Source organism: Thermobia domestica, chromosome 7, assembly GCF_964235325.1.
Source record: "Thermobia domestica chromosome 7, izTheDome1.hap1.1, whole genome shotgun sequence".
Lineage (NCBI taxonomy): Eukaryota > Metazoa > Arthropoda > Insecta > Zygentoma > Lepismatidae > Thermobia > Thermobia domestica.
Genome location: NC_137460.1, coordinates 43,820,897 through 43,892,985, shown reverse-complemented (window position 1 = coordinate 43,892,985; position 72,089 = coordinate 43,820,897). Strand labels below are relative to the sequence as shown.

Here is a 72,089-nt window from a genome sequence, read left to right as displayed (position 1 = left end):
TTAAACTTTCAGATTGTTGAGTAAAATCATAATGGAATTTCACCACTGCGAATACAATTGGGGCAAGATGGCGTAGAATGTTCTACACAATGGAGCGTCATGCTCTTCAATTATTGCAATTTCATTTTTAACAACAATTTCAATTTTGGACATAATTTAGTGCATTACAATTTTTATAGTGATTTACATATTTTTTTTGTATGTTCTACGCTTCTGCCTTCCTTTTTACTTCACAAACTAGTGTGGAAACATAACTATTTGAAACAGGCCAATTCGTCCATTTTGGAACGGGCCATCTTTTGCAATTATAATAACTACAAAAATATTTAAAACAATTCTAGTGAAGCAGTCAACTTGGCCTTAGTGCTGTGACTTTTAATTATAAAATCTCCCGCGAGGGAGATGAATAGAATAGAATAGAATACAATTGCGAGTGGTATTTGTCTACGAATTCAAACTGGGACATTTTGCATAACAAGCCACAAAAAATAATTAAATAAAAATTAGTAAATAGTAAATAAATAAAAATAAAAATTATTAGTGTATTTGGACCAGGAATGGCGAATGAACACAGGAAGGCAAAAGTATTTTCTTCGTCCTTTTCGGAATGAATGGTAGAGAATTGTTGCTAATGAAATGAATAAAAAAAAAAAAAAAAATAACCATATCGGATGAAAATGTTATATAGTGCTTACAGAATTCAGAATTTCATGTAATTTATTCAGTTATTTTTGAAAAGTATATATCCTATTCCATTATCCTCTGAATGGTAAATCTCGAAATCGGCTGGGTAATATCTCCGGTTATCCTTTGAAAGTAATAGAACGTATAAGTCACAATTCGGGAGTTGGACCTGTTCCGGTATAGGCAACAGAGCCCAAATCCTATCTTCTTCAGTCGAGTTGAGGTACTCACTTCCCATTAATTATCGAAAAGACTACATAATCACGATAAAGATCCTCCACAGAGAATCGAACGCGGGACCATAACGCAATAAGGACTGGAAAAGCTACCAATATTCTGCTATTGCAGAAAGCTGAAGGTCGCTCGTACATAGACCTATATAACGTAATAATTACTTACAACATAATCTCGCACGACATGTTAATCAAATCAACAATTTCGTAATTATCATTAACTTTGACAAAGTAGATTAGCAAGCCTTCTTCCTATTGGTCAAAAGAAGAAAGGCAATAATTATTAAAATGATGAATGAGACAAAAGTTCAGCAGTTGTTTTAAATGTATGATTTATCATTTTTAATGGTAATGGTGGCATGTCAAGGACATAGTATGAATAGCTGCTACTCAACGTTCTCATAAGAGCATTGCTTTCTTTGACAACAAAACAATATCAACAGAATTTATGACAAAACCATTATTACTTCGAAAGACAAACTGTTGTGTGTTAGGGCATAATTAGGAAATACCGTAAATAGCTGTATTAACCATTTAGTGTAGTTTACAACTTAAATTATGCCCAATATTTTTTAGAAAAGTATTTACATTAAAAAATTCCATAATGTTATCACCATGTAAGATAGGTGCAGGAAAATACGCCATGTTAAGGGTGTTGTATTTTTATGACCTTAATTTTCATGAAACACAAAGAACAACACATGTGCGTTGCAGAGTAGCCTTTTCCTCGTGTAGAAAAAAAATGTGGTAATGATGCCACTTACTTCTGTATTGTTCCCAAAGTAAAAGAAAAAAGTGTTACAAAGTGGCATATTTACCAACACGTGCAGGTAATTACGCCAAGTCTAGGATACTACTAGAAACCTGTAATAAATCTTGCAACTGCTTACTTTGTCTGTATTATACGAACTCAAGTATTGCTACGCAACATGGCTGAAGCACAAAATAGAATAATCAAAGTTCAAGATTAAGATAAAAATATAAAATGTAAAAACGATAATCTCTAAGTTGAAATGAAGTCCAAACTGAAAAGTTTTAGTTCATAAGAAGATAAACAAACAGTGTCACTGTACTACGACTGAAAAAAAATACTAGATCGATATTACATGGAACATGTGGGACAAATGAAAACATCTTTGTCTTCTGCAGTCAGTTCTGCACAAGCCCTGGCGTATTTCGCTGCATCATGCTTGGTATTGATTTAGTATCCATGGAATCACAAATACTGAAATTATATTTACAAAACAAAGTGTTCCTAGACGGATACGAAATAAGGTGGACATTGCTGTAAACAATCGGCAATGTTCTAAGTTAGCATGGCACTAAAAGCGGATTCTTTCCTCTATTGAAATAATAACGTTCTTCCAAGGAACCTTGCCGAAGCAAATAACTCTGTACGGGCGTGGTGGTCTCAGCGCTGTTTGCCGGGGTATTCGTTAAATCGGACTTGTCCTAAGACCGGGGCACATATTGGAGGCACATTTTAGCGCATTTTGACGGAAACGTTCCAGTACTTAGCACTTTGCGTATTTTGCTACACTGGAGTATATACTTGCAATTACCTTATATATGTATTAGGAAGATACGAACATGAGACATGCACGAATTGAGAGATCTTATTAAGCTGAATAAAATGGATAGGTGAATGTGAATCCCCATGCGTAATTTTCGAAAAAAGCAAAAAGCGTAAGATGGATTAAGCCTCCACAGAGAGCAGACGTACAAAAGTCGTTTTACATTTATAGATGAGTAAGGTGGACTAAGACTCCACAGAAGGCAGAGATACAAAAGTCATTTTACATTTATAGATGGGTAAGATGGACTAAGCCTCCATCCACATAGGGCAGAGTTACAAAAGTCGTTTTACATTTATAGATTTGTAAGGTGGACTAACCTTCCACAGAGAGCAGAGGTGCAACAGTCGTTTTACATTTATAGATGGGTAAGGTGGACTAAGACTCCACAGAAGGCAGAGATACAAAAGTCATTTTACATTTATAGATGGGTAAGATGGACTAAGCCTCCATCCACATAGGGCAGAGTTACAAAAGTCGTTTTACATTTATAGATTTGTAAGGTGGACTAACCTTCCACAGAGAGCAGAGTTACAAAAGTCGTTTTACATTTATAGATGGGTAAGATGGACTAAGCTTCCACAGAGGGCAGAGGTACAGAAGTCGTTTTACATTTAAAAATGGGTAAGGTCTACTAACCTTCCACAGAGGGCAGAGTTACAAAAGTCGTTTTACATTAAGGTGGGTAAGGTGGACTAAGCCTCCTCAAAGATCAGAGGTACAAAAGTAGTTTTACATTTATAGATAGTAAATCGGAACGTATCTCTACAGAGGGCAGAGACATCACTGTAAATTCACATTTATAGATTAGTAAGGTAGATCTAATATCCGCAGAGGTGAGAGACACCAATGTACTTTCACATTTATAATTGCGCAAAATGGATTCAAGCTCTACAGAGGGCAGAGACACATAAGTAGGTTCACAATTATAGGTTAACAGGTTGAACTCAACAGGGCGCAGAGATCAGAGTCATAAAAGTAGATTCGTATTTATTGATGGGAAAAGTGGATCTAATTTATGCAGCGTCATAGCCACTCAAATAAATTGACACACACACACACACACACACACATATATATATATATATATATATATAGACAAGGTGTGTCCAATAGATACACAGGCACACGAGATATACAAATTGAACCTAACATCCGCAGAGTTCCGAGACGTAAAAATAGAGTCACATTTATTGATAGCAACGTGGACCCAACCTCCGGAGAGATCAGAAACACCAAAATGGGCCCACAATCATGATGGGCAAGGTGGATACAACCTCTGCAGAAGTCAGAAGCACCGAAGTAGTCTCGCATTTATAGATGGGCAGGGTGGACCCTATTTACCTATAGACCAGGGGCACCATATATATTTGAGATTTAATCCCACTTGCAAGTAAAACTGCAGGAATTTTGAAAGAGGTGAAAGCATTGGTTAGCTATTTCTTTTCTTTTTTTTTCTTTTTTTTTTTAGCAGAGTGATTCTACTTATATGTACGTGCATGTGTAAATTTCTTTTAGTCTATAAACAAAAAATGAAACGTTGTAAGAAGGCTTCGGTTTGTCCTGGTTTAAAAGCGACATCTCTTTTTCCCCTGTCGTGGCATCAGACGCTAAATGAGAGAGTTTTCTTATCGGCACTGGGAAGCTGGTCCACACTTCATTACCCAGGCTTGTGTTAAAAAGAGGTCCCTCGAGACTGAAGTATAAAAAAGGAGGGGAAAGAGGGAAGGACTCTAGCTTTAATCCATTCCACCAACATTTAGACGTAGCCTATATTTTTTTATCTTGTTCGTTTCCTGCTTTCTCATTAACTAGACTAGTTCCTTTTTTATTTCCTTAGTTCTCTTCTTTCTTTATTTGAGCGTCGTTTTTTTTCTATGTTAGAGTATTACTGCTGGGGGTACATGTGGTGGCTTAAAAAAAAGAAAGAAAGAAGAAATTTACTTAAGCTGAAAGATTTTAACTAAGGGTGAGTTTATCGGGTAATTTCTCTCTCTTTTTTTTTTTTTTTTTTTTTTGTAATAGGGTAAGAAGGAATTGGAAGCGTCGCGGTGGATACGTTGGAAAGACCTACTACTAATATCAACCAATAACTATACGTTGCTAGTTTTTAAAAAACTGCGGTTCTGTCTTACGAAAAAAAAAAAATCTTTCCAATCCCAACTCTGAGTTAGATTTGGTCAGGATTTGAAAAAAAAAGAAAGGAAAGGGAAAAAAAAAAGAGACGAGCTTAGAGAAATGTGTTTGGGTAAAGCAGGAGGATATAAAGTTGGTTTTGTAGGAGGAAGAGATGGGTTCTTGTATACGAGAAAGCTTGTAGGGAGGGGTAATCAGGGGGAGGAGCTGAGGGGAGATTACTTCATCCTTTCGTGGATAGTTAATGAACGAAAAGGTGGTTGTGGAATTGTCTACAGCTTGAGTAGGGAATGGGGTAAAAAAAACAAAAGTGTTCACAGATTCGTGAAGATGTTACTGTGTTATAAAAGGAAAAGTACATTTTGCTGCCGATAGAATAAATGGTCTTTTAGGTAAAAGTATTACTAACTAGAAAATAATGAAACAAAAAAAAAAGACTAAAACTTGCTGTAAAGTTTATGCACAAATATATATTTAAACGTATATTGTTCTTTACTGCATCCTTTCCATCTCAACCAATCAATTATGGTTTATATTAATGAGTGGAACTCTACATCGTACTCATTCCAACGTTGGAGTACCACAAGGATCTGCCTTGTCGCCCTAACTGTAAACATTGTAGATTCTGAATATTTAGAGAGTCGCATCTTCTGTTGTGAATGCACAGGTGTAATATCTAGACAGCTGGTTATTGAGTTGCGATTGGAGTAAGCAAATACATTTTTCCAATAATAATTGCATCACGACATGATTTAATATGAAGACCACAGGCAGGGGGGAAAGGAGGTAAGTCAAGAAATGGTCGAAAAGGTGTTAATAGCAGAATTATGTAGCCCGAAGGTGTAGTTTGCATGGACTAAATCTCACAATAAGAAGAAGGTTAGTAACAAAGAAATTTAATGCTGAAGATTTCACCTACAAGGGAAGAAGGAGGTAAGTCAGTGGAAAACAGGGCAATTGTGTAAAGTTACAAAAAAACTGACTTGCCTCCTGTAGTCTTTGTATAAGAAAGGGTACGTACCTCTTCTGACTTTGTTCATGAAGTACAGTACTGTAATTCATGTAATGTTAACATTTCGTATAATAGATCTATATCTGTTACTGAACATGAAAAGAATGTGATATGAAAAGAATATACAGTTCATACCATACACGGCATAAGTTGTGGGTCACATGTATCCTCACAAACAGGTAATAATAGGTTCAGTATATTCTTCCTAAATAATAAATAAAATATTAATATCTGGCAACCTTGCTTGGTTTCGTTGAATCCCTTTGCTAAGACAGATATGTCAATGATAATTAAGACCGGTCGGGAAAATTGGCGCCGCCCAATTAGCAATCCTCGAACCATTTTAATGCCTGAGTTGGCCTTTGAATAAAGGGTCGAATGGTTCTAAGCTTTTACACTATCCTCACCCTGTCCCCCACTCGAACAGAACGCGCTTGGTACTTGTTTTCTTTTTCTTCCATTGCGCTCTTCTCCGCACTCTTTCTAAGTTATCTTTTTCCTGTCATACAATGATCGAAAAAAATAAGAAAATTAAATATACTAGTTAGGCATCTTAATTACGTTGTACCGTGTGTATTTTTCAGAGTAGGTCTAAATTTATTATTATACAAAGCCTTACGATAAGTGTAAAAGACTCGACTGTAGATGACAGCACGTTTTTCCCATCTTTCCAATGTATTTTGCGAAAAGCGTCAATATTCACAATAGTTCAATCACATTCAAGGGATGAATACTCATTCAAATTACGCCCAAAGCCAAATTGAATCAATAACAGAGAATAATCAGTTCATTTTTTAATTCAATCAAATTCAAGAGAAGAATACTCATTCAAATTATGTCCAGTCCCAAATTGAATCAATAACAGAGAATAATTAGTTCATTTTTAATTCAACCAAATTCATGAGATGAATACTCATTCAAATTATGTCCAACGTCAAATTGAATCAATAACAAAGAATATCAGTTCATTTCTAATTCAATCAAATTCAAAAGATGAATACTCATTCAAATTGTCCAATGCCAAATTCAATCAATAACAGGGAATAATTAGTTCATTTTTAATTCAACCAAATTCAAGAGATGAATACTCATTCAAATTATGTCCAATGTCAAATTGAATCAATAACAGAGAATAATCAGTTCATTTTTAATTCAAGAGATGAATACTCATTCAAATTATGCCCAGTGTCAAATTGAATCAATAACAGAATAATTAGTTCATTTTTAATTCAATCAAATTCAAGAGAAAAATACTCATTCAAATTATGTCGAATGCCAAATTGAATCAATAACAGGGAATAATGAGTTCATTTTTAATTCAACCAAATTCAAGAGATGAATACTCATTTAAATTATGTCCAATGCCAAATTGAATGAATAACAGGGAATAATCAGTTCATTTTTAATTTTTTAATTCAACCAAATTCAAGAGATGAATACCCATTTAAATTATGTCCAATGCTAAATTGAATCAATAACAGAGAATAATCAGTTCATTTTTAATTCAAGAGATAAACACTCATTCAAATTATGCCCAGTGCCAACTTGATTCAATAACAGAGAACAATCAGTTCAGTTTTTAATTATGTTGTTCTATTTACTGTACAGGCCACCCAATTTTACTCGTGGAAAGTATGTTTCCAACAACAATTAAACTCTCTCGACAATGAAAAAACAACATATTTCAACAGTATAAGAATTACTCTCTAATCATTGATTGTTGAAATTATCTATAGGCGAAGTTTGAATCAGGGGCGTCATTTCATACTTCGCTTGAGAGGGCAAGACTATCAGCAACATAAGACATTCACTTTTTGTACTGGCATATTAGTAGACAATATACTAAAATATATATATTCCTCAAACGCTTGGGGGCACAATTGCCCCCTCCTGTCCCCCTAAATGACGCCTCTGGTTTGAATGAATAGTTACCTCTTGATTTTGATTGAATTATTGCGAATATTATCGCTCTCTGCAAATTACATTGAGAATATAGAAACGTGCTGCCATCTGTTGCTGAAATATTCTTTACAATTGCCTTAACTCCTTAACCTTAACCCTTAATAATTATCATCAACAGCAATAACTTGTCTCAAACACCCGGCCAGACTATTGATCGGACGTGATAAAAATCAGCTGCACATGAGCCAAAGTAGTAGTTCAATGTGGTGGTCACCTCACTGACGTTAGAAACCATCATCCCCATACATACTAACGATGAATTAACACCTTATCATACCCATTTCGAAATTGGAGTACCACAAGGATCTATATTGCCACTCTAATTTCAAACGTTGTACGTTCTGAATATCCTGAAATTCTAATCATCTGCCTACCTCAGCGTATGGTTGCGACACCTGGATATGGGGCACATCTAACAAATGGAATAAATTTTAATCCAAGGGCACAATTTCCTGGAATATAGGAGATGAATTAGCGCGGCCAGTCAACTAGAATACACTACAGGAGTTTTCTTTATCTACCGTTTCAGAAACTCAAAGGCTTATTCTCCTTCCTCTGTAATTACCTAAATATCGTCCAAATAATGCCAAATTAACCAGTCCTACTACTGGCACAACCTATCTGTCATTGTATCCTTTGACGTTGCCTAATGCCTGTAATTTTACAGAAAACTGTCAGTTTCATCAACTGCCCATGACCGATCATAAATGAACCCCACACTGAGTTTGATGGCATTCTAAAACACCACGATGAGGCGACAATGGGCAATACTTCATACGAAGGTCACACACAGACCATAATCGTGTCACGAGTGAACTTAGTAAACATATGGCTTCGTGTCATCCTGAAGCAGAATAAACACACCTTGAGATTCACAAGCACTGCCTACATGGCTTTCAATCTTTCACGTATACAATCCAATTGGTATGAATATACGATTACATTGATTGTCTGGCCAGATGGCAGCAGTTTGTGTTGCACGATACCCTAAGCAGTCCATCAAACACGAAGAATAATCTTTGTGAATACAGTAGTGTTTTTTTTTTTATTTGGGGGTGGCCAATTACTGACGGCAGAGTCATGAGGTATCATACAGACCACATTTCTGATTGCATGTCACCAGACTCCAGAGTCAAATCATTCCGCTGACGAGACAACAATGAAATACAGCCACTTGCTTGTGTCTCTTTTTGAAACGCAGTAAACTCATATAGAACCCTTCGTCTCTTTAAGTCATTTCATGAAGTGTGAATATGTTTGCAATTTTGCCATTTTTGACCACAATAGCCGCCTTAAGTGCCGGATTGTCTTTGTGTGGTTTGTGTGCGGTCTGAAGATACCCATTAAATTCTTAAATTTTCATCGCACCGTTGTACTGTTCGTTAATTAGGGAACGCAGTGCATATTTTTAGTTTTGTTTTCATCTCAATACGTTTGTTACCAGTTTCAACTCACGAAGCGTACAGAATCATATTTTTTGGGGTTTCCATGTTTCACTTGCTCTCACTGATATCATTGCTAATTGTGGCGACCATAACCAGCAGGATACAAGGGGAAACACTCAATAACACGTTATCTTTCTTTTCCACCTCATAATGAAATATGCAGATAACGTGTGCAGAGCCACCACAATTCTGGAGTCCAACGGAATGCTTTGAGTACCTAATATATATAATAACAATTATATGTAGGGGAGACCGGGTATGGTTGTAACACGTTTTGGTTGTAACAAAGCGAGTAGTTTCTACGCTAATCACTAGATGTGGTTCATGTTCCTGTCAAAACACAAGCCCTTCATGCACGTTCGGTCACTGTTTTTGTGTGAGGTAACGCGTGTTCGTCTTAAAGTTATCGCGGTTTTGGTGTTTTTCGGGCACTTAAGTAAATTTTCTATGTCCCTGAAAATATGTAATATTACAATATGTGTGCGAAACATTTAGATAATTTGAGTAAAATATTAAAAAGAATACTAATGAGTATTTGTTTACGTACTGAAACCAAATACAGAATCTACACAATTTTGCAAGTACTCTGGCAAAGATGGCTACCGCAGTATGAGGTTGGTTGTAACAAAAAAAATGGGTCTGGTTGTAACGCTGTTACAACCAGCCCCCACAGAGTAAAACAATGCATATGTAATTAAATTTGTATTATTTACTTGAAAATTGTTTACCTAAATAGAGATTCTGTTACATGAACATTGTTCCCCCCCTCTCTCTCTTTCGTTCTTTGAAAAGTATTTCAATTCTCTTATAAAAGTTATGTAGGTACTTAACGACACAACAGCATAATGTTTGCTAGGTATCCGCTGCTATAAAGGATACTGGTTTTACCTTTCTATTGAAGCAGATGTAATTTTAATCTGTAATAGTGAAATATATGGTTCATCTTGTCATCTGACGAAGACAGTGATAACGCTATTTGCCTAATTTGATGTGAATTACTTTCCAAAAGTGCACCAAGAGAAAAATGGATTCAATGTAATTTTTGTCATGGATGGTCTCATGTTGTCTGCACCACGGTGACGGTGTGCATACAAATGTCACAACTGTGATTCAAATGATTCAATGTAGGTAAAAGTAGACTAGGTAGCTGAAAGTGTAAATTTGAGTGTCGAAGTGCATAGGGTACTAGAGCAGCTGTAGATGTCGAAATGTAGATGTGCATAGGGTCTAGTACTATGTTTCTAACAAATGATCATCTACTTTCTAACAAATGATCTGTTGACATTTTTAAGTTAAAAGAAATATGTCAAGGTTAGTTCTGGTTACATTTCTTTAGGTAAACCTGATATGTAAAAGACAAAATAAACCTAAATATATCATACAATTCTGTTTATTCATCAAAGTATTAGCTATATTATTGTATGTATATTGTAAACTGTAGACCTAGCTATCCATTTGCTGCTAAGATATATTTCCAATGTGAAGAGAGAGAGTTATATATATACATGTAAAAAAGCACAGTACTTTCATTAGTCATACAGTTCTCTAACGTATTCTATGTCACTCTCTGAACCTGTAACCGAGGAACATATTAAATATCGATCTTATAATCTAATTTTGTGTTAATATTGTAATATATGTAATAGCAATGTATCCACTTACCAAAGATACAATGCGTTACAACGAACCCCAATCACTGTTACAACCAACCTCAACGTCGGGGTTGGTTGTAACATTTGGATAGCCTTTGTTTTTCCACTATATCTCAGCAAATACTTTATATTATCTGATATTTGCTAGGTATTTTGAGAGAAGGATGTCCAAACTTCCGATCACGTGCAAAAATTCGTATTTTTCTTCAATTGAAGTCTAGTTATGGATAAAAATGTAAAAAGTGTTACAACCATACCCGGTCTCCCCTACAAATTAAATAATTTCTAAGTACTTCTTGATCATATTGGACTGATAGAATAAATTTCAGGGATTGTTTTGTCTCATCCATTTTTCTCTTGATATGGTGTACCTCGAAAATCAGATTTGTCTCCTTTATTATGAAGTATTTTTTTTTTTTTTTTTACCATACGATCGATTTACCGAAGTAGCTAAAGAAAACAATACTTACATCTCTACAATACGAATACTATTATTACCGGTTAATTTGAAAAAATATAAAACAACAATAATGACAAAAATTAACAAAACAAAACTTAGCTTTAAGGGCCTTCACTACAGCGAAATTAAACTACCGCTAATTTTAGAGTTTTTCTGTGATATCTTCAAAACAAATCAAAATATTCGAAAAGCAGAAACGTAGTGAACTAGACCATACGATTTTGCATGTAATACCGTTATCACAACTCATCTATCTGCTTTCGATTTGCAACTGTAGATAGATTTAGCATTTTTTGCTGATTCTGTAAATAGCGGCATACCAAAAACAGATAAGTGAATTGTGATAAAGGTATCATATGCAAAGTCGTATTGTCTAGTTCACTACGTTTGTGCTTTTCGAATATTTTTATTTGTTTTGAAGATATCACAGAAAAACTCTAAAATTAGTGGTAGTTTAATTTCGCTGTAGTGAAGACCCTTAATCCGCCAATACTGTGCGCTCGGGAGATGTCCTGTAGCGCGAGAGACGAGACTGGCAAAATTACATGGATGAGGGTTGACGACCCTGATACAACATCACGTTCTCTTGGGTGGTAAAATTGGTAGCGCTAGGTCAAGCTTCACGACTCGTTGCGATCACTATAGTACTCAATATTTCACAACTCTTTGACTTATGTAATCGTAGAGTAACTTGTGGACCAATATGGATAGAACACGTTATTTTATGTACACCAGGGTGCTCACCTAGAAATTTATGTTGGGAGTTGTCCAAACCTTGGAGAGGGTGAAATACTACAAGCCATTACGTCTATGTAATATTGAACAGGTATTTTTCAGCACCCGAAAAGACGATAAGTAATTGTAAAATACTTCCACCTATATTTTCATTTTAAAAAATTTAGAACTACATAGTGTATATATATATATATATAGTGGCGGATCCAGGATATGATCAAGGGAGGGGCTAAACCATAGTTTGCCGTTTTATCCAGTTAAAACCAAGATTGAAGCCCATTTTATCCAGTGTAAACCTGAGCGTCAAGGGGGGGGGCTATAGCCCCTATAGCCCTCCCCTTGGATCCGCCACTGATATATACATATACATGCTACATCAATCATTTCCCTGTTAAACAAGTACAGTATAGTTTTATTGAGAATATGTACAAATGTATGTTGAGTTAGGAAGTTTGGTGGAAGGATCCGGGCCCGGTGGACTATCCCCGGGCGTGCGCCACTGATGTGAATTCAATACATAAAGAAACTAAATATTAAGGTTTAAATTATACATCTCTTTACAAACATTGTACTGTATTCTTGACGTGAAGATTTCTTAATATAAAACTTTTATTTGGTAGATTCACAAGCACTGCCTACATGGCTTTCAATCTTTCACGTATACAATCCAATTGGTATGAATATACGATTACATTGATTGTCTGGCCAGATGGCAGCAGTTTGTGTTGCACGATACCCTAAGCAGTCCATCAAACACGAAGAATAATCTTTGTGAATACAGTAGTGTTTTTTTTTTTTTATTTGGGGGTGGCCAATTACTGACGGCAGAGTCATGAGGTATCATACAGACCACATTTCTGATTGCATGTCACCAGACTCCAGAGTCAAATCATTCCGCTGACGAGACAACAATGAAATACAGCCACTTGCTTGTGTCTCTTTTTGAAACGCAGTAAACTCATATAGAACCCTTCGTCTCTTTAAGTCATTTCATGAAGTGTGAATATGTTTGCAATTTTGCCATTTTTGACCACAATAGCCGCCTTAAGTGCCGGATTGTCTTTGTGTGGTTTGTGTGCGGTCTGAAGATACCCATTAAATTCTTAAATTTTCATCGCACCGTTGTACTGTTCGTTAATTAGGGAACGCAGTGCATATTTTTAGTTTTGTTTTCATCTCAATACGTTTGTTACCAGTTTCAACTCACGAAGCGTACAGAATCATATTTTTTGGGGTTTCCATGTTTCACTTGCTCTCACTGATATCATTGCTAATTGTGGCGACCATAACCAGCAGGATACAAGGGGAAACACTCAATAACACGTTATCTTTCTTTTCCACCTCATAATGAAATATGCAGATAACGTGTGCAGAGCCACCACAATTCTGGAGTCCAACGGAATGCTTTGAGTACCTAATATATATAATAACAATTATATGTACAAATTAAATAATTTCTAAGTACTTCTTGATCATATTGGACTGATAGAATAAATTTCAGGGATTGTTTTGTCTCATCCATTTTTCTCTTGATATGGTGTACCTCGAAAATCAGATTTGTCTCCTTTATTATGAAGTATTTTTTTTTTTTTTTTACCATACGATCGATTTACCGAAGTAGCTAAAGAAAACAATACTTACATCTCTACAATACGAATACTATTATTACCGGTTAATTTGAAAAAATATAAAACAACAATAATGACAAAAATTAACAAAACAAAACTTAGCTTTAAGGGCCTTCACTACAGCGAAATTAAACTACCGCTAATTTTAGAGTTTTTCTGTGATATCTTCAAAACAAATCAAAATATTCGAAAAGCAGAAACGTAGTGAACTAGACCATACGATTTTGCATGTAATACCGTTATCACAACTCATCTATCTGCTTTCGATTTGCAACTGTAGATAGATTTAGCATTTTTTGCTGATTCTGTAAATAGCGGCATACCAAAAACAGATAAGTGAATTGTGATAAAGGTATCATATGCAAAGTCGTATTGTCTAGTTCACTACGTTTGTGCTTTTCGAATATTTTTATTTGTTTTGAAGATATCACAGAAAAACTCTAAAATTAGTGGTAGTTTAATTTCGCTGTAGTGAAGACCCTTAATCCGCCAATACTGTGCGCTCGGGAGATGTCCTGTAGCGCGAGAGACGAGACTGGCAAAATTACATGGATGAGGGTTGACGACCCTGATACAACATCACGTTCTCTTGGGTGGTAAAATTGGTAGCGCTAGGTCAAGCTTCACGACTCGTTGCGATCACTATAGTACTCAATATTTCACAACTCTTTGACTTATGTAATCGTAGAGTAACTTGTGGACCAATATGGATAGAACACGTTATTTTATGTACACCAGGGTGCTCACCTAGAAATTTATGTTGGGAGTTGTCCAAACCTTGGAGAGGGTGAAATACTACAAGCCATTACGTCTATGTAATATTGAACAGGTATTTTTCAGCACCCGAAAAGACGATAAGTAATTGTAAAATACTTCCACCTATATTTTCATTTTAAAAAATTTAGAACTACATAGTGTATATATATATATATATATATAGTGGCGGATCCAGGATATGATCAAGGGAGGGGCTAAACCATAGTTTGCCGTTTTATCCAGTTAAAACCAAGATTGAAGCCCATTTTATCCAGTGTAAACCTGAGCGTCAAGGGGGGGGGCTATAGCCCCTATAGCCCTCCCCTTGGATCCGCCACTGATATATACATATACATGCTACATCAATCATTTCCCTGTTAAACAAGTACAGTATAGTTTTATTGAGAATATGTACAAATGTATGTTGAGTTAGGAAGTTTGGTGGAAGGATCCGGGCCCGGTGGACTATCCCCGTGCGTGCGCCACTGATGTGAATTCAATACATAAAGAAACTAAATATTAAGGTTTAAATTATACATCTCTTTACAAACATTGTACTGTATTCTTGACGTGAAGATTTCTTAATATAAAACTTTTATTTGGTTGAATGAACAATTTGTATCAAGTGCATTAAATGCACTAAGTGGTATCATGACACCTATTACAATCTTCTCACAAATTTAAAGGTAAACAATAAGATATATAAAAAGTCCCTTATTTGAAAACCACTTCTGCCAACCCTGAAACACAGGAAGGGAAAAGATTCATTACGAAACTCTTTCCACGCCACTTGTTTTGACACTAGAAGAAGGGGGAAAGGAGAAATAGATGAGTGGAGGAAATTAGCTAATATCGTTAGCTACTCATCCACCCATACACAATATTTGAGAAATACGTTAACTAGGAAGATAAAAGTAAGGAGGGAAGACAATTTTCTGATCGTTAAAAAAAAAATTCACCTTATTCCCTTCTCTTCCTTTTCATTGGAACACCCAATCATTTTCCTTCTCGGTTCCAACGTTGGTCAGACACATCCGCGTCGCACTGGTTGCGGCCAATATAAACCAAAACCCGGGAGGAGTGGCGGACAATACAACACTGATCAAATAACATTTTCACTCAATCCGTACCACAGAGACGAGAAAGAGAGAAAAATAGAAAAAAAAAGACAAGATGCGGGGTGTAGTCCGAACTATAGGGTGGATAGAGTGGTGACCTGTTCTCGAGACGAAATGTGTTAAACCGAAATGAAACAAAGTCCAGTAAGATTAGGTCAGAGTATTACGCTAGGAATAGAGGGACAAGGAGACGACGATGGGAAGGAGTGGGGAGTGTAATGACCTGATCACTATAGAGTAAAGACGCGCTAGGGGTCGGAGGGAAGAGCAAAGGGAGGAAGGTGAAGCAGGGTGCAAACCAAAAAGGAAATAATGAAGGCTTGATGGGAAGTTCGTTTATCGTAGTGGAACCCCATTTTCGCTAAACCCAGAAAAGACAGAGGTTCCGTAATTGGTTAAAGTGGTACGATTTTCTTTCTCAGAGGACATCGACGAGGAAAATGAAGAAGCAAAACAAAGGGGGAACAGTTACAGGAAAAAGGTTATCTAATTAAGGAGTCTCCTTCACTGATCACACTTCTGGTCTTATAGCTAAATGATTAATCCACGAGTTTTGTGCGCAGGGATCTCGTATTCGACTGTACTTGTAGCTGAACAGTTAACCCGTAAGATTTGTGTGCGGGGTCTCATAATTGATTCCCGGTGAGGCTACAAAATTTTCGGTGTTTACCCAGCGTCGTGAAGCAATTTTGGGGCGCTACTTGTGCGGAAAGCCTGTGATAACAGCAATGTATGTTGATGATCTAACAACAGATATCACTTAAGTCTTCATCCCGGCGAAATTAAAATACCGCTAATTTTACAGTAATTATGTGATATCTTCAAATAGATAAAAGATAATTGAAATATGGAGCAAGAGCGCCCTAGACAATATTATTTTGTTTGAGGTACCGTTATCACAAGTCACCTAGTGGCTTTCCGTTTTCAACTGTTTAGAAACGCGAAAATAAATGCCGATTTTCAAAATGGCTCGAAATCGAAAGCAGATAAGTGAGTCGTGATAACGGTTTCTCATGTAAAATAATATTGTCTAGGGCGCTCTTGTTCCACATTTCGATTAACTTTTATCTATTTGAAGATATCACATAATTACTGTAAAATTAGCGGTATTTTAATTTTGCCGGGATGAAGACTCTTAACGAATGGTTATCCGTCTGGGCATATCCTTTAATGGACTGTAAAGCCTGATAAGGACTGATAGTTGTGTTTTAGCATAAATTCCTTAGCAGAGTAATGTTCATTTTAAAAAATGTGGTACTGGTAGGTAGCTACTCGAATAACTTCAATGGAAAGAAAATCTTGTCCTACGAATCATGTAACTCTAGTGGGTGTGCGTAGCAGAGATGGAGTGGGTCAGTAAGTCGTGAGTCAAGTGCGTCAAGTAGGTCAAGATCTGTGAGTGGGACGGTGGGCCGTGGGTCAACAGGACTTGACCCACTGCGACTCACCACCCACCGACTCACTCGGACTCACGGACCCACTCTGCTCAGTGCATTGTAGACAACATCTGAACATTAGTGAATTTGTCTCCGTTTTACTTTCAAGGCCTCCATTTTTCTTCCCTTTTCATTTGTTTTTCTTTACTTACCTGAGATGAGTATATCTAATTAAAAAGGACTTCAAACACTTTTAGATATTGATATTTGTAATTGTAATAACAGTAATAGGACTTACTACTTGGCTTTCGAGACACAGCCTTTGCGTTTTCAGAGGAGCTGACTAATAGAAAATATCTAGTTTTGAATTGCCTCTAATATATGAATGATTATATATATAAAAGAAATTGAATGTAACCATATGTGCGTGATCATCACGGCCAAATGATAAAGCAAAATTAAATGACTTGTGGTATATAGTCAGACTTCAACACCTATTAGAATGTTATCATATCGCTTTCCTAAGGAGGGGGGGGGGAGTGACGGTCCGAATTTTTGAAAAAAAAAAAATGAACATCTCACGAGCCGTTCAACTTCGGGAGCTGAAGTTCGGTATATTAACTATTTATTAAAAATAAACAGAACGTGTCCTAGCATTTGTTTTAATTGTCTTTTATGGGGGGAACACTTTCTATGTATGGGAAATTGGTAGTGGGTTGATACGTAAAAGTAATCGAAAATGATCAGTATTAGTGCCGAACTCATAGTTTTCAGGTTGTAACAGAGCGATGCTTGAGCGATTGACCGTAGAAATTCAAACTTCGATTAATGATAATTTCACAGCCTTATTGAATTAAAAGTGTAAACTCTTTATTCAGTTGAAAGGAGGGCGAGGATCATGGGTCAGAGTTGATGACGGTGAGTTTTGGTGGGTCAAAGTGGTCCGTGGGCTGTTAGAGCGGGTAGTGGTTCATGGTGGGTCAGAGTGGGTCGTGAGTCACGGCGAGTGGTGGGTCAAATTTTGATTGACCTACGTCATCTCTGCATAAACCCTAGAGGGTGTGCGTAGTTGGATTGTAGAGGGGGAAGAATTGGAAAAGTGAAATATTTGGTACAGTAGTCCACTAACGATGTTGAGTCTGCAGTGAAATTGATCGCTTTGCCGAGCATTGGCCAACCAACTTAATTACCAACGTAAAACCTTAGGAAAGAAGTAAAATTGTTATTTTGAGAGTGAGAGGTGAAAACTGTTCGATAAATATGACGGCAAATTATTGGTTAGCCAACATACACTTTACGTTAGGCCAACGCCTTTATAAACCTTTTTCTCTAATTCCCAGTTCTCTACTATGCCGACCACTTATCTACCAAGTGTGAAGCTAGGGTGATAAGTACGTGAAGACCAGGGATGCCTATCGTCCCTTGGGACGTGGGTGTACCCCCGTAAATTTATCATTATTCTCCCCAATTTACAATTCTAGCCGCAACATTTACCACCCTGACCCAAAATAAAGGTCACCCAATAAAATCTCCCACATTTGTAAAGACTAATAAAATAAAAGTGTTATAGATACAAAGTTGTTTATTTAGAAGTAAAAAATGGCATTGAAAATTTTATAGTTGGGTTGTGATCAAATCAGTAGTAGAAATTGTGTTAGTTTACACAACCTCTTCATCAGAAATGTGCTTGATCAGAACCTCTTAATTAGAAATGTGCTTAGAATGTACTACACGAAAGAACAGTATCTTCTGGAACATTTTGCATGATGTTCCTCACATGACTGTTGACGTCTTAAAATGATCTATTGGTTAAGATTAAGTTTCTCTTACAGGGTGGCTATTTGAAGCGATTGCAACGCGTTTCTATTGCACGTGCGTACGCTTGGAATACGCTGACCATGTATTTAAATGTGGATGGTTAATCACAAACGCGAAAGCAATAAAAAACACGGAGAAAACGTCAGCTCGAGCGTATTTGGTGCGTTTCAGAACAATAGACCGTCTGCTGTTTAAAAGACGTCAAAAGGAAGGGAAAAAAGGAAGACGTGTTGCCAGGCAAGGGGGTTTTAGCAAGAAACAGCTGCTTTGAAGATGCTTTGTGTAGAGTACTGAAACTCTGCTATTATAGACCTGGACTTGGCAAGGAAGACCTGGAAACCCTGACTGGCTCACAGTATGATTTATAACTCTGGCAAAAGTAAAATTTACCAAATAGCCACCTTGGTCGCGTTCGCTCTAGGAAGTGACGCTTCAAAAACGCATTCTCAAACAGCCACAGACTTACACTCTCCCAAGGAAGCCCAACTGCTGCAGCCCGCTTCTTTGCAGAATATTTTGGGGATTGCGAAACACACTTACAACCTCAATACTCTCAGACGTACTAGCGCTCTTAGGACGGCCAAATGAGTTTTCTTTTCAACAATGAACTTATTGTTCTCGACCCACTGGAAGATGGTCTTGCGATCAGGGGCATTTGCATTACGTGGAATAGCAAACTTTAAGCGAAAAGCTTTTTGCACTGTAATCAAAGAGCTGCTGTTTTTGAAAAACATTTCAAATATGTACGCGCGATGAGCTCCTGACTAAACAATAATGGCAACTGAAAACGGCAGGAGAATAGTGAGCGGAAACGACGTCCTCCAATCCTCTCGCTAATCCATTGACAGCGCTACAGCCGATCAAAATATGTTACGTTTTATTGGGTCACCCTGTATATATTTCACACACACACCAAATTTATCATCTCCAGTTTGATTGTACCATTTCACTAAAAAAGAAAAACAAGTTGCAGGAAGTGGCTTACCACAGACGGCACTATAATTTGTTATTATTACTAGTCTATTTCTGTTTCAAGTGTACCCTCGTAAAATATGCGAAACATACTTCGGCCCCACCCCCTGCAACCCTCTGACGGAGGAAACCCTTCCTTTGCTTAGGGGAAATAAGTGAACGACCTCAGCTGTGTTGCCAATCAGTCCTTTAGTCTAGACGAGTAAAGATCGAAGGCAACTTAGAATGGGTAAGAAGACAGTGTTGCACAGCGAAGTCCGTGAAATAATTCAATGTGGCAACGCTTCCGTGTCCAGCTAGTGAAGAATCTCGGGCGCAGCAACTTGTCTCGCCTCTTTTGAGGAAGATACGAGAAACCACATATCGACAGCAGCGCCAGCAAGGGCACAGTTGAAATAGAAGGGCTTTATTACTATTATACTCGTATACTAAACAAGTATCAACACTGTTCAAGATTGAAAGATCAAACTAAGAAGTGGGTAATGCGAGGAAACTCTTATATATACACATTTTCTTTTAATATATTGAAAAGGTCAGAAGCAGAAGAGTTATCAAGTTGAGAAAGTGGCTTCAAATATCCGTTAACTAGTAAAAGTCACTTTCTGTTATGTCGAATCCCACACACTACTAACGTTAAATTGCGTCTCTTCTCTTTATTTAGTTAAAACTTCCAGTATTCTTTTAAACAGCACCCCATTTCGGAGGGATGCACGAACTTGCTTACACTTTCTTTCACGGAAGGAAGTTAAAAAACAGAAAGAAAAAAAAGAAAGAGAGAGAGAGAGAGAGAGAGAGAAGGTTAAAATAGTTTCTTGAATTTAAGTTGCCTTTGTTTCAACAAGACTCGAGTTTTTTGCAGAAAGTTTGCGCAGAGCAATGTTAAGTTCTGGAAGAAGTGTTCTTCCACACATTTTTGTTTCTTTTTCCACAGATAAGATGGGGAAGAAAGCTCTAGATATATCAGACAACAAGGGTACGTGACTAAGCGGTTGTGTGGCTTATTTTCTGCAAAGTTTAATTTGGCGCCAGCTAGCGACAATTTCCGTTTCTCTTAACGCCATTGCTTTCACTTGCTCAACGCTCCTGCGAACACTGTGTCCCGATTGTAAATTATCCTAAAACTTCTGGTTTTCTTTTTCTTTCTTTTTCTTTCTTTCTTTCTCTCTCTCTGTTTAGTGAGTTTCAGTATCTTTCTTGATGACTGCTATTCCATTTAGGGAACGACATCCCTGAAGAGCAGGGTAGTGTTTCTCCTCGAAATCCTTTCCCCCTATTTAAGGAGATATCAGTCCTTCAATCAAGTAAATACTCACCCATGATTGTGTCTAATCCTCCATTAGGAAATATATGATAATTTTTTTCAGGGTGCCTTTAACCAGTGATGATTCTACCCAAGTAGCAAGAAAGTTTTTGACCAGTTGGCGCCTGCTTGCCTTTTGGCTTTCTACGTTTGCACTTTCAATGCGTGCTTTCATACAATCTGCCTTTCGTTGTACTTGCAAGCGATACTTTAAATCCTTCGCAGAGCGTCAGAGCATCACTGGCCGTTCATTGGTTATTGACTTGCCGTCAGCGTAAAACGCTTGAATCAAGCTTGAATGCAACATTGAATTCAAGGTTGCTCCCAAGTAATTTCGTTACTGGAATCCAGCTTGCGGCATGCTTTCATGCTTTCCAATCAAGCTGGATGCAAGCTTGCCGACTTCCAATACAAGCTTACAGCAAGCGGTTTACAAGTTATCTCTACTACTAAGGTAAGTAGCGGGGAGAGAAGTGAAATCCTCCTATTAAGATTGTTTTAAATTTTCGCCGGGACTTTCCTTCAATCTGCTTTACTATAAGTGATCGCGAGGACTCGTGAAGCCTGGGCTGTACACCAATTACAGAACAGTTTGCTTCACGCGCGATGCATCGGAAGAATTCGGCACGATTCGTGGAACTGCCTTTCGAGTGCACACTTGAGAACAAAGTGAAACAACAAAAGTGCAGCAACAACGTTGCCAAATTTAGAGAAGACATGGCGAACAAGCAACAAGAAAGCAGCATTTAAAGAACTATAACAAACACTAACAGTTATTCGAATTAAACGGTTATAATAATAATAATAGCAAAAATACAAAAGAAAGTCGACAATAACAACAAAATGAAACTTTGGGGCAATCTGACAACACTGTACCCTTTAGGAGATATTCTCCGTGTACCGCGAGAGACGACACTGACAACATTTCATGAGTGCGGATTGACAACCGGAGCTCACCCTCGCGTTCTATTGGATGCTGAAATGGGAAAGTCTAGGTCAAGCTTCACCACTCGTTGCGATCACTATAGTATTTTCACAGTACCACTTCCACTCCCTCTTCCCCCCGTTTACTCAAAACTGCTTCGAGGAAAAATCTGAAATAATCAGTGCCCTGAAGATAGAATCAGGACGCAACTTGCAACATAGAAATTTTTAGAGTATTTGTTCACAAAATCATTGTAACATTTATAATCAGCAACGAAAGGGAATAGTTATATAAAAACTACATAATTTTTTAAAAAAAAAGGTTATAATCAACGCGATACCACAAGCAAGCAATGTTTTTCTTTTAGCCAGGGACGGGGGAGCATTTGTAGCCCCCTAATATTGCAGCGTCCCCGCATTTTTGATTTTTAATCTCTTTGAACAAAATTTTCTGGAAGAAAGCCTGTAAAAAAGGGAGGTTCGAGATTAGAACCGGAGCCTCTTTCATAATTGCTCTGATTATTTTGAAGGCACGTTAGGAGAATTTTAGGGGCACATCACGAAATAGGGGGGTGAACCTTTCAATTTTAATTAATTGATTATTTGCATTTACTTTCTCCTTTTGTATTGTGTAATCTCTAAATATTGATTATTTTAATAAAATTTCAATAGCAACTGAACGCCTGTTCTTCCTACGGTGGAATAGGTTTTTAGGAAATGTAGGGTAGTGTATATGAATACCTTTTCCCAACTTAGGATACGTATTTCAATCGAAAGGGAATGATGGAAACCTAGCTCGAACCAAGTGTTCAGAATTTTTATTTCAAAGTGTTTAGTCATTATTCTTTGCAATAATAATAATAATAATAATAATAATAATAATAATAATAATAATAATAATAATAATAATAATAATAATAATAAACACCTTCGTCCCCTACCTTCCTGTAGGATACGCATTCCAGATATTAAACTACATTAGCGTTGTCACTGGACCCTTGTAGTTTCTTCTGCCTTGATTACTGTCCCTCTTTAGTCTATAGCTACTCGGCAGTGTGATTTCCTCTTCCTGTGACGTTCCAGATAAACAGGGTGGCCCAAAAGTAGGTATACAGTCTCGTATTGATCATGTCATTGTATTTTAAATCTTTTATTATTCTTATCCATCAGGTAGACTAAGTTTCTTTATTATTTGTTCTTAATGTCATTTTAGTTATAACTAAAGCTCGGAACAGCCGAGGCAAATAAACCTATAAACTAGAATATGATACTTCATCAATGCAGGAGTGTATACCTACTTTTGGGCCATCCTATCGTTGGACGTAAGAATACCCGATTTTCCTTCTTAAGTTTTATAAGAGTTTCCTTAAGTCGTTTCCTCGCTAGCATTGTGTTGCAAGCCTAGCACGTTAAAAATGCTGTTTTTGACAAAGGTATTAAACCGCCGCTGTCCCATTTCCAATATGCATTTTAATCAAAGTATACACTTTTCAAAACGCATCATAATCTCAGGAGTTAAAAAAATAAAACCCACTGAAATCTAGCCGACAATTATTTTTTCTTATTAATTAGACTTAGATAGTTGTAATAATTTTAAAAGCAGCTGTAGTGGTTCTGTGGTAGTTTAGCCACTTTCGCTATCAAGTCCTTTGTTCAATCTCAAGCCATCTGAACATGAAGTAAACAACAACACCCACTAATACAACCATTCGATGGAAAATGTTGCAGTTATGAAGTCACCAAAAGTTTAATGGGAAAAACACTAAGTTGGCAACCATGACTATAAACGTGACCATACTTTATTATCGAACCTCGTATTTACTAATTTAAGATCTACTTGCTTTCAGTGGAACTATAATTTTTATAAACAAATTAAACAGTGTAAAAAAAAATTAAATTTCTATTTCAACGTTCGTCAATTATGCGTTTTAGGCTAATGGAGATGAATGATTAATTAAAGTGTATCATTATGAAATATTTGTTGGAATGAGGATGTGAGAGGAAGCGGGAGAACCTAGAGAAAAGCCACGAACATAATATTGTCCACCACACACTCCTGTGGCCGGGGATCAAACCAAGGGCGTCTTACACCACAGGTGAGCGCTCTACCACTGAGCTTCCAAAACTGATATAGTATAGTGTAACATAGAATATACTGTAGATCGTACAATACATACCGTATTTTTATCATTAAAGTAACAGATATTTTAATTTAAAGAAATAACATTATTCTATATAATAAATGTGACTTTGTAGAATAGAACCAATTATTTCTGCTGTCTGCATTTCATGAGGTCACAGAGCGAGCACTTCATAAATGAACCGTGACAAAAGTAACATTATTTTGACAAGATCCCCCCTGTTGTCTCGTTCTTGCAAAGATGACTCGAATTTCAGCCTGGTTGTCGTTGACAACAACACAAGAAAAAGAAGACCGGAAAAAAAAGCAGCAAAGAAACTTACGAAAAATGGATGTGTTAGACCATGCCTCATCACACCCACCAGTGTCTCTAGGATAGCTCTGGAGACTTTACCGAGGAAGGTTAACGTCATACGACGATGTTTTTTTTTTTTTTTTGTTTTTCTTCCTTTTTTTCTCCCTCCAGAAGTGTTTGTCTGTGTGTGTGTGAGTGTGTTGTGTGGTGGTCAGCTGTCAGATAGACCTCTCACCACCCATCACTCATGCCCCTCCTTGCAACTAGCCGCTACACGATTTTCTACTTAGAGCGGCGAACGGGAGTCAGGAGGAGCCTAATTGCAGTGGAAGCCACAGCAGTCGCCGATGTCCTGACGGATGACGGGGGATGTCCTTTCTCCCCTTAACCTGTCCCCCAAAAACTAAACTTCCGTCTAAACAAACTTAGGAATGTTGTTCTCCCACCACCCACTCGAGGGTCCCTCTTGTCTTTTTTTTTAACCCTCCAGTTCCACCTAGTTGTCTTTTATCTGTATCAACCCTATTTTCTGCTGCCATGGCACCTTAATTTGGTTTTCGAGGTGTTATATATACAGTATATATATAAGCAAGAACAAAAGAACAGTGGCGTGCCTTGAGGGTTTATATATTCCCTTAAGTAACCAAGGAACAGAAAGCTAGCAAGTCTTCACTACTTGTAACATGGTCTTCTCGGAATTCATACGAAGACACTGCACGTAAGTTAAGATTAACCAATTTAGGATCATCATAACATAATAAAGGAAACAAGATTGCCAGTTTTAACGTATAATTTTACCCAGTAATGGTCAAAAATATCCCGGAATATATATACCTGACACCAATATAAGACGAAAAGTATGGACCAATCTGGGTGCACAAATGCTTCCTTTCGTAGTTATAGGCTTCCGAAAACATGAAAAAATCAAGTTTAAAGGTCCATAGCTCCAAAACTATGTGATCTACCGTAATCGTAATAAGACCACATTGAAACTAATATGTACCCTATCCAAAAATACATTTTTCAGAATCCTAAGACACTCACGCAGCAATTTTTATAGAGGGAGTTTGGCTACGGGCAGATGATTTGAAGTACTCACCATCTACGTCTATAAAAATTGTTGCGAAAGTACCGTAGGATTCTAAAACATGGATATTTGGATAGGGTACATACTAGTTTCTAAATAAAGTCTTGACCCGACTACGGTATATCCCATAATATTAGAGGCATGGACCTTTAAACCTCATTTTTTCAAGTTTTCCGCAGCCTATAACTTCCAAAGGAAGCACCCAGGTTGGTCTATACTTTTCGTCTTATCTTGGTGTAAGGAATCACTTCCCAAACGTTTACGGCGTTGTTTTAAAACACCCTATATATATATATATATATATATATATATATATATATATATATATATATATATATATATATATATATATATATATATATATCTGAAGAACTTCTTGATGAATCACTATCAATTTTTGTTAAAAATTAGAAATCGAATTAGCTAATGGACATTATATTCAAACCGGAAGTGGCAGAAATCAACCATTTCCGTTTTTTTTTTTTTTTTTTTTTTTTTTTTTTTTTTTACAAAAGGCAATGGGCGATAAGGATTTTAATAGCTGCACTAGGACAAATAAAATTTAGTGTGCGTGTACTTATGTCCCTTACGTCCATAAATATGTTACTGAACAATCTCCAAATGCTGCGACACATTTATGTAGCCCACTGTTCTTTCGATGCCATAAAGGCACTTGGTAAAACCCCGGACACTGACTGTTACACCAGTGGCTTACACACACACACAATAAGTCCTTGGTTACTGGCAGATTGTCTACTCTGAAGATGGATATTAAGACAACTAAGCAGAAAGAAATTGGACGGAGCCAGGTCTGGACTATAAGGGAGCTGAGGAACTACTTCCCATCCCATACTTCTGATTTTCTACTGTGTGTAATTGGCAGAATGGATTTCTTTCGATAGTAGACAGGGAGAAATGGTTTCCTGCAATTGATTAAGTCTCTCAAGAATATATTATCTTTCCACTTTGACCTTTCTACTAAAACCGGAAGTGGTAGATATAAACCACTTTCGGTTTTTAACAATAATTGCTATGGAATGCTTCACGACGGAACAGCATGTTGTCATAGTGAAAATTCGTTACAAATATAATGAGCGCCCACAGGAAAGAGATAACGATCATGAAATGAAACCTTTACGTACAACGGGTATGTCGCTTAAACTAAAGGATACGGTGATGATGAGAAATGAATGAAATGATGGAATGAAGAAAATGGGAGGAAACGGGAGAATACCGAGAAAACCCACACAAAACGGTGTTCGTCTACCACACTCACTTGGCGCGAGCTGGGATCGAACCAAGGACACCACAGGTGAACGTTCTACCACTTAGCCACTAAGGCCCCGAGACGACGATCATATGCGCTATTCGGCGCTCTTTGACTACAAACCACACAGACAACAGATGGCAATAATGTAACGTTCAGTGTGTCCAACTTACTAGAACAGAAATGGCGGGCATTTCAAAAGTTGCTTTTCTTTTTAATGGGACACGTTTGCAATAATAGAACCCATCTCAAATTCACCAGTATATCCTTTAGTCCGATCTTGACCTGACATTTTGTTTTCGAGTTAAAATGGCTCCGCTGACTGGGAAATACGTGCTATGATATGTTTTCTTAGTGCTAAAGGCGTGAAAATGGCCAAAATTCACCGTCAGATTAGTAAAGTGTATGGAGAAAACATGAGAGAGATGAGGTAATGACGAAATCGTAGAGCGTCTTTTCTCTTTATTTGTTTTTCGTCAACTTTCTGCACCAAGTCTACAGTAATGACAGAAGATCACCCATTTTATTGCTCATCATAAACATTCGTGGTGCCATCTTTAAGAGCTCTAATTTATTTTCGTATCATTCCATCGGTCATATGGTTTACTAATGAGTATATATGTTCAGAAACGACGTTTGACCATACGTAAGACACTTTATAATTTACTGACACTCTTTCAACAATCGTGGATGCCACTTATTTCACCCATTTATATATTTCACTCACTTATTTCACCCTGACACGATTACTTGCATCGTGGTAAACGAAACAGAACCTAATCTAAACTAAAGTAATCTGAACTAATCAAAGTAACCTAAGACCGCATTGCCACGTTATATGAATCTTGTAACTGTCATAATAATAATAAAAAAAAATCTTGAAACCCTACCGTATTTCACCATATGAACATAGTCTTGAAAGGGACATACAACTTTTTTTTTTCTATTTTGCAAGGAGTTGAACCATATGCAACTTTTTGGGACATCTTGCTTGCTACCTGCTATCGCCCTTCCGCTGACATAAAGGAAAAACCAGTTTCGCCGCTTTCGAAACAACGAATTCTTTTGGACAGGGAGGGGAAGTGCGCCAAAATACACGTTTTTAATTAGGAAGTTCACTATTTGTTCACTAGAGTGCAGTGCTGCATGGGTGAAGATATCTTTCTTGCTTTCAGGAAGTTGTAACATGTAAACAGTAAATAGAAAGATTGGGTTGCAAGGTTTTTCTTTTTTTATTTATGACAGCTACAAGATTCATGTAAAATGGAAACGTGGTCTAACGTTGTAATCCCTTGAATCGTTTGTGATAGGTCTCAGTTTTGAAGCACCACAGGACGTTTTATTAAATCTTGATATTCTACATTTTCGGCTGTTTACTGAATAATCTAAAAGAAAATGTTTCTCGACCTGTATTTATTAGATTTTTTTTCTCCTGTCATTTGATATAAGGAACTACTTCCCGGAGTTTCGCCACTGAATTTCTAAACACCCTGTGCAGGCCAAAATATAGTTATTACACTGTTTTTTTTTTCAATTATGTCCCATATGTATTGAAAAGATACTTTGTTTTCAGAGTATTTGACAAGAAGAAGTGTTTTAAAGACGTCTTAGTGGAACACTTTTTTCAGAATTTATGCTTTCTAGGTACGCACAGAACAATTTTTTAAGCACTTTTTGATATATTTACTCCACAAAATCTATTATAAAAGTGTTCAATTTATTGTTTTATTATTTCCTTATTTTTTTACATTCCTTTTTCGCTAATTGCTAAGAATATGGTAGAAAATTTAGGTTCTGAATATTCTTGCATGTAATACTATAGAGTTTAATATCTGGCAACACTGGAAGAAATGTGAGAGAGAAAGAGAGAGGAATGGAGAAACTTGTCCACTCAGGACATAGGTAGCCATTTGTCAAAGGTCTTGTGTTCTCTGCCAGCACCACAAATTGAAGGAAGGTAGTACAGTAACAGGATGAAAAGACAGGACACGGCGTTGGAAAACTAATGCAAAGCACCAGTGGGGAATGGACGGTGACCAACAGCCATTCTCATCATTGTCATCATCATCAACCGCTAAGTGAACGTCCAAGAGGGGGAGTCAAATGCTATACACACACACACACAAACACACACACACATACAACAAACATATTCTATGTACGATGACTGACACGAGAAGAATCTCCCAAAGGGCTAGTGTGTTGTAAGGGAAGGGTTTAATTTTCACGAAGAGTTTCTATCCCTCTCAACCCCCCACCCCCAATCTTTCCTGGCTTCCATGTAACATCATCTCTCTTTGTGTGGCACAAGTGGTACCAACAATCTCCCTCAGGATTAACTCAGGCTTTATCCACATATTAGAGACATTCTCAGGTAGTAGGTAAGGTAAAGTAGGGAGGATGTGTGTGTGTGTGTGTGTGTGTGTGTACTGTGCGTTACTAAATGTATGGTTCCTAGGACTCCTCATGTTCAAGTCTCTGATGTATTATAAAGGCGTAAAATGTACTCTCATTTTGCGTTCTTTGTACTATATGCACTGGTATATCTACCTTGAGATTATATTGTACACTAAAAACGGACATACAAACACAGTAGTGGTATGTTTGTTTCCGTCCTAAGGGTAATTATCACAACACAGGTCTCCCCAAGCCATCAAAAATAAAGTCCGTAGGACCATACATGTCCATCCTTTAAAAAAAAAATCATACGTACATATGTGCTTACAAGAATACATGCACATACACACATAAGAATTCTTAGCATACTAAGTGAAGAAGTGCTGAGTGCTAAACACACAATATGTCCCTGTAACTTGAATATGTTGCCAAAAAAAAAAAAAAAAACCTTACCACCAACCTACGTGCTTATTTTTGTAGTATGCACTTTCATACACACGTTACGTCAGGTACTACTTACATGAGATCAGAAAATATGTTCAGAACTTGAAAATGTAAGTACAACAAGCAGAATTGTAGGTGTTAATATGAAGTTTCATTTCTCGCTTCACACACACATACACATGGTTGATATGTTCCATAAATGTTATCTTAAATGAGAAAGTGTAATGTAACGAGAAGTACAATAATTTTTCCTCTAGGTGGCTCATATTTACAATGTGCTGTAGAGCACTTTTAAGTAGGAACAATTTAACATGCAAAGGATCTTAATGTTAGGTTTGGAAACGGAAAATAAAACCGGAATGACAAATATTTCAATAGGAATGCCTAAGAATTTTCCGGAATCTTCACCTCGATCTTGCGAGTAAGAAGAGCCGGTGTTAAAAATTTGCCACTTTGCATTAACCTAACAAATTCATGTCACGCAACATCACATTCAGGAGCGGAACATAATCCCGACTCATCGATTTGGCTTCCGTCCCGGCCAAGGCAATACATTTCAATTCTTCAATTGTAGGTGGGATTACTTACTTTTTCAATGAACACGGCCCCACTCTGGGCCTCTTCTTCGATATAGAGAAAGCCTTCGACAATATGTGACATGACGAGCTCATACATAAATTGCTCCAGTCTATATAGAGAAGTTGATGCAAAATTGCCTCTAGCAGTAGTTTCCGCATTAACCACGCAGGTCACCTCACCACAATCCCAACAACAGCAGACACTAGATATGATCATCACCTACGCCGATGACACTGCCCTGTTTGCGAGCCATTTAAACTAACAATATGCAGAACTATACCTCCAGCGACACATCCACCTCATCGAGAATATTCCACCAGAAACTGGAGAATCAAGATCATTTCCACACTAACATCCTGGTGGACTTCACTACAAACAGGAAGCGGCGACTCTTCAACTCTATATACAAGGTGGTAGTACTGTTGTATGATTAACGTTTGCGTTTCGCGCAGGTTCTTCTTTTTCTTCAAATAAAATAGGATCTCCTTTTGGTAAGCGTGAGAAGTTTATTGAAGTTCATAAGAAAAAATAGAAGTTACAAGTTCCACAACAAACATCTACAAAATCTCACTGACTGTTCTTTCAGTAAAATTATTAAAGTTCCACTTTAGATAAAGATTGGAAACACTAGATACGACGAAATACAAAAATATATGAATTCGAAGATATATATATATATTGTTCCAAGATTCTAGTTACATGTAAAGATATATGTATATAGAACTAAGATACTATTTACTATTTAATTCTCGTCCCTAAGATACAGACCGCAGAACGAAAAATGATAATATGATAGTCTATCCCTGGAATGTGCCAAACATTGTATAGTCACTAGTATATAAAACTATCGTAAGCACAAAGATCGAATCATCACATGAGTTTAGGTCGACACGTGGACGCACGTGGAGACCTATCATACAGACTTTGAAACTGGACTTAGTAATCCATGCTCTCACTGCGTGATGTACACGCGCGTACATTATCATACTTCCTTGAAAAAGAAACCATTACAAAAGAGAGTATTTTGAAAGTACATACACTATCATCACATATGTGTGACCCTTCAGTGACCCTACATCCTGTTCTTGGCTGGCACATTATCAATAGCTTAAAGAATAAAGATTCGTCTTTTATACAATATTAACATTGGCTTCAAAAATAATATAACAACTATAAAATACACTAACTTATAATCGAACCCCGAACCTTTATATACACTATATACAGTGACATTCCAGGTAAGTACTGCTAAGAGGGGAGGTGCATCGAAGGTGATAAACAAAATAAGAAAAAGAAAAAGAAAAAAAATAACAGTAAATATATGTTCATACAACACCTCCCTCCTTTTTTGAATTTTCATATCAAATTGCGAATTTGGATACTGAAAATTCACAGTCTGATATGAAACATTAAAAAGTTTTTTTTTTTTTTTTTTTTTTTTTTTTACCTTTCCTTACGTAGATTAGGACTCTTCTTAGGGGGAACAGCTACCTGTAACTCATCTGTAATCTCAGTAAGTTGCTCAGCAATTTTTGACATGACTACAGGCTCAGTGGTATCTTGTTTTTGATTTATTTTGGTAATAATAAAAGGTTTAATGCATATTTGTTTACAACAACTATCATCATCAAAATACCTTTTGAAAAAGCGAAAACATTTACATCGGTAACAACAACAAAATAGTAATATTAGAGCTATCAGAACTGTACCAAAATATGAAAACCAAGAGAGATGAGTTACCTTTTCAGAATGAAGTAGTTTCCATTGTTCATCATCTATTTTCTTTTCTACTTCCTGAATTTTATGGCTTGCTACCTTTAAGTCACTAACCGAATTAATTACATGTTGAATAGGTAGGTTAATTTGCATATCTTCCAGGTATATATGAGAATTGAATATTTCACAACAATTATCAGTAAGATTTAATTTTGGAGTAAAGTCTTTACCTGTAACATTGGTTTCATACCATGTTTGTGTTTGGAGGATCGCCTTCAAACCATAAGCTTTACAATTATTATCTAGATGAATAATACCTGAATTTGTTAGAATTAAATCATAAGGTTCAAATCCATTACATAATATTGTCATTTTCTCTTCCTGTGGAGCAACAAAAATCCACTCATTGTTATTTAAGGTTACGAATATACAATGATCAATTTGTATCACATGTTTATTACAATCCATGGGAACATAATGAATATATTGTAATAATTTCATTTCACACTCTTGATTTATATGGCTAGACAAGATAGGAAACGTTTGTTTACACAAAAACCAATCTTGTTTAAGAATCTTACATTTATTGAACTCAATTTCAGTCATTTTTGCGTAATATTGCTTAATTGAATCAACTAAAAGGTAAGGTTTTTCAGGTTGAATAAAAACAAATTTATTTGTTGTATTCTTTATTTTAGTGGGGAAGGGAGTTAACTTATATACTAGATAACGAATGGAATCTGTCAAAGGGAGACGAATTACATAGGCTAATATTCCATTATTGATAAACACATCTAAATTAATTATTTTCAATAACAAGTAACTATTCCTAGTACTTGTCCCAATTGGTAAAGATAACGCACTATGGAGGTCACTTTGACTAGCCTTCCAATGTTGGATTATTTGATAAGGAGTGATTATGTGAGGCTGTAATACACCTTTTTGTGCATTTAAAATTGCTTGCAAAACAATTTCATACTGATCCTTTAAATCTCTTAAATACCTTTCAACTTTTGCGATATGTTCATTTATTGTATACTTTAAATTTAAATCCAAAAATGCTTCATTTAAATGTCTCTCTCTTTTTGATATCTCTTTACTTATATGCTCTAAACCTTGACTCAAAATATTTTCGTTAGTCTCCACTGTGTGAAGAGTTTTATTAATACCTTGTAGGGTAGATTTAACAATAGTCATCTGCTCTTTACTCAATTTCAAGAAATCTAACTGTTCTTTTTCTAATTTATTGATTTTTTGAGTGTAATAATTGGCATCTTCATCGTCCAAGGTGCCAAATAGAAATTTAGCAAGGTGACCAATACCATCTATTAACCCTCGTTTTCTTCTACTTTCTTGCGAAGAAATTTTTGTTACTTCTTTTATTATTTCCTTAACCTCTTTGATATCAGATACCTTAGTCAAAACTTGATTTACGAACACTGTAGCACAACTTGTTTTATTTGATTTCACCACTGAGTGTCTACACAGGTTTTGTGTCCTATCTACGTAAGTTTCCAAATTACGAAAGCTTATATCTAGCTTAGTTAAGTTAACGTAAGAGACCAATTGCCAGTAAGTATTATATAACTGAACCTCTCCTAAAGAGTCATAATAAATACCTGCCGTATTTTCAAATTTCTTTATGCGTGCTCCAAGCTCTAGACTACTACATATAAGAGAAACCAGTAGAATAGCTTTAAGTCCTATCATTTTGAACAATCCTGTAAATATAGAAACGTTATTTTACTTTCCTTACTTTTTTTTTTTTTTTTACAAGATAACATGAAGAATTTGAGTTACTTAATAATACATCTTTAATCTATTGGCATGCACAGTCATCTCTTGTTTGCCAACCTTTAAGGTACAGTTTACACCTTTTGTTCGAATTATATCGTACGGTCCGCGCCACAGACTGTCAAGTTTCTTTGATCTGCCGCGGCGGACTGACTCATCATATAATAACACTTTATCTCCTTTCTGAAAAATGCATTCGTTTTCGTTTCTATCATAATATTCTTTACTTTTCTCCTTTTTGTCAATGAGGTTTTCTCTAGCTAATCCGTGCATCTTCTGCAATTTGTGTTTCAACTGTTTTACATAGTCATCGTAATTGTATACAACTTCAGAGGGTTTTCTTTGTAATACACCTGGTACATTTACAGGTTTCCCGAATAACAGTTCGAAGGGAGTGTATTGAGTGGAACTATGAGGAGTGGTATTATAACAGAAAGTAGCATATGATGCTAATTCGTCCCAATTATTCTGATTTTCTGCCACATAACATCGCAAGAAAAATTTTAAAGACTGATGGAATTTTTCTATACCACCATTCGATGCCGGATGGTATGGGGTAGTATGCAGTTTTTCTATTTGTAACAATTTACAAATACGCGTGAAGACATCGCTTAAGAAATTACTTCCGCAATCAGACAATATACTGTGTGGAATGCCAAATTTTAGCACTACATTCTCGACAAAGGCTTTGCTGATTGTATCAGCATCTTGAGAAGGGATGGGAATTGCAATAACAAATTTTGAAAGGTTATCTTGTACAGTCAATAAATATTTGTTTCTGTGTTCTAAAGTTTCTGGGAGAGGCCCGACTAAATCTAAAGAGACCTTTTCAAAAACTGTACTGGGCGTGTCAGTTATTACCATCTTCATTTTTACCTTTTGTTGTGTGTTCCTATTCTTTTGACATATTTCACACCCTTTTATGTAATCTTCAACATCTTCCTTCAGTTTTGGCCATTCTTTAATGTCAATATTATTTAAAGAAAGGTACTTTCTAATCTTTTCATAACACCTATTCATTCCTATATGTCCACCTAGAATTTGAGTATGAAACTCTTCTAAAATTTTGTTTTTCGTTTCTAAGTCTAAAGCTTCAGCCTTTTCTTTCTGTTGTGAATCACAATTTGATACCCTATCTTCTTCTTCAATAACATCTAAAGAATACATTCGTGACAAGGCGTCAGAATTTGTGTTTCTTATACACAATTTCGTATTGATATTCCTCTAAAAGTATTCTCCATTTCAAAAGTCTAGATGTCGGATTTTGTACTCTAAAAACCCACGTTAGTGGCTTGCAATCTGTGACAAAAGTTACTTTTGTTCCGTAAATGTATGGTCTAAAAACTTTGCTAGCCCACACTAGAGCCGCCAGTTCCCGTTCAGTCGCTGAGTACGATCTCTCTGCTTTATTGAAAACTCTACTAGCATACGCAATTGGAAGATCTTTGTTTATTTCACCCTGTGAGAGAATAGCTCCGCAGGCAAATGCCGAAGCATCCGATGTGATTATAAAAGGCTTTTTAAAATCAGGATACTGCAGAATTGGAGGAGTTGTCAATTTCTCTTTAAGAGCATCAAATGCAACTTGTTGTTTGACTCCCCAAGAAAACTGGACGTCTTCTTTTAATAAGGACGTTAAGGGTAAAGCAATTTTACTGTAGTCTTTTAGAAATTTCCTATAATATCCAGTAAGTCCTAGAAATCCCTTAATTTGTTTCTTAGTCTGAGGAACAGGAAAGTTCTGAACTTTCTCTACTAATCTTGGATCTGGTTTTACTCCGTTAGGTGTAATGACATGTCCTAAGTATGTTAATTCTGGCTTCAAAAATTCAGTCTTATCTACACTTAACTGCAGGTTGCTTTTGCGAAATCTTTGCAAAATCTCACGTAATCTACTATTATGCTCTTCTAAAGAGCTAGAGAAGACCACTAAATCATCCAGGTAGATGAAACAACTCGTACCTGTCAGCCCTGCTAACACTGTATTCATCAATCTTTGAAAAGTGGCCGGTGCTGTCGCCAGACCGAAAGCAAGTCGCTTGAATTGATAATGATTTTCAGGTGTACTGAATGCAGTTATAGGTCTATCCTTTTCCCTAATATAGCATTGATGGTACCCACTATGGAGATCTAAACTGGAAAAGTAACGCGCATTGGCTAAATTACTCAAAATGTCGTCTATGTTAGGTAACGGAAAGGACGAATGGACACATAGATCATTGACAGATCGATAATCGACTATTAGTCTATATTTCTGTTTTCCTGATGCATCGAGTTTCTTTGGAATAAGGAAAATAGAACTGTTCCAAGGAGAAGTTGAAACTTCTATAATGTCTTGTTTTAACAACTCTTCTATTTGTCTATTTAATTCTTCCTTATGACATTCTGGCACTCGGTAATTCTTTTTGTTAACAATTTTGCCTACATGTTTAGGATCAATAACAATTTCATGTTCAAGAACATTTGTAGCAGTTAGTTTGTCTCCTGGTAGAAAGAAAACATCATTGAATTCATCGCAAAGTTCAAGTATACTTTCTTTTTCTTTGGGTGGTAAATAACCTAGCCTTAAAAGCTTATGAAGTAATTTTAAACGTTCAGTTAAACTTTCTGAATTTGACTTTTGTGGGACCCTGTCTTTTTCACATTGAATATTTAAAACATGGTTTTCTTCTAATTTCTCTAAGTCTATCGGATCTAAAGTTATATTCTCTACTGAAGAATTCACATTTAACACACTAGCTATACATTTATTTTCTTTCGCTACTGTCAAACAAGAAGAAAGAAAAACACCCGGTTTAATCTCTCGTTTTTCTACAATTCCAATTCCTGTGCTGTTTGTGGGAACAAAAACTAACTTCTCGCATCGAGCTGGAATACTATATGTTAACGGTAGTATAAGCTTATCGCTGCCCTTAAGGTCAAGTTTCTGGCAAGCTTGTGTTGACAAGGGAGGAGGAGGGGGAGGATGGAATTCTAACAAACAATTTTTTTGCTTCAAAAAATCACGTCCAAGAATGTGTCTGCCTTCTGATAAGCATCCTTCCGAAATAACATGAAATTTATGTGAGAATTCTACTCCTTTTATCACTAACGTTAGATAAATAGTACCTAGTGACCTAGTTTTAACATTGTTTAATCCTTTCAATGTCACAGTTTGTGTTGTATCTATATTCTTTCTAAAACTGCATGGAAGTGCATGGATTTGCCAAAGACTTAAATCACTGCCTGTATCTAAGAGAAAAGTTGCATCAGCATGCAATTCTTTAATGAATGCCGTAATAGTACCTTCTTCTTGATTTGTTACTATGCAACCCTTCGTGTTATCTGAGATGCAAACAGGTTGCTCATTTACATCCATTTGCGGTTTCCCTGACCATTACAACTTGAGCACAACTGACTACTGCAGGCTTTTACATCATTAAAATGCAGAGAACTTTGTTCTTTATCACAAATTCTCTCATTTCCACTAGTATTTACCCTACTAGTATTTCCACTAGTATTTATCTTACTAGCAACATGCAAACAATTGCTATAACCTTCCGTGCCTCGCGCGGCGCTCTCGGAAAAATTACAATTAACCCCTCCTGTGCCTCTCGCGGCGATCTCAGGAGAATTACTATTATTACATCCTGTGCCTCTCGCGGCGATCTCAGGACAAATTTCACAAACATGTACCGTTTTCATAAACTGATTAGAAGAATTTCCTCTTTCCTTTCTTTTCTGTAATTTGCATTGAGCTTTGGTGTGACCAGGCTTATGGCATAGGTAACATACTAATTCTTTCTTTTGAGCTTTCTTACTATTTACATTTGGAAAGGGAAGAGAAGTGTGGGAAGTGATCTGTGTTTCTTCTTCTAGAGCGAGTTCGATAATATATCCTAAGGATGTATCATCATCGCTTTTGGATCTTACAATCATCTGAATTCTGTCATTTGTTAGCCCCTGAATAAAACTTGCTTTAGCTAAAATTTCAACAAGTGCTATAGCTCCTGGCAATTTAGATGCATCTATAACACGAGCAACGGCTTCGCGTAATTGACTTTGAAGAGTGTCTACTTTACTTGCCCATGAAGCAATTGAATCAGCTTTGGTTTGTCTAGCACTAAAAAGCTGGCATGCATAAAAATCAATAGTTCGTCTAATGGAATAATTTTCTATTAATATTTGTTTAACAGCTTCCCATGTAGTAGTGGTTTTTCTAACTAACAATTTAGATCTAGCATCCCCAGTTATTTTTGCTTTAACAAATTTCAAAAGGGTACTATGCTTAGCTGGGTCAACCAATTCAAAAGCAGCATTTACATTAGACAGAAATTCTTCTAATGCTTCTCTTTTTCCCGAAAATGGTACAGAAATTAACTTTAGTGCTTCCGAAACACTACAATACTCTACTTCTGTATCAGAAGAATCAGCACTACCAGTGGTAGCCATTGGCAATTAGTACTTACGTTAAACTACACAATTTAAATTTACAAAAATTTTGTTAGTGACAATACCTTTCTTACACCTTCTGTTTTGCCAAGTATTCCCAAGATTAAACGAATGAAATATTTTAATCCTTCCCTAGAGGAACGGTGAATACTAAAGCCTTCTATCCTAGACTGTTCTTGTCTTGATTTTACGTTATTCACTTCACAAGTAAACAACAACCGCGGTGACCAAAGAACAAATCTTTTCTATCTCCAGGCGTAACACTTTCAAATTTTGGAAGTTCAAACAAGCAATGAAAATTGTAACCAACCTTGAATTTCCTGTGATGGGGGGTGCTGCTGGCGTCGATCCTGGTACTTTCCTGATGTTGGTTTAAAGATGAGGCCTCTGGATTTCCACAAGATCTCGGCTTGGAATGTTGCTCAACTGGGACCAGCCACACTTGAGAATGGTACTGCTTACTGGGTCTCTGGAACTAGATGCAATAAAACTGGAACACTGGAACGGTGTATACGCCGAGGTATCCGCTACACCTAGTACAGGCAAGCTTCTTGCACTCACAGTAAAAAAGGTGTTGTCGACGAAGTGCGGTCTGTATCTGGACGTAACGATATTTTAAAACGTATCAGCTTCGTGTCGAAGAACGAACTCTGACTACAATGATGAATGTTCAACTTGGTAACTGTGGAACGTGCACTGGAATCGAACTTCGAGTACTTCGGTTGAGATCCTGCCCAGCTGCCACCACTTTATTTTCCTGTTGTATGATTGACGTTTGCGTTTCGCGCAGGTTCTTCTTTTTCTTCAAATAAAATAGGATCTCCTTTTGGTAAGCGTGAGAAGTTTATTGAAGTTCATAAGAAAAAATAGAAGTTACAAGTTCCACAACAAACATCTACAAAATCTCACTGACTGTTCTTTCAGTAAAATTATTAAAGTTCCACTTTAGATAAAGATTGGAAACACTAGATACGACGAAATACAAAAATATATGAATTCGAAGATATATATATATATTGTTCCAAGATTCTAGTTACATGTAAAGATATATGTATATAGAACTAAGATACTATTTACTATTTAATTCTCGTCCCTAAGATACAGACCGCAGAACGAAAAATGATAATATGATAGTCTATCCCTGGAATGTGCCAAACATTGTATAGTCACTAGTATATAAAACTATCGTAAGCACAAAGATCGAATCATCACATGAGTTTAGGTCGACACGTGGACGCACGTGGAGACCTATCATACAGACTTTGAAACTGGACTTAGTAATCCATGCTCTCACTGCGTGATGTACACGCGCGTACATTATCATACTTCCTTGAAAAAGAAACCATTACAAAAGAGAGTATTTTGAAAGTACATACACTATCATCACATATGTGTGACCCTTCAGTGACCCTACATCCTGTTCTTGGCTGGCACATTATCAATAGCTTAAAGAATAAAGATTCGTCTTTTATACAATATTAACATTGGCTTCAAAAATAATATAACAACTATAAAATACACTAACTTATAATCGAACCCCGAACCTTTATATACACTATATACAGTGACATTCCAGGTAAGTACTGCTAAGAGGGGAGGTGCATCGAAGGTGATAAACAAAATAAGAAAAAGAAAAAGAAAAAAAATAACAGTAAATATATGTTCATACAACAGTACCCCCACAGTACTACCAGGTACCTCTCCAGGTGACGTATACACAGCCGTCCGAGTGACGTCACACTACAGACTGGCAACGCTGCGACGAGCCTACGAAGCAGCTACGAGCACCAAGAGCGACTCGATTACTTGCTACTCTACGACAGAAGGCGGAAATAGTGGGCTCCCAACGAGAAGAAAAAAGAAAGAAAAACAGGTGCTTCACTGCTTGATGTAACAATAAATATCGTTATTTTGATAAGAAAAAAAAGTGGGCGAATATTTAATCAATCTTTATATTGTAATACTTTGTATGTATAAATGAGTATTGGGCTTCAGCCTAATAAATATTGTGATTTTTAATTTAGTGGTTTTGAATCATCCACTTAGTTTGTTGTCGCATGCTATTAGCTTTTAGCTTTCCTTGCACGTGGTTTATCTGTATTTCCGAGCAGGTTACGAGGAAGCGCATTTCTACTGTTTGCCACTTGGACCGACAACGGATGGAATTTTCACTTGCTGTGAGCAGAGCTGGATCCAGGATTGTCTGATGGGTGCACACAGGGTCGGATCCACGATTGCCTGACGGGTTGCACCAATAAGTACCAAAATAACCAATCATACTGAAATTCTTCAAAGTGACATGTGACAATATTCTTTACCCCTGACAACAGAACGGAGGAAAGTGGAGGATCGCAAATGGAATGCAGTCAAAAGTGTTCTCTCCTCCTGACTTCTGTTTCTTCCATACTTGACAAATATTATATTGTTTTGCTTGGTGAATCCTTCCTGTTCAACCTTTAGAAAATTGATTTAAACTGTTGCTCTGCAAAGTTCTTGACTTTGCAAAGCTCTGTTTTCTTTTAAGTCCCAAACGGAAACATGATGGCAGGAAGTTTCAGAATGTGTTGCTAATTTCATTGCTAAACTTCTCATTTTAGATAGTGTATATATACAACGAAGGGGAAGGGGGTGCACGTGCACCTTTGCACCCCAATAAATCCGGCTCTGGTTGTGAGGGTTTGTTGGTCCTCGGATTATTTAATTTCGGGTGTTAGTTTATGATCCTTTTAATTAAATGAGCCGGCGACCACAAATTAAAAGAATTATGAGAAATACCTTGTTTTCTTGCTCTCTAAACGAGATAACCCTGCGTTGTATGAGGTCACATAAAGAAGACTATTGTTTTAACCACATGGCATGTAGAGTGAATGTCGGTAACGACCCCTCCTATTTCAGGTATTAACACGCCTTCACTGATTATGAAATAATTGATGGAATGACAATGTAGGAGGAAACGGGAGATCCCGAGAAAAATAATCGTCACGATGTTTTCCACCACAAATTCAGTCGGTCTGGAAACGAAGTAGCGACCCCTTTCCGCTGAGGTGAGCGCTAAACCAATGAGCCACCGTACCGTAATCGTTTATTTACGTATTTATTTATTTATTTATTTATTTATTTCGGATTCTCAAAGTGGATTCAGTTTTAAGTTTTTATTCTTCTACCGAAACTGGAAATGACGGAAAACTACTAGGAGTCCGAGTTTCACTCTTGATTTCTAAAGGGCAAAAACTGTAAGATAGGTCGAGAAACCGTTTTTTTTTTTTTTTTTTAAATGGATTCAGCGTCTTTCAAGAAATAATTGTATCTTACAAATTAGACGTTATCCCTCTATTGAAAACGAAAGTGATAGATCTATTACTACCACTTCCGAATTCAATAGTGAACCCCTATAGTTTGAAAGTCTACTGTAAGTTCAGAATGTGAAACGACATTTTGTTTGTTTCTTTAAACAGTCGTAAGCCCGGGGTAAAAGTGAGGGGGAACGCGGGGGTTGTTGCCTCCCAATTCCAGAAAATATCTGTGGCTTGTTCCCGCTTTCTTAAAAAAAAAAAAAAAAAAAATACAATGGGCAAAGATAGGCACGGGAGACGGCGCGATCTCTCCTACGTTTTCAGATCCACTTTTACCCCTGATTTAAAGCAACTTAGTTCGGATAATAAAATAATAATATGCTGATGCTAATAATGCTAATTTTTATCCCAGGAAAGTAATTTATTACGGTTTTAACAGGGATCAGTTGAAATCATTCGTAGATTGTCTTATATTTCTAACACATTTTTTTTTTTTTTTTTTATTGTTGCTCTTGCCTTTGCGTAATGGTGGATTATTTCCGTGTTTATTATCAAAACAAATATTTTAAAACATAAAAATGTTTTATTCAAAGACATTTTTGTTTACGGCCTGCAACAAGAAACTTGTATTCGTAATAATAAATAACATTCAACAGATATAGAAATCAAACTAATGTACTTGAAATAAATAGTATTTACATTTGAACGAACTTTTATCTAAGTTCGTAAGTTATTTACAGGTAGATATCATGTTATATGACATATTAAGTTTGTAGAATAAAATTTCATTTTCATTTCCATAGATGGAGATCTGCAGAGCTGTCTGTCTTGTTGTTAAATCCAACAATACAATTAATGTTAGAATTTATTTGAAAATGTTATGTTAAACGACCATGCTGGGTAAAGAGTTAATCTTCTATGTATTTTAAAAGAGAAAGGTTTATTTGTTCTAGATAATCTCCGTAACAGGATTGGGTAACTTTCAGCTGGGTTATGGTTGCTTCTTATCACCGCCTCTTATCACGATGCTATCTGCAGTAGCACGTGGGACTTTGGATACTATAAATACAATTTTGAAACAAATATTTCATAGTTTTCGTTTTCAAATGTACATTATCATCTACATGTTTCTTGTAAATGCAAATTCTTAACTTTGGTTTACGATTTGCAAAACTGATTTGGAACCAAATGGTTAGCTTTAAAACTTCATCTTTGAGCAGTCTAACATATTAATCATTCTGCATTATACAAACACGATAATATTATTAAAAAAAAAAAAAAAAAAAAAAATATTGCAGATATCTGTTGTAGTTGGTAGTATTGGGCAAAATGATTCGTTTCGAGAATTAGACTATTTCTTTTTCTCTGATTCACGAAAGTGATTCCATCATTAGCTCACTGCTGCACAACGATATGTTGTATTTTTAATTGTATTCTTTGGGCAACATGAATATAAATCTTTTCTATAAATACAATCTTTTCTATAAATATGCACTAGCCAGCTAGACTAAAAAGAAGAAGAAAAGGAGGTATATCTTGTTATAAATCAATGTATGTTTTGTTGTTTATATTTTCCTAAAAAATCACCAAGACGACATATACATATGTTCAGATAGAAACAGAAGCAAGGTTAGACATAATGACAACTACTTTTTAAGGATCACAAAGTTTATAAAAAGAAAGTATAAAATAAACGACATTTTGCATTGTGTCAATTTAGTTTATTCATTGTGGCTCAATAAGGTAATATAATGTTAGAATCAGGACCAAAACTAAAATAACAAAAGTATATTGTTATAGCTGGGACCCCAGAGATATTTAATGCACTATATATTTCTTAAATGAACGTATCTAAAAGTCTGTTCTTGTATTTTCTCGCCAGTATATGTATAATATGAACTAAAAATATACCGTAGTTTGCTGTTATGTGAAAAATGATTGTTTACAACTGATGTCGTAAAAGGACAACAAAGTAATACCTATGTAAGTAATCAATTCTTTTTTTTGTTTTTCTTACCAAACAAACAAAATTAGTAGTTTACATAATGCTCAATAGTTGGCAGAAATTACTAATATATTGTTTTCCGAAAATTACTTCATTATTGACATAGTAAAGTAAGCTGGATGTATAGTAAACATTACGCTATATTGTTCGTGACCTTATATCTTTCTTCCTCAGGTTGCAGTTTGAAGCAATATATATCTTGAAACCTGCTTATATTTTTGAAGCACTTGTGAACAGCAAAGTGGCTAGTTTCAAAGGGCTAGAACTTGTTACTTCAAACAACAATCCTAAAAAGATGACATAACTTGACTATACTAGGTTGTAGTTGCGCCTGTTGTCTGATGACCTATGACGATGATGTCTGTGATGCCGAAGGTGACAGTCTGAGTTGGTGTGCAATGCAATGAAGCATTATTTTGAAATGTTTCTGTATAAAATTTCTTTACGAAACACCAATAAGTATCTACTTATTTTTAATTGAGGTCTCTAAGGGACCCCACGGTATCTCCTATGCTATATTTTTCACAAGGGTTGAAAAGGGAATGAACAAAACATTTAAATATGTTGTTTTAACAAACGAGAAAACCCATGAAACTAAGAATGGGATGAAATGTGTTAATGTGGTATTTAGAACATAATTATCATGTTAATGAGAATCCTAAGGAAATGTGTGCATGCATACATACTTATACCTATATACATTTCAATGAAAATTGTGTGTCGCAAGAAGGTGTTAAGTATCGCATATAGAGTATCCTACGTAGACACTTCATACTCAACAAAGTAGCTATGCCAGACTGCATAACATTGTAGGATAACAAGAAGAAAAACAATATAGGGTTCTTGTTAATATTATCTGTTTTGCAGTCTTATAAGTTCCTTGTTGGTGTTACATTTTTCTTAATAACAAAAGAGATACTTTTGTTGTTCTTTTGCATGTATCATGTTCGTGTTTATATTTTTTTATATTTATCTCTCTCTTCTATACGTATCTCCTCTCACTTGCTTTCCTTTTTTAAAATTCATTATTTTTGTTCTTTTTAAAAAAAAGTTGCGGATTCTAGTTCATTTTATTATTTCACAGCTCCCTTGCTCTACTGTATTTGTGCATAGTACAACCCAGTTCTTATGTATTCTAACCACATACGCTTGCTTTTAGTACTAATACTACTGCTACTACTAGTAATACGGGTACTTTCTCCTCCTCTTTTTACCCATAACACATTGCAAGTGATCTCAGAGACATCTATAATGAAAAAAAGAAACTTACATGAGAGAGAAAAGTATATACCACATATATGAGAAAAAGAAACGGAATGTTATGTTTGTCCCTATAATAATAATAATGATAATACAAGCATAAAGAAAGAGAAGAAGACAGAGAAACAAAAATAATACGAGGAGATCTAAAAAAAATGAATTAAGAGTTACAAGCCTCTATTCTTGCATACATTCTAGGATATAAATACATGTGTGTGTGTGTGTGTGTGTGTGTATGTTAGTAGGGAAAACATATACATATATATATATATGAGAAAGCAGCTAGGGGCTTAAAAATACATTTTATCTTATAAAACCTTTGGGATAAATTTGGTACATGGCTTCTCGCATGCAGACACAAAATTCTCTCCTTTTATTTGACGGGGGAGGGGGTTAGAACGAGGTGGACGGGTGCCGAGAAAAAGCAAGTAAGTGGTATGCGGGTGCACAGTAGTAACCCATTATACATGTATACATTGTTTTAGCAAGGACGATGTAGCAGAAGTGTATATATCTGAGGTAGGTGGAGAGGAAAGACAAGTGGGGTATGGAAGTCGGAAAAGGTTGTGCTATTGAAAAAAAAAAACATATATATATATACTTTTATATGTGTATATTTCTCGTGGTAGTAGAAGACGGTTGAAAATTTTCAGAGTTGAGGAGAATATAAAAAAAAATGGGAGAGTGTACCAGGGAAGCTAACGAAGTCGGTGTGTTAAAACTAGAAACTATGTATTGTAAGGGATGAGGCAATAAACACGACTTACCAGCAGCAAAAGTCCAATGGTCGTATATTAATTTAGGCTACTCGCAAGATCACGAGGCTTTATGAATAATAATTGGATACGAGAAAACAAGGGTGTATATACACAAACAAATACACATACTCTGGTACATATACAAAACCAGCAGAGAAGCCAGAGGCACTACAGAGGGGAGGGAGGAGGACGACTTAATACTGAGGAGACATCCCTGGTAATTTTAACGCGTGCTTGCTAGTCCTCTTCTATATATTACTTTACATTCATTTTTCTTTTCTTGTATATGTATATGCTGACTACATGCATATATATGTACGTGTATTTCTGACTATATGTATTAAAAATCCCATGGGAATGATTTCACTTCAGTGTTGTACCCACTAAGGGTTTCCGTAGCTCTACCACAAAAATGAAGAAAATATGAAATGAGCTATGCTACTAAAAGGTATATAAAAAAGATGAGCCAAAAAAATGTCACCAGTCGTAACAGAAATGGATGAGGGGTAAAAAGGGATCGTAACTGAAATTACAATTGTAGTGCCGTTCCTTAGTGTTATATCTGTCGATTGCAGAAGTGCCATTTTTACAGTATCGGATCAGCTACTGAACTTGAGTATCACAGTATGAAAGTGAGCCAGACAGGATCTACTAACCCTAATATATATAGTATTCAGTATGTTTATTGCATGCCCATATATATATATATATATATATATATATATATATATATATATATATATATATATAACTTGCCTTGGACGTCGAATGGGCTCCACTATTTTGATTTGAGCATTGGTTTAGTGGCTAGCGTACCTACCAATAGTGCACAAGGTCCCTTGCGCATCGGCCTAGTGGCTAGCGTACCTACCGGTGGTGCACAAGATCCCTTCCGCATCGGTGTAGTGGCTAGCATACCTAAAGGTGGTACAGAAGGTCCCGTCCGCATCGGTGTAGTGGCTAGAGTCCTATCGGTGGTACACAGAGTTCCTTCCACATCGGTCGAGTGGCTAGAGTACCTACCGGTGGTGCACCATGTCCCTTGCGCAGCGGTCTAGTGTCTAGTACACCTATCGGTGGTGCACAGGGTCCGTTGTGCAGCAGTCTAGTGGCTAGAGCGCCTACCGGTTGTGCACAGAGTCTCTTCCGCATCAGTCTAGTGACTAGAATACATACCGGTAGTGCACAAGTTGAGTTGAGTTGATTTTAGTTTAGCGTCCCTTTCAGCAGCGAGGCTATATGAGACGTGGACCTACTGATTAACGTGGAATCCGAACCACATGAGCTCCCGCCGGGAATCGAACCCGGATCTCCCACGCCAAAGGCGCGTACGCTAACCGCTTAGCCACAGAGGAGCTCCGGTAGTGCACAAGGTTCCTTGCGCATCGGTCTAGTGGCTTGGCACCTACCGGTGGTGCACAGAGTCCCTTCCGCATCAATCTAATGGCTAGCATACCGACCGGCGGTGCATAACACCCCTTGCGCACCGGTCTAGTGACTAGAGCATCTATCAGTGGTGCACAAATTCCCTTGCGCTTCGCTCTAGTGGCTACCGTACCTACTGATAGTGCACAAGGTCCTTGCGCAACGGTCTAGTGTCTAGTGCACCTATCGGTGGTGCACAGAGTTCCTTGCGCATCGGCATAGTGGCTAAAGACCTATCGGTGGTGCACAAGTTCCCTTGCGTATCGGTCTAGTGTCTAGCGCGCCTTTCGGTGGAGAAAAAGTCCCTTGCGCATCGGTCTAGTGACTAGAGACCTATCGGTGGTAACCATGGTCCTTTGAGCATCGTTTTAGTGGCTAGAGAACTTACATGTGGTGCATAGGGTCACGAAAAAATGAAATGAAATCTTTGAGTTTTACGTCCCAGGGCTATGCAGGCTAGGCTAAAGGAGACGGTAATGATGAGAAATGAATGATATAATGAAATGAAGAAAGTGGGAGAAAACGGGGGAACTCGAGAAAACCGACACACACGATGTTTGTCCACCACAAAGTTCACTTGGCGCGAGCTGAGATCGAACCAGGGACTCCATGCATAAGAGGTAAACGCTCTACCACTAACCCAGCGCGGCCCTCCACAGGGTCCCGAGTTCAATTGCTGTTACGAGAACATTAAACGCAATTACAGTGGATCGGATTTCACCTTAAACTTCCCTACCGTCTCGGTTTCCGTGTCTTACCTAGCATCACTGCTAGAATGAAGTACTAAAAGCCAATAACCAGATAAGTGTGACGTCAGAAATCAGTAGTTTCTAGTTAATAATAGGAGGTTTGAAAATAGTTAATAGCTTATTAATTAATATTTTGTAGATATTAACTGATTCACTTTCTACAATTTTGACATTCTTCATTTTAAAAAAAATATTCACTAAAATTGAAAAAAAAAAGTATAGGTAAGCATAGAAGAGCCTTTAAACTGGCAAGTGGGCTTTGTGGTGAACAAATACCTGTGTGGGTTTTGTGGGACAAACACCTGTGTGTGGGTTCTCCGGTTTCCTCCCATTTCTTTCATTTTGGGACAAAAAGTTATTATTTATGATGTGGTCTTGAATGTTTTCTAAATATTTACTGTGTCTAAGTTAGTCGTAATGATAACAAGTTGTTAGTGATTTCTGCAGTTTTGTATATGTATATGGTTGTTTTATAAGAAGCACTTGTTTATTCTATCTGTATTTATATATTGGTTTTTTATGTATATTAGCTTCTGAAGTTATATTATATGACGAATATCTACAATTTCGTAATAGGTTTAACAATATCGTTTGCTGACTGTTAATATGCAGAGTGAGCACTAAATCCCGTTACCCCTTATGTGTGACATAGATATTAATGAATTAATGAATTGGTGTTTCTAATTGTTGCAGGTGCTGATATACATCTATATCGTAGCTGGTGAGTCCACACATCGTAGAAGAACGGGTCTTAATGAGCACGTGGGCTCACGAACAACCCCATACAGGAAAACCAATAAGAGATATTCAGCATGATTTCACTATGGGAAACTTTCCCCTCCAAAAGCAACAATTTTACAATGGGAGAAAAAGTTATTTGCACATGGTTGCATAAAAGATCGGGAACTGAACGGCCGTTTATGGTTCCAGCAGGATGAAGCACCAGCCCATTATGCTATAGCCGTTAGAGAATGAATGATAAATGAATTGAACGTGGTTCTGTCCATTTGCCTGCACCTTTGGAGTGGCCACTCCGAAGTACTGATCTGTCCTTGCAACAATGCATTATGGGGGTTCATTAAACAAAAGGATGCTGCCATACGTCACGAGACAGTTGATGAACTTAAGGATACTGTTCGACGAGCATTTTCTGCCATCACGCCAGCAAATGTTGAGGAGAATTTCACATCATACATGGAGGAGAATCATACCCTGTTATGAAAACGGTGTACACACAGAACAAATAGTACAGAATAGTCACAGTACCTCAAAGTTGTCCTCTGCCATGATCCAACATTAATACAATACGACCATCTATAAATATATAGACACGCAATACGGGGTAACGGAACTTTGTGATCACCCTGTATGATCTTTATTATATGTGGAAATATTTGTGTGTCATTAGGTTTAGACAATAAACCTAATTTTGTAAGAGAGAAATACTGCATAAATATCCATAACATATACATCATACTTATAACATCTCATAGCTTGGTACATAAACGTATGATGTTAAATTAAAATAAATAAATAGTATTTTTATATTCGTGTATTCTTGTATCTTTGGTGTTGATGTAACCAGGGGTAAAAGTGGATCTGAAAAAGTAGGGGGACGGTAAGTAGCGGCATGAAGTCCTGTCGTCCCCCTTTCTATTTATTTGCGCATTGTAATTATTTTAAGAACTGGCGGGGTACGTCGTACATATTTTTTGGAGGTAAGGGGATGGCGTTCCCTCGCGTTCCTCCGCACTTTTAACCCTGGATTTAAGAGTCTTCATCCCGGCGAAATTAAAATACCGCTAATTTTACAGTAATTATGTGACATCTTCAAATAGATAAAAGATAATTGAAATATGAAACAAGAGCGCCCTAGACAATATTATTTGGCGTGAGGTACCGTTATCACAAGTCACCTAGTGGCTTTCCGTTTTCAACTGTTTAGAAAACGCAAAAATAAATGCCGATTTTCAAAATGGCTCGAAATCGAAAGCAGATAAGTGAGTCGTGATAACGGTATCTCATGTAAAATAATATTGTCTAGGGCGCTCTTGTTCCACATTTCGATTATCTTTTATCTATTTGAAGATATCACATAATTACTGTAAAATTAGCGGTATTTTAATTTCGCCGGGATAAAGACACTTAACCACATTGGAATTCCTTTTCTCTAACTACAGTGATTAGACAAACTAAAGAGAAACTATGATTAGAAAGTAAACAAATCAATAAATTAAAATAAAAATAAAATACAATGGAATCTGATGCTTGTTCTGTTAAGTAAATCTCCCAGACTCCTTTGCGTCAACCAAAACACTTTGATCTTTTGTTCAGTGTAATCCATTAGATTGACGTTTCACAAACCGCTACTGCATGTAACATAGACTTAAGTTACACTTCAGTTTTCCAAGTTAAAGAAAAAAAGGAAAAAAAAAACGTAAAACAAAATGGTGGACGCAATACAAATAAGAATCCTTGTTTATTTATTTTCTTGTTTAAATTTCTTATTACTATTTTGTACAAAGTGACTTTTTTTTTTTTTTTTTTTTTTTGCAACCTGCCCCTTGGTACATCTTTTGAACTTCTGTTACTAAAGAAACTATGTTCTGTAATCAAGATCATTAAGTCTAATTTTAAATGAAATATTGCTGACTTTAAATTTAAAAACAAAATTTACACACACACACACACACACACATACACACACACACACACACACACACAAGTTTTTGGCAAGAAGCCCAAGTTGATTGCTTATCCTTCACTGTAATTGAGAAGTCAATGTATATTTTTCTACTTCTTTTTCTTTTTTTTTATTTGTCATTTGGATTTTCCTTTTGTCTTATTATTTTCACCTAACTGAAACAGGAAAGAAGCATTCTTAGTTAAAAAAAAAAGGAAAGCAAAACAGAAACGAAACGATAAATGATTACTCTCTACAAAATAATCTATCTGTTAAGTCTTTGCTTTAGTTTTTCTTTCTAAACACTGAGTTTACTTTCTTGCCGAAAGATGTCACTATGGTCTTTATTCTTTTGTCTGTTGTGGAGTGTTCGTAGATTTGAGAGGGATCCATTTCATTTGTAAGCTGTGTTGAATACTTACACACCAGGGTTTCTCAACCAGTGGGTCGCAAAGATAAGCGGAAGAGAGAAATATACGTAATTAGAATTGAATACTGGAAGATATTTTAATGTATTATTTTGAATTTTGTTGTGATAGGCATGTTTTTATTTTTATGCATACTGTTAAGAACAACAAAAAAATAGGTCTACTAAACATTTTCAACAGGCACAGAGTTGTTTAAAAATCAATTTAAATAAAAGAGGTACGATATGAAATTAATGAGAACTGCATATTGAAATACCAGAAAAATACAAATGTTATAAAACCTGTACATTGATATATAATTAAAATTGAAAGCTAATGAGATACCTGAGCACGGTGTGTGGCAACTTCCGGTTCAATGTTCGTGACGCACATTATCAAGTCATTTTCAAATGATAAGTGATTTTTTTTGTCTTTGCTTTAATGCTTACCATGGAAGAAAAACTACTTTCACAACTTTTTAAACAACTGTAAAAGTTTTTTTTAACCAGAATTAGAAATCACTTTATTTTTTTAAATCATATAAACCAAAATTAAGGAAGTTATGAAGTTTTAAAATTTTCAAACGGCATCCATTTTGAAACAGTATGACGGATAGAATTCGAAATTTATAATATGAGTGAAGTGACCAAATTTGGTTTTAATCCATTCAATTTTAGGGAAATTACTGTATCCATTAAATACAAGAAATGGATTACACTGTTATAGAAATTGATGGATATCGTGAGATCTCCGCAATAGGTAGATATATTAAAAATATCACACAAGATTATTATTAAGCCTACAAACCAGACATTATAAGCGGGTTGCTGGCAAGAGGATGTGATAAAATGGGGGTCGTGATAAGAGTTAGGTTAAAAGCCACTGTTATACAAAAAGAACATACCCTGAAGGTACGGACCATTCACCCGAAATCCCAACTTCTCTGTGAATTTAGTATAATTTTAGAGGTGATTTACAATTAAAAACAAACAACAACAACAAAAAAAAAATCCTCATGTTAAATTTTGACCTGCCTAAACTATCTGAGCCCTACTCGAAGTAAATTCCTGCGTACATGTCTGCTCAAACAATCTTTGATTTTCAGCCAATTGATTTGTATGGTGATTTTTTTAAAATGTTTTCTTATCATTAAAGTTAACGGAATTTTAATGATAAGATGATTTTAACTGATTTTTCTTAAAGACTGTAGTAATCGCAGTGAGTCGTGAAGCTTGAACTAGATCTATCAATTTAGCACCCAATAGAACGCGAGGGTGTGCCCCAGACGTTGGCCAGCCACGGTACCCCACTGATTTGTTAAACTTTGTATGGTTTCGCTCTTACAATTGCAGTTTGGAATGTCGTTCATCGTCTTCTCCACGATTCAAAAGTAGATACTTGCGAAAATTCAAGGTCAACGATCACGTTTTTTTGACAACCATGCCAATAAGGATTTCGTTCCTGATTAAATTTTGAATAGATCCGCCGTGTTCGACTAGTTTCAGAAGATTGGACAGTGGATGCTGCTGCTGCAACAACCGCGCTTGCACAAATTGTTGACTCAGTACACCATATTTATTCTCCACTATGCACCGCATTCACCTGATATAGCGTCTAGCAAATTTCATTCCGTTTCTCTTCATTTAGAGGGCCATGAAAGTCACACGACTCGAGAAAGTGTCGGCCATCAAAGAAAGGTGTGACAGCGGTTCTGCGATTGATTCCTGAAAATGTGTTTGGTGACAATTTCCATTAACTATATGAGCGTTACTAAAAGTGTGTTATGGTGGATGATGATAGTTAAAAAAAAAAAAAAAATCCGATTTGTTTGTATTTTCTGTGTTATTTGTTTTCCGATACCATTCCACCTGAAATTTTTAGATGTCCCTCGTACATACCAAACCACAACGTCTTTCTCTATACAAACGAAACTGTAAGATTAGTACAAACGAAACTGTTTCGAAGCTATTTCTACATACATATGTACCCCGTATACACACATATGTAGAAACACTGATGACACAAACTTACAACTACGTTTACGACAGCAAATTTATTGCCATTCCATTTCTCTTTTTCTCTGTCTTGAAGTCAGGATTTCTTCTTTAAAAAACCTTCAAGTGATTAAAAAGAACATTAGAGTTAGAAAACATAAGTCACCACATATCGTGGAATGGCATGTTTATGTTCGCTCCTTTGAAGATCCAGTTACAGCCGTGATTCTGCTCTTAACATACATGAATGCTACAAGTAGTTCCAACTATGCACCATTTCCTAGCTATCTGTAGCACTATTTCTACCTTAACTCACGGTCTCTCTCTCTCTCTCTCTATCGAATTCCACACTTATCCTTTCTGCACCCCATTCACTCAAGTTTCTTAATGTCCCCCCCCCTCTTCTTCGCCACTGATTTCGTCGCCGCAAGGAGTTTTCCGCTGCCAAATATTCGTGCTGAAAGGAGATCTGTCTATGGTCTGTGTTTAAAAGATTGGGTACAACGTCGACTGGTACTATATTTTGTCGCTAATTATTTATAACATAACGCACCACCTGAAGATAACGTGTTTCAAGATACGTGGTGTAATATGGGAATGAAGGTACTTAATCTTACACACACACACACACATCACACACACACACACACACACACACACCTGTTTGTATTTTGTGGTTTGTGGGGCCATCGTTCAAAACACAACGTTGTGGGTGCCCATAGAAATAATGGTCCTAGGATAAAAATTCGCCTATTTTCGTGTTGGTCTCATCACGCTGATTACAAATACATATTTCAATTTGCTCTATCTTTAAAAATAAACAATGGGTATAATCCGACGAAGTGGGGAACTGCCGGTACAAGGCCCTCACAATAGGGAACCTCGATATACACACAAAAACGACAAAAATGTCAAAAAAGAAATACACACATACGAGCACAAAACATACTTTAGCGGTAACCGTGTGTTAAACATTAGAAGGAACCATGTGTTACTCTTTTATGGGAACTTTGTTAAACTTGAGCAAAATTCGTGTGTTTAACTCTAGTGGGAACCGCGTATTGCATTGGTAGGAACCGTGTGTTAGAAGTCCGCCTATCTAAATTTCCCGTCATTTTACATTTTTCAAAATAAGTATCCGGCAAAACTCAATATGATTTCGAGAACGTAGGAGACTAGATCATAGAAAATAAATATACCATGTCACAGAATAGTAAATTACATATGAGATGTTCAGCGAAGAAATACATAAGATCCTTTTATTATGACGTCATAAAGTACTCATCTATTTCACAGCTAAAAATAACATGATCACAAATCATGAAATTCTGTGACAATATTTATTTATTTATTTGTTTCCTACTAGCTGAATCACCCGGCGTTGTCTGTTGATTTTTGTACGCCATATTAGATCCTCCATTTGTTTAAGAAATTTGTCCGCCATATTGGATCCATCCCCCATTTTCAGTTTAGGACTTTTGACTCCACAACCGTTATGAATAATCGCAAAACTATAAAGAAAAAGATCAGCTCAACTGGAAAATTGTAAAGAAATTTAGTCCGCCATATTGGATCCGCAATTTTGAAATTTAATCTTTTGTCATCATAATTGTTTCTTAGAAACCCGAAAAATGTAAAGAAAGTTAGTTTTAAGAGTATTTGAATATTCTTAAAGGAAGTTTCTCCGCCACATTGGATTCGCCGTTTAGAATTTCTTTAGGAGAGGGGGGAGTACGTGTATCATACATCACTCAGTACGCCTTTATTATGACCGTGGTCGTGATTCTCACTCGCTTCGCTCAGGTGGATTATATCGCCCCTTTAGAGCTCAATGAAGTGCTGTCAAAAATTTTCGGATATCCGAAATCCGGATTTCGGATTTTAACTGAAAACTGAATCCGGATTTTGGATAATGAAATGTCAACATTCGAAATCCGGATTTCGGATAGTGAAATGCCAAAATTCGAAATCCGGATTTCATTCTTCTTGCTATTGTCAGGTGGCGTTGGTGTTACGCTGACTATTATACGACTGTTCTCTATCGCATGATTACTTTTGTGTATTTTTCGTGTTGCGTTTTTCAGTTAAACAGGTTTTAGATAAACAATAATAAACACATGATACACTATTCGTTGTCATTATTACGAAAAATTATATCTATATGTAAGTTAATTATTGGCTCCAGTTGGAGAGCACGTCTAAACAGCTGCAGAGGGGACAGGTAAGTGGAAAAAATAAAAATAAATCTCGTGGAACAGTTCAGGTCCTTCTCTTCCTGTAGAAGTTTCTTGATCTGGAAAAAATTTGGGAATAGTTAATAGTTTAATTTCATACATCTGTTAAGTTTTAAGTATCTATATCCTTATATTACACAAAACAGAAGCTATTAAAACACTATATTTTAATTAGCAATGAATCATGATACCATGTTTGTCTTGCTTCCGGAGGTTTGAACCATTATTTATACTACCGTAAATTGCCTATTGTTATTGAGATTTTTATTTCCGTACACGTTTAAAGCCACCTAAAATTTATGAATACTATATAAATAGAACAACACTGGCTTTGCAGGCCTTATAGCCCTTTTACCGGCCCAAACGCCAGGCCCGTAATAAGAGCGGAGCTACTGGAGCTTTCGCCCTAGTGCCCCGCGATCAAACGGCCCCATAAACGTTTTAAAAATTACTAATACTACTCATATTTTTTTCAACTCCACGGCTCCCAATCAGGGACGGCGTTAAGGGTGGGCTGGGGTGGGCGACCGCCACCCGATGGATGTCCTCTCCCACCCATCCGCCCACCCCAACAGAAGTAGAATAATGAAGGTGACCAGTGCCGGATTTAGGTTAGATGGGGCCCTAAGCTATTGGAGATAATAGAGCTCTTTGTATTTCTAGCTTTCTTTTTGAGCGACAATATTTCGCCTTTTTTTTTTTTTTTTGAATATATGCTATATGGTAATTTATGGATCTAATGCATATCTAAATACGTTTTGCTATAATATATTTCGTTAACTTAATTTACTGTTTTGAAGACATTACAGAAAAACTAAAATTTATAAATTAACGATAGTTTAATTTGGTCCCAATAAAGCCTCTTGCCGATCTTCTCTGTTTTCTTTTTTGCACTAACTATGATCAACGCTCCACGCCATGCTTCTACAATATATGGAGGCCGCATCATTTCTCATTTCAAGTTGCTTGTATTCAGTTGGGTAAAGTTTGAAATGTTCCCAGGGATCCGATGTAAGTAAATACAGTCTGAATATCATCCAGGGTTGGTAATTACTGCCTGAAGCTCAACTAATCGTGTGAGCTTTTTCCAGGTCAGGTTACTAGAGTAACTCAAAATGGAATGCAAGCAATTCTCGAAGATTACACAAGGTGTAATAGACATAAATACGCTGGAAGCAGAGGCGAATCTAGAAGGTTAAAACTGGAGGAGAGGCAACTAAAACCCAGATTATGATAGATATATCGTGAGTTTACTATAAACTTCCAAAAGTATGTAAGTAATGGCTTCAATTATTTTTGTCATTCAAAAAACTGGGGGATTGGACCACTCCGGCGCCTGGTTAGATACGTCTCTGGCTGAAAATCATAAAAGTATCGTTGAAAAACCTAACTGTTGCAATTATTATAAGACCTATAAATGTAGGTAGCATCTTTTTACTGCGACGTGAAAAGATGTTGGTACTTTGCCTTGCTATGTAGTAACTAGTGCCGATAATCTAATGCATTCAGCCTGCTGCATATAAAATACTGTTAATATATACAAACGAACCACTCATATGCCTAGAACGAATGGATGAAATTACTATGATTCGTGCTCATATACTTTCCTTTAGTCAGGGGCGGATCCATTATGAATGTTTGGGGGGCAGTCGTTCGAAGTCAATAGGTTTTATTTTACGTTTATAATACAAAGGTGAAAATTCTTAGGCTAGGTTTTATTTTTAAAAAATATTCAATTCTGGGGGGGGCGATCCCCCTGGATCAGCCCCTGCCTTTAGTGATCCATTATTGCACTGTATAGTAGGGATGGCCACATTTTCCGGAAAAACGGAAAACGGAAAATATTTTTTCCGGAAGCCGGAAAATTGAAAACGGGAAATTTTCCGGAAAAGCGGAAGGCGGAAAATTTTCCGGAAAACGGAAGATGCAAATTTTCCGGAAAACGGAAAATGAAAATTTCCCGGAAAACGGAAGATGAAAATTTTCCGGAAAAACGGAAGACGAAATATTTTCTGGAAAATGAAAATGTTCACTTGGAATAATGACATTGGTCGTCTTACATTAAGAAAAATAACGAAAAATGCTACATGAAAACAAGTAAATGAGGCAATGCTCTTCTCCATCTAGTGCTATAGAAACACAACTCAAACTTAACAGTGGATAGGAGAGGAAAGGTCGAGTAAATCAGCGACGAAACAATCCTTTCTGCTACATCTATTTGTACACTTGCTTAATTATGTACTTTTTTGTTTACGTGAGGGCTTGCGGATCATTCGTTTGCGCCAGGAAATTCCGATCATGCGTGTGTTTCGGGGAATCCCCGATTATGCGTGTACCTGAGGGCAGAACCCTGGCAGTAAAGAGAGCTGGCAGTGTGTTAGTACAACTGGTATGTTTATATTCCAACCATTTCTTCATTGATTATCATGACCACGGTGATCTGTCAAGGTCACAGATCCTGGGGGGCCGGGGGCAGCCCCCTCAAAGTTCATGTGGACCCGCATTGTATTTATAAATATACAATATTTTGCACAATTTGAATTCAGTTTGTCTTAAAACCTTCACATATACCTTCTGCATCTGAATGGATCCCCAAAGATAGAGAAATCGGCGCCCTAGATTCTATAGAATCCATACGCAGTAGTCTTGTATTATTTCATGGGCGGGAGTACACTACGTATTCCAACTGAGCTCAGGCGTTAGAACATCGGATTAACATTCAGAAGACCGATGTTCGATTCGAGCGCCCTACTGTCCAACTGTTTTCTTTTTCTGTAAGTTTATTACTCAGTTACATCCGACTTTTAACCCTGAGATAAATTCAATTCTACTTATGTAATTCAATTTTACACTTTACCCTAGTATTACCATCTTGCAACTATAAGCATCACGAATTCCAAATACCGGTACTATTGACTATAAATACAATAGTATGTAGCACTACTTGAAATGATTGCACTATTCTTATAATGATCTATTCCACATAATTCTCTTCGTAACTTTTTCCGCTAATTTCTCTTAAACTGAAGGACGATTCCACCTAGTCATCGATACATCAATTCAGTTCTCAATGCTGACTTATTATCTATGTTTCTGTATGCATTTGAAAGTTTTACTTATTACTAGAGCAACCCAAAAGCATACAAAGCATGGAAAGCATAATAGCTATTTACACCTATGATTGGTACCTTGAACATGGTTGTGGCTATCTAAGGGTCCAGAAGAAATTAATTTTAAAAGCATAATAAAGCATAATTTTAGAAAATAAAGCATAAAGCATAATTTAAAAGATATAGCACAATTCTTTAAAAAATTTCTTTAACTACAAGTTTAACATATTCTATTAATATTTTTTAAAAAACAGTATTTGCAATGCAAAATCACTGAGAACATAACAATGCAACAATGAAAAACTTATTTTTATTTCTGTAAACTTTTTGGTCTAATCTTTTGACGTGGAGAAAAGAAAAAAGGACAAGAAGAAGAAAACTTCCGCCAACAATGAATAGTACACAAGAACTCCACACTATATTGTTATGTTTACCTCCTGAAGTTGAGCACTTTCTGTACTTTTTGGTGGCATCTTTTACTTTCACTTTCTGTATATATGCACCTCTAAGGCGCACACAAGTGATTAAAAAAAAACTGACTCGAGTAAAGCATCTCTTTACAGTGCATTAGGTAGAAAGTTCATTAAATATGAAAGAAACTGGTTGCATAAAATATTAATAAATAGATCAAGATATTCAGAATATTTAATGTAGGCCTATAGTAAATATTATACGTTATACACGATTAATGTAAAACAATGATTGAAATTAATAATAAAGCATAATAAAGCATAATTTGAAAAAAAATAAAGCATAATTAAACAAAAATAAAGCATAATGTGGGTTGCTCTACTTATTATTCTACATTCATGTTTTGTTACTAAATTGTAAACTCCTAATGCAATCAAAGTATTTCTTCTTTTTATTATTATTATTATTATTATTATTATTATTATTATTATTATTATTATTATTATTATTATTATTATTATTATTATTATTCAGCGGCGTAGCGTAAGAGAACGCCGGTATGCCCGGCATCCCCTGTTAATAAGAAAAAGTACGTATTTCATTATATATAAATTGTTTGCTTGTAATTATCACAATTATTTCCACTGCAATCTTCTGGCGCGCTCTCTCGACTTACTTTGACAAGAGGAACCTACGCATGCGCGTCGCTCAGATGCACATTTTCTGTCTTTTCTCCTGCCGTATGCTATTTTCCTCAGGCTTCCAGGCCTACTGAAAGCATCGGGAATATCGTCTGCTTTCTGTTGAATGCGCATGCGCAATACTTCCCTTCTCACTCCTCCTCATCCCTTGCAACCCACATTTGCTTTAGATATACGCTGGCATATTCAAGTATTTCCAACTGTATATATTTTGAACTAAGCTATAGTTTCTGAACAGAACGTACGAGTCCTAATATAAAGGAAATAGAACAAAATGGAAATGGTTAGTTCAACGCATTTTCGAAGCATGCTGGTTATGTAAATAATAGTATTAAAATAGTTATGCCTTAATCACAACTAAATGCATCGTAATTGTAATCTTCATCGTAAAGGAGCTCAAAGACACAGGCATAAATATAAAGCATTCTGTAGAATTACGATCACCGATCTGGTAGGACAAGAGAGCCACCACTCCCCGTCACTCGCAAAGATTGTGCCAGGGCCCTTCAGTCACTGGCACAAATCTCGGGGACATAAGGGGAACATGTTCCCTACAATTTTGTCCCCCCCCCCCCAATAATCCGATTTGAGATTGTGATGATGATTTCTATCCGACTGCCACAAACGAAACTGATGTCCTTTGACTTGTTTCATTTTTAAAAAAGAATCGTATTCTTTAATATTTCATTGTCATTAATTATTAGTAGTCTATTTTCAACTATTTGTTTAATTCCTGTAACAATTCCTATAATGCTATTGTGGTAATCATAATTTTGCTCAGATAAGAGTATTGTTGCGCCAAATATAGGCCTGATTGATTTTCTTTCATAGTTTTGGGGAAGTCCTTATTTGTATTGTTATAAAACAAATGTCCTAAAATTTTAATGTGGATCATTGTGGATGCGTAAGTAGAAACATGTCAATTATTATTATGCATATATTCAAATTTCAGAATGTGCTCACGGCACTGAGTTGTAATAATGATATGTACCACTATTTCATCTACATCATTTGGTATATAATATACGAGTACAACAGGTTTACCTCAGAAATCTGATTCATCTACTATAATATGAGTCTCTTCTCCCCTTCCCCCACAATAAGCCTTAAAATGTACCCTCCTGCCGATGTTATAGACAACTCTGCTCCCCTAATCCTCCACAGCATTTTTTTCAACTTCATAAATATTTTGAACATCGTTAAAAAAAGGAAAGGATTATGGGAACAATCTTACCCATCCCACGAAAGTTGAAGACAGATTTGCGCCCTTGACTTCAGTATCTGGATACAGAAACAGGCCCCCAGAGTTGGTTTAAGTGCTTTGTATTTACATCTTCAAATGATATATACAATCAGGCCCATATTCACGAACGGGCGTCTGAGTTCCGGACCCAAGATGACAAATTTATAGGGGCGATTTTTTTTTTAAGAACGAGATTGACGTGTGGTATGTGGAGAAAAAAGCCGCCCACGAGAAAGAAATGAAGGGAACTATGCTGGAAACAATGTTCATACAAAAGTGGGGCCTATTTTTCTCGTCACAACGGTAGTAGCAAGAAGGAGCTGAGACAATTGGTTTTTAAATTCTAACGTAACGCATTCGCTTCTCTATGCCCCACTAGACCTCCAATTAGGGGGGCTTCCTCCTAAATTTTGTATAACCCTATATTTCTATTCGGAATAGCTATGTATTGCTGCTTGCAGTAGTATTATATCGCACAAATGACTAACTTTGGCATCCCCCTTTCGGAATATCACGCTACGCTACTGTTATTATTATTATTATTATTATTATTATTATTATTATTATTTCAGAAACGTAGATGATAATCTAGGTGTTGCTACCTCTATATCTCAGATTATCGCTTCACCTGGCGTACGCTCAAATGCATCTAAAGTAACAGAAAGATCCCAGAAAAAATGTTTTACAAATAAGGGAACATATAGTATGTAAGAAACAGAAAAGAATTCTGTCTTATCTCAGAGACCCTAAACCTTGTTCTTCCGCAAGAGCAGAGGTGCTTGATAGTAAAATAAGTAATATGGTACCAAAGGATCTTCTTCCTTTGCCTTTCGTTGAAGCAATTCGGTTTCTTGAATTTATGAATGAAGTAAAACCAAGTTACCACTCACCATCCAGGCAAACTGTGACTCGCCGTATTAATGCCTTGTTTTCTAAGGAGAAGTGTGGCTGCGGAATCGATTGATTTGACAACAGATACTGGACTTCGCAGGCTACGGAAAGTTATATTACAATCACAGCCCACTATATGCTTCCATCTAAGTTCAATAAGTGCAGTCCTTCAAATAATTGAAATAGAGTTAGGCACACAAGGGTAAACATAACTCAGCACTTAGCACATGTTGCAGAGTAGTGGAACATTTCAGATAAAACACATGCAATTGTCAATGACAATGCTAATATTATCAAAAGTGCGGTACGAGAACTTCCGTATTCAAGTATATGTTGGTTTGCTCAGACCCTACAACTCTCTATAAATAAAGGCCTTGCACTAGAAAAAAATCGAGAAAGTGTTAAGTGTTGCTAGTCGGATTGTTTCCCACCTTAAACATAGTACGTTGGCAACGTCAGAACTGGAAAAACAGTAAAGGTTATTAGGATTGGCAGTACATTTCCTTATACAGCAAGTTAAACTCGGTGGAATAGCATACATGGAATGCTTGAGAGATTGATAGAACAAAGAAGAGCTCTTAACAATGAATTATCAGATAGAAATGTAACAAAAGCGTCAGATTGCAAGAAGTTTAACCCTTTAAGAATTTCCACTTTCTGACGTACGGTAAATTTTAGACTTTCACTCAAACAGCTACTGCTTCCTTACTATTTATCGTAGGATCATGGTTCATACCTCGTTTTTCTCACGATAGAGTATACTTACCAACGGTACCACGTGTCCGTATCATAAAGCTTAACCGGAAAAATCGGGAAAAAAGGATTTTTCTAAAAAAAAATCACCCCTTCATAACACTTGCGCCCATCGGGCTCGGCCCCAGTTTCACGTAGGGATCTAAAAAATTGATAAATACCCAAAGGTAAACACAATCCTTATGCAAAGTTTCAATCTAATATCTTGAAAACTAAAGGCGTGAAAAAGTTTTGAAATTTGCCTTAAGAAAAAAAGTCACGTCCCTTTGTACCACTTGGCGTCGCAAAGTTGACCATCCGGTTCCAAAACGTATCTGCGGTGTTCTTTGGTCCATCCTTGACTTGAAAAATAAAAAAATCCCGACTTGAATACCTGTTATAGAACCTAAATAAGCGGTCAGAGACGGTAGTACGCCATGGTATACAAAATATACTAGAACTCTTAAAAAGGTCAAACTTCCTACAGACTAGGGATGATCACATTTTCAGGGAAAACGGAATATAATTCTTCCGGAAACTGGAAAATTAGAAAGGAAAGACGGAAAATCTTCTGGGAAAATGGAAGACGGAAAATTTTCCGGAAAATTGGAAACGGAAAATTTTCCGGAAAATCGGAAGACGGAAAATTTTCCGGAAAACGGAAGACGGAAAATTTTCCGGAAAACGGAAGACGGAGAATTTTCCGGAAAAACGGAAAACGTGATTTCCGGAAACCGGAAAACTCTTTTTCCGGAAATGGCCATCCCTACTCTATAGATCACTATATGAGCTACTCCATGACTAAGCGGTTAGCGTAAGCACCTTTGGCGTGGGAGACCCAGGTTCGATTCCCGGCGGAAGCTCATGTGGTTTGGATTCCACGTTAATCAGTAGATCCCGTCTCATATAGCCTTGCTGCTGAAAGGGACGTTAAACTCAAAATCAACTCAACTCTATAGATCACTATGAAATTCAGTGCCAAGTTCTGAAAATTATGAAAATACTTCTGAACACTACTTTTCATACTTACGTATAGCGAAATATCTATAATTTCGCGATATAAAGGTTATTGCCACTTAGGGCTGTAATTCCTTTATATTTTACTATTATTTTGCGAGCTTGTTGTTTCATGCCTTCTTATGCATCAACTGTTACCAGACTCAATTTCTTGTCGAACTTCAAATAGTACGTGAAAGGGTAGCACTAGAGTTCTATCCGCATACAAGATATTGTATCACTTATGCTGTGAAGTCTTATTAAAGTAGCTAAGTGTAATGGCTGTAAAACAGGGTCTCCATTACAAATGGGGCTCTGAAACAAGATCCCCATTACAAGCGGAGCTGGAAAACGAGAGTTCCATTATAAGCGGGGCTGGGCAACAGAAATCCCATTGCAGGCGGGTTGGAAAATAGGGCCCTATTACTTGCTTCATGAGAGCTTAATACATAACAGTACAGACCACCGTTGTTGTATGTGCATTTTATCTTATTTGCTTTTTCTTATTATTTGGAAATGACATTACAGCCATTTTTCTTTATTTTTTGTGCCCCCAAGAGAGCGGGGCCCTAAGCTATAGCTTGTTTAGCTTATACGTAAATCCGGCACTGAAGGTGACATCCTGTACTTCAAAAGCAACAGGTATTACTTTCGATTGTAATGTAATAGGTTCTAGGATTGTTTAACTCTGCAATGAACATTGATTTTAAGACAGATACTTGTAATATAATGATGCCAAAAGTCGTGATTAATAAATTAAAATTTAACATACACACACACACACACAATCGTGCTATTGAAACTCCAGCGTTTGTATGTGCTGCAGTGAAAAAAGAAAGGAAGTGCTTTTTAAAAAGTCGATTAAATAATGGACAGGACTTGCCAGTATTGTTTATTGTCTCATTTCAGAAAGAAAGGAAGGGGAGTAGTGCCTTGTGTCGGCGCTGTAGCTTCTCATAAAAGGGTTGCAACTTGCAATTGCTTACAGCAATGTACCGCATGTCTTACCCGTGTGGCATTAAACAGATTTGTAAAAACCCTTATTATAGCATTGTTGAGTTGATCTCTGTTGCGTTCAGAAGTCTAGGCGGCCGGTGCTTGTTCAGCTAATATGTCGAAAATCTTATCAGCGATCGCTTCTCACTCTCAGTGTCTTCCTCGTGTTCAAAGAAGCGCGATTTTCAATCCGTTGAACGTTAGTGATAATCCTTCTTCAATAGAGAAAAAGACAAAAGAAAAAAATACAAATACATGCGACAACCAGGATTCGCAATTTGAAGTGTTCGATTTCGAAGAAAGTTAAAATGAACTAGACGCTGGAGAGAGCGAAGACGACAGCATTGCTTCTGAAGATACTGATTTATATTTTTTTGTCTCTTGCTTTCTTGTAATAAATCCTTCAAAGGTAAAAATGTTTGCAGTAGCCTATTTTATCCTTGTTTTACTTTACCTACTTGTTGAGTATTTTGTTATTAACGAAAAGTAGAGTATTATCTGTTAGTCTGTGTTGTTTGAACCTTCTTTTATTTCTATGCATTCATGTGCATTCTTGGAGGGAGAGGAGGTAAAGCTGTCTTGAACTTCATAGAGGTAGTGTGTCTGCCACACGGAATTCGGTAGGTCCAGCATATAGCCACGAACTCCCGCAGCCCATCCTACGTCCTGCATTTCTTTAGTCCCACCAGGCGAATGCTGGAATTGCACCTTCTATAAGTCCAAGACAACTGTTTTTCACATCCTTGTTCCTCCCCTATTTCAGTCTAAGCCTTAGCTAACTAAACAGTATAAAAATTGAAATTTAATCATTGTCAAAAAACTGTCTACATTGTCCAGTTCTCATTTTCATTGTCCGTCCACGCAGCAACTAGGTCCGCCTCTTTCCGCCCACCCCATCAAGCGTTCCTGGCGCCATCCCTGCTCCCAATAATCTTAATCCAGCCCTGCCCAACGCCTTCTGTTAGCGACTGGTGGAACTACGTCCACGTGAGTGACGAAAGGTGGCAGCCCATTGCGTCACTTTATTGCCAACAGACGGTATCGGGGGTTTTCTAGATCGAGTGGTCGTCATGTCTTTTATTCACATGAGTCTCTAGTTTGCCTCACGACGCTGGGTGGACGCCGAGTGTTGCTCCAGCCGGGGATTGAACCCGGAACCACGCGGACATGAATCCAGCGCTCTAACTACTAGACTACGGAGCCCCCATATATAGCATTAGACTATATGCTATATATATACACAGAGAGAGGCGGATCCAATGGGGGCTATAGCCCCCTTGAGGTCCGAATTTACACTATATAAAATGGCACTTGATGACAGTGTTCACTGGATAATATGAAGACTAGATACCCTTTGCCCCAGCTTGAACAGATCCTGCATCCACGCCTACACTCGCACACACACACATATATATATACAGGCGCGTATCATGGGTGTGGTCAAAGGGGGGCTGAAGTGATATTTAGTCTTCATATTATTGTCAACAGTATAATCAAGTGCCATTCTACCCTCAAGGAGGGGTTATAGCCAAGGGGGCCTCCTGGCTAGAAAAAATATATATATGTATAAAGAGTAGAAAGTCGTCTATCCACCTCCCTGCCCGCTATGCCTATACTTGCCCTCTAAAAACCCCAACATGGGCGCCCTTTGCTATAGTCCCTATAACCCTCTCTTGGATCCGCCTCTGTATATTATAAGTAAACAAAGAAATGCGGTATAAAGCGTCTGCTTATCCCCATAGGAATTTTAAAGACTTTTATGGGGACACGGTGTCTCAGAGTTAGAGCGCTTACCTCTGGTTCGAAGGGTCGCAAGTTCGATTCCTGTCTATTCGTGCTAGACGATATTGTGTCGCTGGGTTTTCTCGGATTCTCCCCTTTCCTCTTACATTTTCATTCCACTGTTTTATCATCATTCAATTGCAATTTCATGCGTCTCCATTAGCACTTTGTTTGCATAAGAGTGGGACGTAAAACTAAAGATTTCTTTTCATTTTCTGGGAGAAAGAAAAGAATAGCCGATGCAAATGTGTATAAACAGCCTGATAGATGTTCCTAGTGACCAGATAACTTTTTCAACTTAGGCATTTTGCAGTAAATTCCACATTTCTTTTGCTTATTTCGCTGGAGTATATAGATATTTGACCAGCGGATGTAGAAATTTGTTTACTTGTTACATTAGACTATATGCTATTTATTTATTTATTTATTTATTTTTGAGGCTCCTTGAACATTATTATCATTGATAGGTGCTCTACATCAAAGAAAGTTTGAGAAGCCCTGCCCTAAAGTGAAAATAAAGTCGCTAAGCTACACCAATTGTTAATACCTTTCACTCCACATGCATACAAACGTCAGCGTTTAGCTTCGGATAATTGTCTTCCAATTATCCATAAACAAAGGTCATTATGGAATTTCAATTAATCGGCGTAAACCCGGCCTGGCCCGATAAGTTTTAAAAAATTATTGTCACGGCCCGATGTTTATTGAAGGAAGATGCTGACTGAGGTAAGCAACTAATACACTAAACTGAAAGCACAGATGCTAAGCAACACCAATTGTTACTACATTTTAATTTCACCTGCACAGGAACTTCAATTTCGGCTTTATTTCAATTATTGTTAAACAAAAGTCAATAAGAAACTCCAATTAGGCGGCCCGAGCCCGGTCTGGCGCGATAAGTTTTGAAAAATCCTGGTCGGAGCCGATCCCGGGCCCGAATAAAAAGCAGTGTCTGCCCGCCCAAGCCCGACTCGTGCAGTCTCTAAAAAGTGCTGGTACATAAATGATAAATACCTTAAAAAGTAATGAAGCGTCTGATGAAGAAAATGGAACTCTCTTGAACCTGAAGTTCTCGTTTAAATTTTTACGTACAACAAATGGAATAAAATTTAATAATCCTCCGATATGAGAATATACTTAAATATTCTTGTTGCATATTTGATGACTCATTAGAACTCTTTGCAATAAGCGCTTCATACAAGTGGTACGTTTTGTCGCATGTGATTATTTTCAGTGTCCTTTACAAAACCAGTCCCAAGTAGCCTTCCGGGAAAGTGGTACGTTATGTCGGTGGTATTTTCTGTCAGGTATTCATCTCTATATAACCTTGTTTCTGGAAAAGGGACGTAAAGTCTTGAAACAATACAGTACAAATATGGAATACCATTTACTGATTTAGTAACTAATCATGACTAAAGTGAAAACAGCACTAGAATATGTTCCCGGGATGTATATATATATATTAGTGTTAAAAATTTTCGGTTGTCCGAAATCCGGATTTTGAAAGTTCCGAATTTTATCTGAAAATCAAAATTCAGATTTTATTTATTTACTTACATGAGCTAACAGATACAGCTCAGAGGACAATTTACACTGGAGCAATTAACAAAGATAACATTGGGAAAGGAAGTGGAAGGGAGACGACCAGGGCCTGAAATTCCAGGTATCATTGCGAGCATTCGCCTGGAGTAATTGAAAGAAAACCCTGTTAAAACCTGTCAGAATGACCGGCCTCTGGATTCAAATCCTGGACCTCTCGATTGCAAAGCAAGAACGCTAACCACTAGCAGGCGCTTGCTCGGATTTCATACCAGTCAAAGACAGAAATCCAGATTTTGGATATTGAAATGTCAAAAATTGAAATCCGGATTTCGGATAGTAAAATTTAAAACTAAAATCCGGGGTAATGTAGGGGAAGGTATCCACTGTTAATCCAAAGGATTATAAAAAGTATGGTCTACTAAACGGCAGGTGGCTTCAAGCACTTCGCAATTCTATTGAAATTTTACATGCCAACACCCTCCTGGCTAAAACCCTCCACCACCGTTTAAGGGTGGTCGTTCGGAGTTGCTGCCGCAATGTTGGAATTTCATCACTTTATTTTTTTTAAAAAAGAAGTAGGATTCTGAAAGTAACCTTACTTGTGGCAGCGGTGCGCTACCAAGACAGAGAACACGCGAAAAAGAACTTTTCCAAGGGTTAATTTACGGCAACTATAATTGGTGGTTGGTGTCGAAGAATACAAAGTAAGCCGGCTGCCTTTACTTTCAGCGTGTTTTCTATATGTAAAATAGTCTATCTTTTTATCGAAAGGCAGAGCTCAAATGCTTTTTTTTTCTTTCAGACAGTAGATGAGAAAGGGATGTTTGTTATCGCTTTAAAATCGAACATGAATACACAGAAACACTATCCCAATGCCGAAAATAATAGAGGCAGTAGTTGACGAACAGGGCATAGGAAATATTCTGTTACATGAGGAAGGGACTTGTACCTGCAGTCTTGTAAGTTAAAACAGTTTGGTCAAGGGTGAAGGTGGACGGATACCTGAAAGTCGTTATCTCGCATCTCATTGTCAAATTCCATGTCTCTTTCTTTCTTTCTTTAGCGTGTCTGCAGATGATTCTTACGATAGATACCAATCTTTTCTCTTTTTTGTGAGCATCAGATAAGTTTCAACCAGTGTGGAAATTGAAGCACTTCGAGGTAGGGGGAAAGTTAGTGTCTTCCTAAAATATACTTGTATACACAACGCCAGAAGTGCCTTACCACCAGTAATGCTTTCTTTCCTTCAATACTAGGCAATCCAAAAATAAGGTCATTGGGGTAGTTGAGAATTAGAAAGACGTTGTACCAAATCTCAAATTCTCAAGCATCCCAAATACCCAATTTTTGGGTTGCCTAGTATTAAAGGAAAGAAATCATTACGGGTGGTAAGGCACTTTTGGCGTTGACCATACGTTCCTTTATGCATTCCCATACCATTCACCCGATTGCAATGAAATTGTTGTGAGTTGTTGTGTGCAGCCCTGCGACGGCTTCTGTGAAATCAAAATTTAAAAAATCAAAATGGAGAATCAAATATGGCGGACAAAATTTGCTAAAATTTATTTAAATGAGCTGAAATTTAGTTTGATATTTTTGGTGTCACTGATAACGATTATGAGGTCAAAAGTTTAAAACTAAAAGTGGCGGATCCCGTGTAACCGGCAAAATTTGTTAAAATTATCCAAACGAACTGAAAATTATCTCGAGATATTTTGGGGTCACCCGAGCGAAGCGAGGAACGATCAATGGGGATGTATATACGAGGTGGAAGATGCGATCTTGAACCCGAATTCCGAAGAGGCGACCAAAATCCACCCAACCGAAGCTAGACTGAGCTGAGTCGTATATTAACTGAGCCATCTGAGCGAAGCGAGGGGTTAGTTCCGAACGTAGAGAAGAACGTTTGATGGGTTCATGTATGCGAAGGTGGAAGAGGTGATAAGGTGGGAGTTATCCAATGACGAAGCGAGGGAGAGTCACGAGAGCGGATATTGCAACAAATAACAATTACGAAATAGAAGTACTAAAGCTCTTATGGCAGGCAAAATTTGTAAAAAATCTAAATAAACTGAGCGATGTAGATTCAGCTCCGAAGGGATGAAGCAACTCGAGCTAAACGAGGGAGAATAACAAGCACGGTAATAACGTTGCTAATTTTAGTAAATTGGAGTTATCCAATGACGTTCCCACAAGGGTGATAAGGTGAATCAAGGGACGATCAAGGGTGTTGAGGGTGCAGAGCGAATTGTTGCTATTCGAAAAATGAGTAAATTATGCATAACGAGCTCCTTTATATTCAATTTCGGTTGGAGACTTAGCAAGGCGCGTAGGATACAGATAGTTCGTTTATAAATTTAATTCTTGTAATTAAACCACAACAATTAATTATACCATTACACATGTCATCACCAAGTCCCCCCTAAAAAGCACTAAGGAACGAGGTTCCAGGGAAGTGTTCAGAGGAGCCTGGGAATTTCTCCCCTTCAATAACCACACTGGTTTCAACCCGGTTAACCCGCCCCCGATAATCGGCAGACTATATCTATTTGACCTTCCTGCTGCTGTAGTAGTCATCGTGCGCGCATATGGTGGCCTGAATGAGGGCTCGATTTCCGGAGGAAGAACATTGAACGTATTACAATATTCCGAATCCTATTTTCAACTCATATCCTTGGTTACAGGAATCCTTGTTCAATTACAGTTCAAGTGGGTTCATGCTTAATAACTAAACCAAAACCTAAACCACTCCTTAGGCCTTATAGGTCCTTTGCCGGCTCGAACACAATCTGCTAGCGACTGGTGGATCTACGTCCAACTGAATGACGAATAGGTGGTTTGCCCATTGCGTCACCCTACCGTCAATAAGCCTTGTGGGGGGCTTTCTAGACCTAGTGTGCGTCATGTCATTTATTCAAATGACTCCAGTTTGACTCACGACGATGGGTGGACGCCTATAATTGAAATGCTCCATCCAGGAATTGAACCCGGGACCACGTGGACATTATCATGGTAAATAACATCTTTCTTAAAGTGAGTTCATGTTCTCTTGACATTGTTTTGTTTCCTCCGATTCCTATTCCACAATTTTCTCCCTCCCTTGCAATCATCATACGTTTTATTCCATTCTCATGGTATAAGCGTGACAGTTACACTAAATTTTCCATTTATTATTCAATTTATTATTCGTAAATTATATTAAAAGATTACTTTTATATTAACAACAGTCAGTCCATATGTTTAAAAGAACCAACCTAGTTATTATAGTATGAAACACTTCCTTTCAATACTTTCAAACCAGTTCTGAAGAGCAGAGATTATAAAACATTCCTTTTACGCAACAACATTCCATCACGTGTTTTGAATGTGATAACTGGAAACTGGCGACTAAATGTCGCGACTGTTTTAACACACCACTGTTGCCAGATTTAATTAATGACGTACCAAGTTACACTAGTTAACACACTGTGTTAAATACAAACAACCAATTTCATTCTATATATACCATAACTATTTTATTAAAATTAGTATCTTAGTAAAACATTTGTTGTTAAATTTCCAATAACTATTTTATGTTAAAAGTAATATGCATTTGGCAACACCGCAGTATTCAAGTTAGTTTGCATACACTACATTAAGGGGAACTCCTTCCCCTTCCCTTCACTTCCGCTGTATTTAAGTTAGTTTGCATACACTACATTAAGGGGAACTCCTCCCCTTCCCTTCACTTCCGACAGGCACAAACCCTACATCCTCAGGACTATCGACCGGTATAAACTCCACTTACTTGGGAACCTCCGATCAACCCCCTGCTCGCCACCAAGTAACACACATAGATGGCGTTAGTGAAAATTTTCAAGTTCATTTTTAACACACTTTTAGACGATTTCTTCACACACCACTAGATCTGCGTTGGTGTGTGCGACAAAATGGGGAACCGGACGTTATATATTCCGTTCGACTCGTCATGACCCACAGATGTAGGAAAATTGGTCAGAACATTCTGGGGAACCACCAAAAGTTCCCCATTTTTGAAAAGTTCCCCAGAGCGCTGGTGTTTAACCGGTGATGGTTCCCCCCAATGTAGTACTTACAAACACACACACACACACACACACACACACACACACACACACACACACACACTCACAGAGACAGAGAGAGAGGCTACATATCCAAGGAAGAAGAGAGAGAAAATATGTGTATGCTCATTTTTAACTATTCAAGTTTGGCGGGTTTCGTTTCTATTATTTTGCTCGTTTCTCTACAATACCGCATCTCCAACGTGCGCAGTCTTCATCCAGGCGAAATTAAAATACCGCTAATTTTACAGTAATTATGTGATATCTTCAAATAGATAAAAGATAATCGAAATGTGGAACAAGAGCGCCCTAGACAATATTATTTTACATTAGATACCGTTATCACAAATCACTTATCTGCTTTCGATTTCGAGCCATTTTGAAAAATCGGCATTTATTTTCGCGTTTCTAAACAGCTGAAAACGGAAAGCCACTAGGTGACTTGTGATAACGGTACCTCACGCAAAATAATATTGTCTAGGGCGCTCTTGTTCCATATTTTAATTATCTTTTATCTATTTGAAGATATCATATAATTACTGTAAAGTTAGCGGTATTTTAATTTCGCCGGGATGAAGAATAAACTCAACGAAACTGGATTTATATGTCGAAGAAGGCAATATACAATGGCGGATTAGTGACAAAAATAATTTAAGCTATTATTTATATATTTTTTGGAAATTTATAGTAATCTCATGATATACCGACCATAGTCGTTTCTGGCTGTTTCCTCCCCAGTTTTCGCCTTCTAGATCCGGATCTGACAAATAGTAGGTGACGTGATTTGAGAAGAAAGAAATGTAACAGAAAAAAATTAAAAATTAGTTGCAAAGGACACTTGTAAATTTGAGTATAGACAG

At 36.9% G+C, this 72,089-nt stretch overlaps 1 protein-coding gene across 1 annotated transcript; it reads right to left on the bottom strand.

Moving 5' to 3' along the window:
• Nucleotides 1–30,994: 30,994 nt before the first annotated feature.
• Nucleotides 30,995–39,602, bottom strand: LOC145690038 (uncharacterized). The gene is made up of 2 exons (XM_081764537.1): nucleotides 38,246–39,602; nucleotides 30,995–33,431 (listed from the first exon to the last, which is right to left on the bottom strand). The coding sequence occupies exon 2, from the start codon at nucleotides 33,418–33,420 to the stop codon at nucleotides 31,438–31,440; it is 1,983 nt and encodes a 660-aa protein (XP_081620663.1). The 5' UTR covers nucleotides 33,421–33,431; nucleotides 38,246–39,602; the 3' UTR covers nucleotides 30,995–31,437.
• Nucleotides 39,603–72,089: the final 32,487 nt, after the last annotated feature.

What these genes read in the sequence shown, in the direction of transcription:
- LOC145690038 (XM_081764537.1), bottom strand. Translation starts at nt 33,420, where the DNA reads ATGATAGGACTTAAAGCTATTCTACTGGTTTCTCTTATATGTAGTAGT.